Source organism: Lissotriton helveticus, chromosome 1_2, assembly GCF_964261635.1.
Source record: "Lissotriton helveticus chromosome 1_2, aLisHel1.1, whole genome shotgun sequence".
Taxonomy (NCBI): Eukaryota; Metazoa; Chordata; class Amphibia; order Caudata; family Salamandridae; genus Lissotriton; species Lissotriton helveticus.
In genome coordinates this window covers 132293033-132365121 of record NC_136058.1, presented here as the reverse complement: position 1 = coordinate 132365121, position 72089 = coordinate 132293033, and positions in this window count along the sequence as shown.

Here is a 72089-nt window from a genome sequence, read left to right as displayed (position 1 = left end):
TTGTCTTAACTAAGGGTGGGCGTAGTTCGCGAAGGAGCGCTACGCAAAGCTACGCGAAGTGCACTTCACACTACGCGAACTTCACGTAGCACTACGCGAGCTGCGTAGTAGCATGTTCGCACTGTGCAAGATGCGTTTTCAATGATTACACAGTGCGGAAAAGCATCCGGCACTGTGCAAGCATTAAAAATGGCATCTTGCACAGTGCGAGCTGTGGTTTTCTGCTGCTCGAGTAGATTATTACTCGAGCGGCAGCTTTCTCAAAGCGAACAGGTAGTTTCTCATTGAGAGCGGTTCCGAGCATGCACAACCACTCACAATGAGAAACCTGACCTCCTCGCATTGAGAATCTCGCCGGAATGTCATTTTGCTTGCTCGCGGTCGCGAACATGACATTCAGGACCGCGAACAAGCAAAAAATGACCGCTGCACTACGCTACGCTGCACTACGCATGTTCGCACTGTGCTACGTGCAGCTCGCGTAGTGCGAAGTTGCGAAAACTTCGCAAACTCCGCGAGCGTAGCGTAGTGCTTCGCCCAGGGTTAGTCTTAACATTACTTTTTAGCATAGTTCAGACACAACACTAGATTGCAGGAGTGTGCAAATGTCTACTTAGACATGTTGCATGCAATCATGTTACATAAAAAGATACCTTTTTTTACATATTTAACCAGTAAAAGGTAAGTAAGATTTACATTTGGTTTTAGAAAGTGAAGGTGGAGTCATCTGCTGTATTCCAAACATTGGGCCTGTTGGGAAGATAGTGAAAAGTAACTTGTTATTAAGATTGCATTTTTAAAGGTCAATAGCTTTTTGAAATGAAAACTTTATATGTATTTACATGGTAAACATAGACTTTTTGTTCTGGGTGTTCTTTGGTCTTGAATATTATCATTACACTGGCGGGTGGGTACGTAAACACCATCTTTTGAGCACCTCCAAGCAATAGGATTATACACTGGATATATAGACTTAGAATGTTTCAAGATATGGAGACCATACAGCAAAGCCACAACTTGTGTCATATTATTGTTTAAACTCAAACGTGATGACTGCATTAGTTTCATTGCAATTGTCAGTCCATAATTCTTAAGAAATATTACATAAATAAAAATATGGGCTACTGGATGCTGAGTTGGGTAGTATTCTGCAAACTGAAAAAATAATAACAAATGTATATGTTGAGCAAAAGTCGAACCTGAATGTCATACCAATCATAGGTTTCAGAGTAGAGAATTTCAGTACACACATTGCTGGAAAATTGTTACTTAAAGATAAGTAACTGTAATAGGAATGAAAATATACATATATTTGGTGTTGAAAGATATGTTTGAGAGGAAGGTATCGATTAGTTGTAAAAATATATGAAAGCACACAAGCTTCTAAAAAGGATCAAATATGTACATCATATGCTATTAGGTATAATATACACAATTTACATGTAGCAGAATGTGGTGTACCTGGTGCAGGTTATGAAGATTGATCACGTTGTGAAGATTCATCATGTTGTGGAGAATGATCATGTGCTGGTGAATTATCACTGGTTATGCTTCCTGCAAATTAATTTTGAAAAAGTAACATTTGTTAAAGAAGAAATTAGTTTAACAACCTAACAGAAAAGTTTCTTAAGCACAGTTGATCCAAAATAACTTTTGTTGTATTAATATAGTTTGAAAAATATGTCGTGTGTAGAAAGTTTAAGCGAGGGATATAGAGTACAGTCTATACAAATACAGAGGTAAGGCCTGTCAAATGGATGTAGTTTGAAAACATGACAGTTTAACAAAGGGCGCTCAGGCCCTGCAGTGATAGGCTTGATTTTTATATTTAGAGTTTCTTGTATGGGTGGCACAGTTACTGTTGTAGGCCCAGTAGTAGCATGTAGATGAGCAGTCTTGGTATACGTAACTATCAAGAGTAACATTGTAATCATGGACAAACAATTACCATTACACTTTCCAAAAAGGCAGCAGTTGCACTGAAAGACTGATCATGAAGTGTAGAAAACATGTATTTTAGCGAAAGCATGTTATAAAAGTTGTACGAGGGAGGGAAAAATGGTTAGGTAACCTAAGCCAAATAAAGGGCATGTACAACACTGTAGTGTCAAAATTATAAATGCAACAATTATTATGAATTAAATCTATGGTAATCTGAGGAGGCAAAACTTTCGTAGGCCAACTAGAGCACAGAAAAAAACAAGTATAGGTCACGTGAGAAAGCAAGAAATGTTAAGTCAGTGGAGGATCAAAAGGGAGCAAATATGATGATTACGAGAGAGTACCTATGTTGAAACACAAAGCACGTGGCGTAGCACAAAAATGCAAGATATATATTTATGAAAGCACAATATGTAAGAAAACAGGCCTGGGAACGCCATGTGAGGCAGTAATAAATATTAAAATTCATGGGAGAAAAAAAAAAAGGAAAATAGAGCTGGGAGGGACACGTGACGTAGTAAAAAAATAATACTAATATGAATGCACAAATTGGACCAATACAGGCTAAAGCACGGGGCACAGTTCAAAAACACGACACAATTTATTTAGAAAAGGCCTAATAGGACCCTGTGACGCAGAAGGCAATATTACGATCAACCATATATGATCAATAAGAATAGAGGGCTGGGAAGGCCACGTGAGGTAGCAATAATTAATAAAAGTTACAGGACGATTAGGAGGGAAGAAATACGATGAAGTACAAAGCACATGGAGCAAAAAAATAAAGCAAAACAGAGCTGGGAGGGCCACATGAGGCAGTCAAAAAATAATACTATTATGAACACACAATTTTTAAGAATACAAGCTAAAGCATATGACAGTTCAAAAATATGACACAGAAATTCATGCACGTACAATTTATTTAGAAAATACCTAGTAGTGCCCTGTAACGTAGAAGGTAATATTACGATCAACTATATATGATCAGTAAAAATAGAGGCCTGGGAAGGCCACGTGAGGTACCAATAAACAGTAAAAGTCACAGGAGGATTAGGAGGGAGAAATACGATGAAGCACAAAGCATGTGTCGCAGAAAAGTAAAGCAAAACGTCTGGGAGGGGCACGTGACACAGTGAAAAAAATAATACTAATATGAATGCACAAATTGGACCAATACAGGCTAAAGCATGGGGCACAGTTTAAAAATAGTACACAGAAATTCATGCACGTACAATTTATTTAGAAAAGGCCTAGTATTGCCCCGTGACGCAGAAGGTAATGTTACCATAAACTATATACGATCAGTAAGAATAGAGGCCTGGGAAGGCCACGTGAGGTACCAATAAACATTAAAAGTCACAGGAGGATTAGGAGGGAGGAAATATGATGAAGCACAGAGCATGTGCCACAGAAAAGTAAAGCAAAACGGCTGGGAGGGGCACGTGACGCAGTAAAAAAAATAATACTAATATGAATGCACAAATTGGACCAATACAGGCTAAAGCACGGGGCACAGTTCAGAAATAGTACACAGAAATTCATGGACGCACAATTTATTTAGAAAAGGCCTAATAGAGACCCGTGATGCAGAAGGAAATATTACCATAAACCATATACGATCAATAACAATAGAGGTTCCAGGAAGGCCACGTGAGGTAGCAATAATCATTACAAGTTACAGGACGATTAGATGGGAAGAAATACGATGAAGTACAAAGCACATGGAGCAAAAAAATAAAGCAAAACAGAGCTCGGAGTGCCACATGACGCAGTCAACAAATAATACTATTATGAACGCACAATTTATAAGAATACAGGCTAAAGCACATGACACTTAAAAAATATGCACGTACAATTTATTTAGAAAAGGCTAAGGAGGGCTACTTGACGCAGAAGGAAATATTATGATCAATTATACATGATAAATAATAATAGAGGCCTGGGAAGGCCACGTGAGGTAGCAATAAATATTAAAAGTCATGGGAGGATTAGGAGGGAGCAAATACAATGAAGTACAAAGTATGTGTCACACAAAAATAAAGCAAACCAGAGCTTCGAGGGCCACGTGACAGTAAAAAAAAAAAAAAACACTATCATGCAGGTACAATTTACAGCGGCTTCTCCTACCGTTGCTTTTGACATCTCTTGTCTTGTTTTCAAAGGCTGGGGCTTTGGCTGGGCCATCGCGGGCGACACCGGCACTGTGGCTATGATGGCCTGGCTGGAAGGCAGCAGCAGTGACACCACGTCGAGTGTGATAAGTCCTCCTCCATTCGAGCAAACAGTTCGAAGTACAATCGAGGACGATGAGAGTCTGTCTATCACCGCAGCGGAGGCAAAAGAGAGCATGGTTAGGTCACTATTCGCTTTATATGGGCACCGCGAGGGCTGACTAAAGTAAGTCCAGGGTCGTTATTGGTAGCATTTTCGCGATCTAGAAGAATGACGGACCTGGAGAACCTCTCTTTGGCTAATATATTGGGTGCCAGTCTTAGTTATAGCAAGAAAGGTACGTGGTGATATGTGGGAAAGTGTGGGCGGGCGTGCATTGCGCAAGAGTGGGTGTGTGCACCAATAATTTACAACATAGAGAGTGTTGAGAATGTACTAGCATATCATTCTCTTTCTGTTAAACAAGTGAAGTATGTTTTCCAAGTTTATTGTACTACATCACCAAGTGTCATCATCTCCGAATGTTGGGAGAGTATTTGTTTGACGTCACCCAAGGTGCCTGGCAGATGCCGTTCCGCTCTGTCCGGATCGCTTCTTCATTTCTTCTGACTTCTTGTGAGCCCTTATTTTGAATCTTAATAAAGGTCTTTCTTTCCACCACCTATGTCCATCATTGTTTCTACAACAATTTGGCGATGAGGGTAATGGAAGAGGGCTCACGGACATCCTTGGCGAAAATAACGCTACACACGCAGGACGTATAAAAGAAAACCTGCGGTGAACTCGGTAATGCATGGAAGAAGAATTGAAGCGAAGTAAGTTAAAGAGAAAAAAATGCATGCTGTGAAATTGACAGTGTAGCCGCGCAAAGAGATCCAGTCAGGAAACACGCGTGATACATGTCGGGAACGACGTAAGCTCGCACTCTGAGTGACTATTGGAGTAGAGCAATAAACGCCATCCGAAGTAGTGTGCATGCAGCCATTTTGAATAACTAAAAGGAATTACCTGACAGGAATATAGCGCGCAGCAAGCTACATGAGGATGGAAAATAAGAAGGAAATGTAAGCAGGATTGTGCTCAAAAATAGAAAGTGAATTTACATGCATAATGCTACAGGTAGGAAGGAATTAAAGGACTAAACAGAGCGCATTTAAAGGAAAATACCAAGCGCAAAGCGTGATGTGAGGAAAGCCAAAAAGAGAATCTAGCCTGAACAGATAAACATTACATGAGGAAGGATTAACCCTAACCATAAAAGGAAAGTAATAAACATGTTCAGAGAAGGAAGTATATAAAAGGAAGTGAACACCTCGTGCTGAATTCAATTCTAATAGGGAAAAATAAGAGAGAAATAATAGAAACAGTAAAGTAAATAGGGCACAAAGTAATAACATATGTGTGCCACCACTTTTTCTTGAGGAACCTGGGAAACCATTTATGAAGTGGAAGAGTTAGTTGAGAGCTTTAGAAAATTACATAGTGTCAATTGATGGCAAAGGATACAATGCAGAAAGGAAAAAAGCACTTCTGTTTGGTCTTCTAGAAAAAGCAGGACAAGAAGTATTTGACAGCTTGCCGGAGTATGAAAGCGCACCAGGGGTTTTCATACCGCTAAATGAGTACCAAGAGGCTATTAAAAGACTTGAGAAACAATATGCAGAAGAAAGTAATATTATGGTAGGAAGGCACAAATTCGCATTGAGAAAGCAAGAAGAAAGAGAAACAGTTGAAGAATACATAGCATGTTTACGTGTTTTAGCAAAAGATTGCGAATTTGAAGAAATGACAGATACATATATAAGAGACCAAGTGGTATTCTACTGTTATTCTAAGAAAGTACAGGAGAGATTATTAGCATGTAAGAATCCCACACTGCAGGAAGTAGTGGACATTGCTAAAGGAATAGAAAGGTCACTGATATCAACAAAAGAATTATCTTGTACTATTAGTAATTCTAACATAGTTTATTTAAAGGATAAAAGAAAAGGAGAACATAAAGGCTATGAAAAAAGTTGGAGTGACAAAAAGGTAGGAGGAATGAATTTGAGTTGTTTCAGATGCAGATCACAGGAGCATTTAGCAGACTGTAAGACATGCCCAGCTCTTGGTAAAAAGTGCGTGAAATGCAAAAAATGTGGTCACTACTCTACTTTGTGCAAAACAACAGGGAATGTAAAAGTAAATGCTGTAGGTGATTATGATGAAGAAATGTGTGCCAATATTGTATTATCTGTTGAAATTGTTGATGGCAAAATAAAAGGACCCATAGGTACGATAATGATTGGAGATGTTGAGTTACAATTCACAGCTGATTCTGGGTCCCCAATAACAATCATCTCTGACAAAATGTTTGAGGAAAAATGGCAAAATGTAGAATTGAATGAAACAGATATAAACCCAAAGGCATTCGGGGAACTGGATATAGATATGGTTGGATATTTTTGCGACACTCTTACGTTCAAAGGATAGGTAATTAACACCAAAATTTATGTCGCAGAGAGAGGTAGAATTTTGGTGGGCTGGAAAGACCTGGCGAAGTTAAGAGTGATTTTGCAGCCAGGAGCTAAAGATCCAACAATACTAAAAGAGGAGTTTGTGAACAATATATGTTTAGAGGAAAATTAGGAAGAATTGGGAAAAGTATTGGAAATGCATGGAGAAGTTTTCAAAAATGAGATAGGATGTGTAAAAGGATTTACGCACAAAATAAAGTTAAAAGAAGGTGCAGAGCCTGTTAAACATAAAGTAAGAATCGTACCATTATCAGTCAAAAGTGAGTTGAAAAAAGTACTACAAAAATTAAGCAAGGAAGGGGTGATTGAGGAAACAGATGTGTCTGAGTAGGTGTCAGCGATTGTGGTTTCTAAAAAAAGAAAACAGGTGAATAAGATTATGTGTGGATCTCAGGTCGCTGAACAAGAGCATTCTCATAAACTGTCATCCGCTTCCAAGAATACAGGAAATCCTACAATCTATCGTGGGTTCAAGGTACTTTACCTTAATAGACTTAAAAGCAGCCTACCATCAGGTGTGTTTAATGGAGGAGTCCAAAATATTAACCACTTTCATAACACCATTTGGTGTGTACAGGTACATCAGACTACCATTTGACCTTGCCTCCTCGTCTGGAGTATTCCAAAAATTAATGAATATCTTATTCGGAGAGATAAAAGGTGTTAACGCATTCCAGGACGACATCCTGATACACTCCAAAACCAAGCAAGAACATCTTGAAATACTTAGTAAGTTGTTGGAAGTATTAGGAAGCAAACGAATGACAGTCTCTAAAGACAAGTGTAAGTTCAAGGAAAGCAAAATTGAATACTTTGGCCATGTCTTAACCTCAGAAGGGATAACACCTAAAGACGATCTAGTGGAAGCAATAAGAGATGCCCCAAAACCAACCATCAAAGATACTTTAAAGTCATTCCTGAGCCTAAGCGAATATTACTCTAAGTTCATACAGATATGCAAGCAAGGTTGAGCCGTTGAGGAAACTGCTACGTAAAAATGTGAGTTATATGTGGACTGATGAACAAAACGATGCTTTCAACTCCATAAAAAAAGATATTTCAGAAGCACCAGCTTTGAAACCATATGACCCAGAATTGAAAAATGTTATCACGGTGGATGCTAGCTCAAAAAGGCATAGGTGCAGTGTTCTGCCAACTTCAAGGAAAGAAAGAAAATACCATTGCATTCATATCCAGAAGGTTAAGTGAAACAGAAGAAAACTACAGTACCATCGAACGCAAGACCCTCGCATGTGTTTGGGCAGTGCAGAAATTTAAAAACTATCTATGGGGCAAGGAATTCGAGATAGTTACGGAGCACAAACATTTGGTGTATATGATGGATGGGAAAGGTCGTGGCAATGGTAAGGCAAGCTCAAGATTAATAAGACTATTATCCAAGTTACAAGAGTATACCTTTAGTATACGGCACATACAAGGAGGACAGAACTGCAGAGCTGACTGTTTATCAGGCCTACCTGTGAATGATCAAGCTGAAAGTTCACTAGACGATACGGAGTGTGTGGTAGCTTTGATAGATGCCACCGCGATGTGTAGTGGATCAATAAAGGAAGAGGAATGGTTAAACTGCCAAAAGGAGGACATTATAATGGAAAAAATTATGAATCTCTTAAAAACGAAATGGCCTCCCATCAGAAATCTGCAAAATGAATTGAAAAGCTTCCAACAAATAAGTGATGAACTAACCATAGAAAGCGGATTCTTGAAAAGATGTGACCTGTTCATACCACCTGCAAAATTAAGATTAAAACTAATACAACTGGCTCACAAAGGTCATCCAGGTAGCAGCGCCACTAAAAGCATTTTGAGAATGCACTACTAGTGGCCAGGAATGGACAGCGATGTAAGCAACTACATCGACAAATGCGAACAATGTCTAAAAGCCAACAAGCATTGGAAAGTTAGCAAAGGGGAGTTGCAGATGGTGGAGATACCAAATGGACCTTGGTCGAAAATTGCAATAGATTTTGCTGGACCGTTTAATGTGTTACAAGATGATTGCAAGTATATAACTGTACTGACTGATTATTATTCAAAGTGGGTGCATTATAAGTTTGTGCATACAGTGACCACAGAACATGTAATACAATTCCTTAAGAAAACTTTTGCAATGGAGGGGCAACCAAAAATCGTAGTCTCTGACAATGGTACACAACTTGTGTTTAACAGATGACAGAGTTTTTAGAGAACGTAGGCATTAAGCAAGAAAAGATGCCATTATATAGTCCTAAAAGTAATGGACAGGTGGAGTTAATGAATAAATTTATAAAAGAAGGCATCCAGCTAGCGGTTGCATCTAAATTAAATGTCAAAGAATTCATACAACAAAAAATAACACATATAATATCACACAAACAATGCAACTAAACACACACCATTTTACTTGATGAGGGGTAGAAAATGCAACAATGAGCTTACCCCAAAATTCAACAAGTGGTACAAAGATAATGTGACACCAGATGAAATAAGGGATAACACACTCAGAGTCAGGGAGTGTATTGTTTCCAAGCAGGAGAAAACCAAAAGATATTCTGACATGACTAACAAAGCTAAAGAAAAGGAAATAGAATGAGGTGATTGAGTATTGGTAAAAAAAACATTCAAGGTAGCAAAGGGAGAATCAGTCTTTAGTGATCCTGTTCATGTGCTTGAAGCATCCAGGGGTACTGTTTGTATAAAAGGGAGAGGTTGGCGTAGCAAAGATGATGTAGTCAAATGGAAGAAAGGGCAAGAAAAGATTATAATGAGGGGGAAGATTTAACAAGATGGAAGCCCTGACGAGAGTATACTTGAATGGGAAGATAAATCAGGTAACCAAAGTTACCTGGACTCCAGTGGAATCTTAAACATGTCTATGAATGAAGGCGAGAAAGAAATGAGAAATGCCTATGAGAATACTGTTGTTGAGGTAGTCCCCTGCGCAAGTAACCAAACTAATCCTAGTTGCAGGGAAGAATACAGGGATGATCACAGTACTTGCAACAACAGGTCTAATACCATGTTCTCACAAACTAGGTCTGGAAGGGAAATCAGGATGCCAAAGCGTTTTGAGGATTATGTGTTCGAATGACTTTATTTTATGTTCTCTTTTTCATTGTGGGAAAGGGAGATGTTGAGAATGTACTAGCATATCATTCTCTTTCTGTTAAACAAGTGAAGTATGTTTTCCATGTTTATTGTACTACGTCACCTCCGAATGTTGGGAGAGTATTTGTGTGACGTCACCCGAGGTGCCTGGCAAATGCTGTTCCGCTCTGTCTGGATCGCTTCTTCATTTCTTCTGGTTTCTTGTGAGCCCTTCTTTTGAATCTTAATAAAGGTCTTTCTTTCCACCACCTGTGTCCATCATCGTTTCTACAACAGAGAGACGGGGCGGGGTTTTCATGTGCGCAGAGGCAGACCCAGAATCCGATCTCCAATGAATGACCACTTGTAACTATTTTCGTAGCGCCCCCTGTCCTCTGATTTGACATGCGAGAGTGATTGCACCATAGTTTGTATTGCTAATCATTCTCAGCGCGTACTCGCGCATTCCCTACGAATACGCTTCGACGTTACGCATCGCATCAAAGCTTCCGTGTAACGTCATGTACGGCACCCCGTGCGTGAAAAGCGAAAATGTTTTTAATTGTTTAAAAACATATATTTATGTATTTAATGAACATACTAACAGAATACATTATCTAGAGTAGTTATAAACATTAAACAATCGTATATTACTTTTAAAAGTAATTACACAAATCGCGGTGGAACATTGTGTACTCGGATTGTAAGAACACCGTAAGCTCAGCGTAAGCGGACGCAAAGCCATGTGACTTTAAAAGATGGGATTTGATTGGTTCATAATAGTTTCTATTCCAATTGTTGAAAGTTCCGTCCCATTTTAATCATTCTACTTTGTCTTTTTAAGAAGAAGCATCTGTTCTGAGAATCCTGTCAAATAGAAGGAAGATCACCATAATAACAGCAATGGACTCATCTTCCAGCCATTCTTCAGAGGAATATTTCATTCCTGAAGAACCTCCAAAGAAGAGGAAAGAAGCTCTAATTTGGCAATTTTTTACTTTTCCAGAAGGGCAAAAAAAGGTTAATGCTCCAAAAGTAACCTGTAAAAATTTTCCAAACAAGTCTTTTCAAGGGGTGATCCATCTAAAAAATACTCCTTTGGCACAGCAAATATGGTGCGACACGTGAAGAACTTCCACCCCAATAACTTTGCTCGAGCTGCATCATAGAGGTTGCAGGAGAACCCACCTTTTTCTGCACCAAGCACATCAACTACTGCAGCAGAATTTTCAGCAAGCAGTCCACACCTACAAATTGATAATGATTTTGCTGTTGTTAAAATTGTATGCATTCATTGCGATAAACTTTTGTGTTATAGGGAACAGTCTATTGATCTGATAAAATGCAGGAGAATCGCTATCCTCGACATATTTTTTTTTTTCATTCTTTTGTTCCAGTTGGACACTTTTTGGGTTCCAGTTCCATTTTTTTAGTTTTAAAAGAAACTTGTTGACAAAACACAAAAAAAAAAGAAAACTAAATCCAGAAAAAACAGTTATTTTTAGAACTACCTCCATTGGTCAAAGAAAGAACTATATTTCTATGTTAGTGTATAAAAGTTTGTCAGATTGAGTGTGTTGTTCATAAATGAATCAATGAAAACATTACTAGTGTATGGTGAATGTGAAAGTGCAGAACTATAAGGAAGTGCTACAGCATACATCTATAAGGTGTTTACCTATAGTATACTGTAGTACCTCTAAAGCACTTTAATGTAACATATCCATATAAATATGTTACAAGTCTATGCTTCAATTTGCACTGGTGGTGAAACTGCCTGGGTGAATTTGTATGTGTTAGGAGTAGATATACAACCCCCTTGTGCTTCTTTTAACACAGCCGTAACGTCACTTTTGTGATGCACCGGTAGTGTAAAAGATGTGCCATGGTGTGTAGAAGGTGCATCATATTATAAAGCCCTGCGCCAGAAGGAGGTGATATCACAGTACATAATAAGTGTCATATCTCTGGGAATGTACCACTTATTGTACATCTGCTGATTAGTGTTTTAATGTAGTGAATGGTTTCTTTTAGAGTACTGTTCAGATAAGCACATGGTGCTGTATGGTCAGTACAATACTGAAACAGAAGTGTGATAGTGTTTACTTGAAGTGTAAGGATACAGCTTGGGGAATTGAAGGTATAACAGACAAGTTTGCCGGTGCATAGAAGACTACATGCATAGTCTATTGGGGTTTTCTCATGAACTATTGAACGGATTTACTCCATTTAACAAAAAGCACAATCTGCAAACCAAACTCTACCTCTCTGCCAAATTTTGTGTAATCATATTAGTGTATGCGAATGGTATGATGATCCAAAAAAAACAATGTTAAACGAATTATATAGAATTCAATTGTATATATTTTTGGAAAAAAATAATTAATAAAAAAAAAAATTCAATTTAGTTTTGTTATTATTTTACATTAAGAATATGAAATGTAATGTAAAAAATAAAAAAATATAAATATTTATATAAAAAATGTAAGAAATTGTTATAAAATGAAATACATATAATTATTAATACATTTAATAATTATCATTTAAAAAACCTTTGAAATTCACTGAAAAAACCATAGGTTTCACACCCGTTATACTTAGGAATTAGCATTTAAAAAACCTTGCAAATTCATAAAAAAAAACATAGGTTTCACACGTTATAGTTAGCTGGATATTTCACTCATACAAAACGTTTGAAATTCCCCCGTTATAGTTAGTTCAGCTAACTATAACTCGCGCGCCCGCAATGCACTGCTGATCATTTCGCATATTACATCACTCATGACATGGTCAGTGACATCACTCATGACATCACTGATGACATCTCAAATCACATCACTGATGACATTATCCTTGTGAAAGAGTGGCAGACCTCCTCTCACCCTAATATAACCTTTGATACACACATTGAAAAATAGAAACTAAAATTTACAAAACAATGGAGATAGCAGTACTAATTAGAACAACCTTTTCAGTAATTACAAAATCTACATAAACATCCACTCATTCACCAACAGTTCTATAGAGTCACTCATACATGTACTCACTCATCATATGTACTCATACACCTATACATCATGTTTCACACGTACAGTCATACATAGAGTTACTCAGACATATACTCACACATGCAAATAAACTTTCAAACATCCATTTGCTTGCATAAATAGCTATACACACACCACTACACGTATTTGTACAGAAATGTACATATAATTACTCTCTTGAACCTCAGGAGATTGTATCGGTCATGAAGAAAGATAAAGTGGGTAGGCAGCTGATGTGGGACTTTGAACGCCTTGGCCTACGGGTAATAACCGGTAGAGCCATTCACGACAAACCCCCTGCCGCAACCTATATAGGCCATAATACAAGTTCCATCTTGGATTATGCATTGGTAACACTACCCCTGCTGAGTCTAGTTAAAACATTTCAAATAATTTGCTCACTAGATAGTGATCACTCAATGCAACACATCGAGATGATACTGAATTCTTCTAGGTACGTAAAGGCGCCAACCATACCAGGCATAATCTCAACAATTAACCTGAAGCGGTTAAAGTGGACGAGTAATACACTGCCGAAAATAGCGTTGGACGTTAAGAAATTATTCAAAACATCCATCGCAGAGAAAGACCTATGCTCAGAAACCTGGTCTGACTTCCTGGAAAAGTTACAAAGGTCCAGCAGTAACGCTAAAAGGGAGACCCATCCTACGTCCGACACCAAACTCACAAAAACCACACTTTCTGTGAAGAAACATCTTCAGAAGCTCACAAGACGGGCACAAGGTTTAAAGATAAACCCAAGCATCTGGCAAGAAGTTCGATCTATAAGGAGGCAATACAAGAAGATGGTATGGATGGAAAAAAGGAACAAAGCCAATGACTTCTGGGCCAAATTGTTGCATAACATAAAAATATCAGACTCCAGGGCTTTCTGGATGCAAGTCAACTCTATTAATAGAACAGCACAACCTATAAGTATGACATGCATGTATGACACATAGTCGACACATTCTCGACAAAACCATCGGCACACCAGATTATAACGTCAACAACTGCATCTGAAACACAAAGAGCTATGGACCAAGAAAGCATGGCCGTTTCTAGCACCTATGGCATGATCCACCGCCAGGAAGACATGGGTCAACCAACGTGGATAGATGACGATCACCGAATATTACTAATAATCAAGAAAGGCAAGCAAGAGAGTGCGCCGGGCCCAAACGGCATCCCGCAGGCAATCTATAAAGAGGACCCCAAGTTCTGTGCATGCAAATTTAATCTTTTGTTTCGGTCAATCAGCGACTCAGGTCGGGTCTCGGAAAGTTGGAGGGGTGCCATCATCAATCCCATCTATAAAGGTGGAGACCGCAAAAATTCAATCAATTACCGTTTAATAGCCCTGATCGATTCGCAAGCCAAATACTACGCATCCCTGCTGCTAGCCGATCTAGCGCAATGGTCGGATACAAACAGCAAAATCCCGTTAAATCAGACAGGGTTTCTCCGCGAAACAGGCACTATGGCAAATGCAATGGCATTATGCTTGATTGGTGAAAAAAGTCTCCACAACCATCAGGAACTTTACACCTGTTTCGTTGACTTTAAGGCGGCCTTCGACCATGTTAATAGAAAATTACTTCATCATCGACCTTCGACCCGTATAGTAACACCTGGATGCAGGTAAAGATCGACAATGGACAGAGGCTAACCCGGAAGATCAACACCTTTGATGGATTAAAACAAGGCTGTGTGTTGGCCCCCCACCTCTTTAATTTATTCATGGCCGACCTAACAGTAAGCCTGGACAGGACTAATGCTCATCCGCCGCGGCTAGGTAATCTCCGTATAACACACCTATCCTATGCCGACGATCTGGTCCTACTAAGCCAGACAAGAATATGCTTACAACGTCTTCTAAACGAATTGACCCATTATACAAAACAGAACTTGCTAGAAATAAATAGCTCAAAAACAAAAACCATGGTTATAACCTGACGCCACAAAGTGCCACCAACCTTCACAATAGATAATGTCAAACTGGAAGCGGTTGGAAGTTACAAGTATCTCGGGATACTACTGGACAAGCGTCTCGATTTCGCCATGCAATTTAATAGCATGGAAAAGAAGGGCACAATACTATTGCATGCCTTTAGTACACTAGCTACCAAACTTAAAGGCCCTTTGATCTCCCCCTTGCTAACAATAATGAAAGCTAAGTTACTCCCAACAATAGCTTATGGGAGCATATTACATCATGGCAAGAGTGCACAACTCCTGGACAAAGTACAAATGAAAGTCTACAAGCGAGTATTTGCGTTACCAAGAAACGCATCACCCGCACAAGTAAGACTTGAATTTGGTTTGCAATCCCAAGTGCTGGTGAAAAAGTATGAGACCATAAAATTTGGGTACAATGTCTGGATGAACCAAGAGATTGCGGTCCATTGTGCTATGTGGGAAACAATTAGCAAGAGTTCCAATTCTCACTACGCCAAATACCTTAAATTGTCATTAGAATCAACCGACTTGGCTGCTCTCTGGGAAACCAAGCTTCCAGTACTTTCCTTTAAACAGTTGGTAAAGAAGGCTACCAACAGGCATTCGCTGCTCGACGATAAAACAACCTTCAGTCGTCGGTCCCATGCCTGGATGACAATTCAATCTTATAAAAAATTTGTACCGGCAGCCTTCCTAGACCTCGCCTTCTCGCCTTTCCTCAAACGTAAACACCTCAGTTTAAGACTGGGTAACTTCCCAACAAATGCCGAGTCACCAAAGTGGAAGCCCCAAGAATATGACGGATGTGGTTTATGTGGCGCAGGAAGACAAGACTTTATCCATCTGATTTGTATCTGCCGGGCTCTGATCCATGAACGTCGGAGTTGGTTAAAAACCAAGTTTAAGGAATATGGAATACGTACCTGCCAGTCTGCGATCATACAAACTCTATGCTCAGTAGATCCGCAACTCATTTGCAGGGCAGTCAAATTCATTGACATTTTTGAGAAAAAGCAAAGAATACTGGCAAAGTCTTGAATCTGGAACATGTTAATATTCAAAGTTGAAAGACATTCTCATTTTAATATTTTTTTTTTATCATCCGCAGAGCGGTGTAAACTTTCTGTGTTTTAGTATATTGTCGTATTTATATTTTTTAATGGTTTTTACTAACTATACAAATAAAGTATTATTATTATTATTATTATTACTCTCTTAAACAATCACTTTTAGAATCACATACTTATTTATACAGGAACTCTTCCAATCTCTCACTCTCATATATATTCACATAAATACATCAATACTTACATATACTAGTTCAAAACATATGTAGTTACTCATAAAGATACTACTGAGACAGTCATTCACTCACTAACACACCCATACACACACTCATCCTCCCATACAGTCCTGTACACATGCTGTCTTCAAGACACATACAAACAGTGAGTCAATCATTCCTGCATCTGTGCACTAAGTAATACCCCCCACCAATATTAAAAATAAATTGGGAGGAACCCTTTGTAGGAAACGGAATGGGTTTGTATGTGAACAAAAATCAAAGTTTCCCTTTGCCTTATTTTTGTGAGACTCTCATCTAAAGAGGATCTTGGGTGAAGGAACTGACCTATGCGGGGCTTAGAGTTTCAAACAGATTAACAAATTTACAAATCATACAGTATTTAAATTACAGATAATGATCAACAGGATACAATAAGGGCAGAAAAACAAAGAAATAAATTATATATATTGTTTATTTGTTAAGTTTTTTCGATTGTGTTAATAAAAACATCATTTTATTCATAAAAACAATTGCATCATAAAACAATTCATAAGAAGAAAAATATATGTCGACGCGGCGTTTCGGTGAAAGAAATTGTCACCTTATTCAGGACACTTTTTTCATCATTAAAAACAGTCTAGATAAAACAAAATATTTAAAACACTTGTTACAGAAGCTACTATATTTGCTTTTTGATTCTACACATTAATTTTTTATATACTAAGAGGACGAACCCTCGGTCTTTACTACACAATCCTATTTGTTTTATGCATTCAATACATTTTTGCAATCTAAACTTGTTCTTCTGTCTGCCCAACATCATATCCTACTATCATTTGTTAAAAAGAGAGAAACAGAAATAAAATTTCATTTTCAAAGGGAAATATTGTTATTTGTTGTAAGGTCTTAGATGTTTTTACTGGATCACTGAAAGAATATCGACTGAAAGAATATCGACTACCCAAAATATCGTTGAGAAAATATCGACAGTCAAAATATCGAGTTTCTATCTACAAACAGGTAAGTACAAAAATATCGAGTACAAAATATCGTTTACAAAAATATCGTTGTAAAAAATATCGACTTTACTAAAAACAATGTTTAATTACATTAATATAAAAAATTAATTACTAAAATATAATTAACAATACTTAAAATAACTTTTAATAATTAAATAATTAATGAAAGTAAAAAAATAATATTTTTTTAATCATATTTCTTAAAACATATATATATATAGTATAGTAACAAAATTTAATGAAATAATAGCCAATATTGTATATGTACCCCAAAAACCCAAAACTGACCCTGAACCCTAAAAATACCCCTTTACCCAAAAACCAAAAACTGACCCTGAACCCTAAAAATACCCCTTTACCCAAAAACCCAAAACTGACCCTGAACCCTAAAAATATCCCTTTACCCAAAAACTAAAAACTGACCCTGAACCCTAAAAATACCCCTTTACCCAAAAACTAAAAACTGACCCTGAACCCTAAAAATACCCCTTTACCCAAAAACTAAAAACTGACCCTGAAGCCTAAAAATACCCCTTTACCCAAAAACTAAAAACTGACCCTGAACCCTAAAAATACCCCTTTACCCAAAAACTAAAAACTGAACCTGAACCCTAAAAATACCCCTTTACCCAAAAACTAAAAACTGACCCTGAACCCTAAAAATACCCCTTTAATTTAACATATTTAGCAATTAATCAATTAAATTAAATTAATTACCAATTACATTTTAATTAATTAACAAATATGTTTTAATTAACAATTAATTAATTATTACTACCAATTATTACATTTACATATTTAATTGATTATAATTAAATTACTTCCCACCCTATTCCCCTATAAACCCACAACCCGCTACAGAAAATACATTATTTTAATTTACATTATTAGCAATTAATCAATTAAATTAAATTAATTACCAATTAAATTTTAAATAATTAACATATATTATTTAATTACCAATTAATTAATTATTACTACCAATTAATAAATTTACATATTTAATTAATTATAATTAAATTACTTCCCACCCTATTCCCCTATAAACCCACAACCCGCTACAGAATAAAATTACACAATAATTTAAAAAAATCATTAATTAAAAATAATTATAACATAAAAAGACACTTTTCACACATATTATAACATAAAAACACTATAAATAATTAAATATTATTTAAAAAACTATATTTTTTACTATCTAGATTATATACTTGGATATTTTCACTGTCTATATTATTTACAGTCGATATTACTTCACTTACCTTAAAAACGATATTTTGGCTGTCGATCTTCTGTCTAGTCGATATTTTGTCCAAACGATATTTAAAACTCGATATTCTGTCCAAACGATATTTTGGAGTCGATATTATGTCTGTGCACCGTTTTTACTTAAACTTCTTTTATCAAATCTAGCCATATCCTATTAGCAAGGCTAAATTATATCCAGTGTACAAACATCATCATATAGTATTTGTTAATCTGAAAACTCATGTTTTTCCCCTTAACGTTATATTGCTCTCAAAATTTAAAGCTGTATATTCTATTAACAAAGTATTCATAAAATATAAGGAAATACCGGTATTGGCTACTCGCTATCAGCTCTATTCAATTGGCTGTGTAGACAGATTTCAGCAGCTATTCAATGTTTTCTGCAATGTGAAGGGAATGGGTTCAATCATACTTCAAGGGGCAATATTTAGATTTTACTATTGCCTGATTGTTGGTCTAAGATCTGTTTTTATACATAGAGTCTGGATTTGTTTCCTTATCCCCACTCGTTTTGAAACTTTCTTGTTTCTGTTGTTCCGTATTTCCCTCCTTATAGTTTTGAATAATCACAAATACAATCACTGTGAAAGTAAGAAACCATAAATTTATATTAGGATCTTGCTAAGCATTCCATTGCTTCTGATTTTAGGTGACACTATTTGTCTCAACTTTATTTTTGTATTTGTTTATTCTTCAGGCTGGTATTATTACTTTTCCTCCTGATGGGTTGGTGTGGACAATCCTCACTGTTAAGAATAAAACCAACGCCAACATTTGTATTTAAATCCCTCTAATTTTGGATTATAATACCCTTGGCATTAAGTGATTTCAAGAATGGTAGGTACCTGTATTTAAGATTAGGATTTTTCACAGAGTGCACCTTCCATCAATTGATGCTCTGTGTGATCTGTTGACCAAACACATTGGTTGAAAAAGAATACTCATATTTCTTTTGGGTCATCAGTTTAGATCTTATTTAGATTCAGTTTTACTTATACTATAGTCTTACCTCGATATTATAATGGGGTTTGTGTGCAGGACGGCCGTCTGTCCTTTAGTATAACTATAGGGAATAAACAGATTGTTTTAACCTATTTTACTAATAAGACCTCTAAGAGCCAAACAATCTCTTGTCATGTGTATCATTTCCTTACCTTGGATTTAAAAACTATTGTCTATCAATATGCCTCATCCACCTTGGGGGTTCTTGGACTCTTTTTGGAGCACCTCACTTTAATCTAGGGAAAGGACAATTTATTTATTATAAATTCAAAGAGTTTTTAAGAATCTCTCTGCTGAAGCTATCTAGTGGAATGATCCCTTTCAAACTTACTTGAAATGTGCTTGAATTGCAGAGTAACACCACGGGCCGTCCTGTTTGGTTCTCGAGCTACAATAGACTGTGCCTCTCATTTTGCCTTTCTTATATACTCTCAGTGATTGTTTAATTGGCCTCTAATTGTAATCATCTGGGGCTTGAAAATCACTCGAGCTTTATTCTGACGATTTCGTGGTGGCCATCTTTAAATGTCTCATTCGACCACGATGGTTATTGCATTGGTTGTTTTCTACCATTATATTTTTTCGGTTGTATGTTTACCGATTTATTTTCATAAAATTGGCCTTTCTTTGCTTAGACGATTAAATTGCAAGCCACAATTTACTTTAAGAATGAATTGTCGAAATCATGTCTTTCGACTTTTGTTTATTTGGGTCATCACAATTGCCGTGACACTGAGGATCCTTGGGGATTCTCCATCTGTTAAAGAAACGGATTACAACATGTTTACGTCCACTGTATCTAATGGTTGCCTCGATCGTTTTATTCTATTTGTGGGTATTATGTAAGATCGATGTGTATACATGGCGGCCATCTTGAACTTGGTTTCAATTCTCCGGTTGCTTATTGTTTCTACCTTTTCAGTTGTAGTAAGTTGCAGGTATCATGTACTATAATAAACCTCGTTGGGCCCCCGCATAGGTCAGTTCCTTCACCCAAGATCCTCTTGAGATGCTAGTCTCACAAACATAAGGCAAAGGGAAACTTTGATTTTTGTTCACATACCCCCCACCAAACCATACAGACACTCATTCTGATACTCCAAAGTCCAACTAATAACCCATATAGACACTCATGTACCTACTCACCAAACCATGTAGCCACTTATACACAAAGTGAGACACTGATACAGATATTTAAATATTTAAAAATTACTCGCTAATACATGTATTCACTAAGATACACTTAATAAGTCAGTTATACAATCAATTTTATAAAAAATACATCCATTTAGATACTTATTTACCCATTTATTATTCCATCGACCTTTAGATATACATATATAAAAAATATTTATTTTTCAGAAAGACACACATTCACTGGATGATGTCATCAGTGATGTCATCAGTGATGTCATTTGAGATGTCATCAGTGATGTCATGAGTGATGTCACTGACCATGTCATGAGTGATGTAATATGTGACGTCATCAGCAGTGCATTGCGGGCGCGCGAGTTATAGTTAGCTCAACTAACTATAACGGGGGAATTTCAAAGGTTTTGTATGAGTGAAATGTCCTGCTAATTATAACATGTGTGAAACCTATGGTTTTTGTAATGAATTTGCAAGGTTTTTTAAATGCTAATTTTTAACTATAACGTGTGTGAAATCTTTGTTTTTTCTCAGTGAATATATCTATATATATATATATCCAAAATAAAGGCCGGAAAGCTTTCAAGAGTGCACTCGACTGCGTGCCCACGCTCAGTACATCTCTCCAACTAGCCTCTATTCCCTGGAACAGAGTATTCGTGCCGACACATTTCAAGGCAAACTGCCTCTTCATCTTGAGCTGTTGTCACGAGGCATTGCAAACTCGCTTCCGTTAGATTTGCTGACATTCTTTATTGATTCTATTGCCCCCAGGTGGGCCTCGCTAGGAATGAAAGGGATTTTAATTAACAAGCACACGTTTTAACTTACTATACGTTAAAACTAATGCTCGCATTAAGGACTGCATGCCCCATAATGCACCAGAGGTCATCGCACAAAAAATACGCCCACAAGGGGCTGGCATTGAAATAAATAAAGCCGTAAATTCAGATAATGTGAGCTTCAGATTTGTGTTTTGTAATGCCCATAAAGAAGAGGCTTGTGGCCTGGAAACGCGTCGTCAAAAGGAAATTAAAGGCGGAGAAGCAAAGCAGGCTGCATTACGAAGCTGAATAGCTGAATGCTGCTGAGTTCCATTTCAATGCTCTAAGGCACTTTGTTTACAACTATTTACACACAGCGGCCTGGCCGTGGGGATGAGAACTATCGCTAGCTGGTAGAGATTAAAAACACCAGCGGTTAGATGCTGTGGACTTGAACTACTCAAGACCAGATCGGCACAGCATTCCATATGCTTACAAAGCTTGTTTTCAGAGTTCGCTTTAGTAATGAAAAGGATTTTAAGTATCAAGCGCACGTTTGAGCTTACTATAAGTTAAAACTAATGCTCGCATTAAGGATTGCATGCCTCATAATGCACCAGAGGTCATCGCACTAAGCATACACCCACTGGGAGCGAGCATTGAAATAAATAAAGTCGGAAATTCATATAATGTGAGATTCAGATGTGTTGTTTGTAATGCCCATGAAGAAGAGGCTTTTGACCTAGAAACGCGTCGGCACAAGGAAATTAAAGGAGGTGAAGCACAGCAGGTGGCATAGCGAAGCTGCATAGCTGAATGCTGTTAAGTTCCATCTCAATGCTCTAGGGGCACTATATATATATATATACATAATATCTATCTATCTAAATATAATATGTATATATATATATGCACAGTCCCCAAAAAACATCGGTCAGCAACAGGGTAAACTGAAACAGATTTGCTACAAATAGAATGGCAGTATTGATTGCCGGTTAGGCGAATTACCGCAAAATCAATAGTTGAAACGTGTCAGAGCATACAGTAATATTGTGTGAATCAATTGGTTTTACTTTTGTAGTTATTTTTGGGGTGCATACTTGCCTCAATTGCAACTATTACCAAAGGATGATATTCACACACAAGAAAACTAATGTGTTTACAAACTTGAAAACATAGAGCCCTACTCAGCCCATCCTATAGTATTCATAATCGCCCAGAATACTGGATAAGTAAAGGCATTCCAAATATCTATTGCCAGTAATACGTCACTTAACTAATAGTATCAATCGATGAAATCAAACAAGCGTCTTTGTCTGAGATATACAGAGTCCACACAGTCCAATACGTCAACTTGGCAATTTTATTCTGTTCTTATTACATCCAGCATGACATCTGCCAATGTGCCAGCATGTGTTTTGTCTACTCATAGACTTTTTCTAGGCTAGAACAATAGATATCAAAACATTGTTTGCTGTTTTGTAAATGACAATTGTCTTTCTTTATCATAACATCTTGAAATCAATCACGGTGGCCACATAGTGGTCTGCACAATGTTATCATTCAAATGAAAGTCTAAATGGTAGAAAAGATCCAAAACCAAATTGCTCCAACTAGTGACATCAATAGTTGAAGAAGTAATATGAGAGTAAAGGACAAAAATATTCTCCAAAGTCATTAATGATAGTCACCCAGTGCACTAGAAAAAACACAGAAACTGTGTGGAAAAGGTCCCTAAACCAAAGTAAAGATCATGCCTGATGGATTCAAGTCCCATCAACCCACCGGTTAGCGCAAAACTGTTGTGGAACGCGTCTGGAAATCGGACGTAGGATACATAACAATCAGAGCTGCACAAGCATCCACAACTGTGTAATTATGAAAAAAAGAACAAAGATCTTTTTAGGAAACGGTCCCCTATCTTTGTGAGTAATCATGTCATCTATCCTTCTTACCCGTATCAGTTAAAAATGAGTTAATATCATGACCTCTAACATTGTCAATGATTATATCTTTTCAGAAAGAAATCACAATTCTAATTATAACTTGGTTTCTGTACCGTCTAGCAATAATGCTTGTTACTATAAAACAAGTTTGCATGTAGTTATGACACCAACTGCCAAGAAGCCTCCATTCAGGCATTACCATTTCTTAGATGTGCATAGTATAAAAACAGATGGAACATCCTCACTCCTCTTGCTGCCAACATGCCTCCCCAGAGGCGGTGCTATAATACCACAATATTTAATGAACACAAACAAACAAAGTGGCCTAAATAAGTCTCTCCAAAAATAAACATGAAAAAAGAAACCAAGTATTTTTCAAATAATTTGTTAAAATGCCTGAGCAGAATGTCTTTTGTCTGTACCGAACACACAAAATAGACCTAAGTATAATTACCTATTGTAACAGAGCATCCAAACCAGCTCACATGCTGGTTACAAACGTTAGTAGCTTGAACGCCCATTGTTTGATGATGCTTGGTATTTACAACCTAAAATATGTAGAAGGGTCTTAAGTAATGTATACTTGCTAGCAAACACCAAGAAACCAAAATAAGGGTGATTCCAATCAATATTACATCAGAATAAAAACGCTCTGAATATGTCTTACACCGAAGAAGGATAATCCTAATCCTTCCTTCTAGTAAAAATGTAAATTGTTCTATTCCCAGCGGGAAGTTCCACTCCTATGGGGAGAAAAAGCCGGCCCACGGTTACTCACTGCACAAGTAAAACAAGCATTAGGAATTGTTGGAACTGGCCCTTCTTGCAGGGTCATCCCCAAACTTTTTGCTTCTTCCTCCCTTATTTTTCCTGACCCGTGGCTGTTGGCAATAGGACTCTGCGCACTTTACCACTGCTGATCAGTGCTAAAGTGCATATGCTCTCTGTGTAAATTGTTATTCTGATTGGATATACATGTTTGGCATATTTGTATCACCATGAAGTCCCTAGTAAAGTGCACTGGGTGTGCCAGGGCTGGTGATGACAAATGCTACTGGTGGGCCTGCAGCACTGATTCTGCCACCCAATGGTGTCTCAGGCCTGCCACTGCAGTGCCTATGGGCAGTTTAGAACTGCCATGTCCTCCTGGCCAGTGTCCCCACTGACCAGGCCTAACCCTTCCCTTTTTGTGCACATCAGCCACCCCTATGGAAGGCCCAAGGTACCCCCCTGGGCAGGGTGCAGTGTATGTGAAAGGTAGAGCATGTACTGGTGCAGGTAACATGTTCTGGTAGTGAATTACAGCCATTTTCGTTTTTTCACTATTGTAAGGCTATCTTGCTCCATAGATTAACATGGGGGATGCTGGCTACAGTGGTTAACAGCATTTCTTCCCATAGGAACAAGATAGGACATAAGTATCAAGTATCCCTGAACTCAGAATTTAATAACACATCTTTTAGGAAAGGTTGTTTTTAAATCCTGGGTTTGAGAACAGCACTTTTAGAAAGTTGCTGTTCTCTTGTCTAACCCTTCTGTGTGCCTGGGCCTGTTTGTGTATTGACTGTCTGGTTTGTGAGTGACAGGGGCTGGGGAATTCCCCAGCAGGATGGATGAGTCAGCACTAGGCTGAATGACTGCAGTTGCAACTGGAGTGGTGGGAGGAGTTAGCACCTGGGCTGAATAGGGCTGTGCCTGCCTTCCACAATGCTGGCTCCAACCCCCTGCTGGGCGGCTGAGGACCCTGCCCCTCACTCTGAAAGGAAAGATGCAGCCAGCAAAACAAAGTGCTCAGGATCCACCCAGAACTGGTTCAGTCCGGGCTCAGGGCCCACATGCACCAAGAGAACAAAGACTTTAGGGGTATAAGTACAGGACCCCTGACAACAGAAAATTAGATCATCCTGGAAATCAAGAAGGAACCTCTGCCAAGGAGAAAGCTGAAACTGAAGAAGGAAGATTGTCCTGCTGTTGCTCTGCTGGACTGACCTGTTGCTTTGCTGCCAAGGAGAGGGGAAGGACTTTGCTGCTGAGCTGTGTCCCCTGTCTTGAAGGAATCTCCAAGGGCCTGAGAAGAGCTGGCTCCCTGTTTTGAAGTCCCAGGAACAAAAGGACTTCACCCCCAGCTTTCCTGAACTCTGCTGAGAGAGTTCTGTCCTTCCTAGAGTGCTTGATCCAGTTGTGGGGCCTCTGGAAGTTGTACATGAGCTGGGAAGCTTGAAACTAAGCTTGAGTGACTTTTGAATCTGAAAAGTGTCGCATCGCTCGCTTGCGGAGCGCATCCCCGACAGTGCGAGAAGTTTCCCGCCGCTACAGAGGTCGAGATCGTCGCAGCACCTGACGCCGCTGCCAGAGACGTCGCACCCTTCGTTTGCGGGACGCACCAGACCGGTGCGGGAGAATCGAACATCGCTGCGAGTATCGACGCAGAGCCTGTCGTCGCTGGGTGAGATCGCCGCACCGCTTGCTTGCGGACCGCATCACGTCGCAGCGAGCATCGTCGCAGAATCAACGCATCGAGGAGCAGCGAGAGAGAGGATCCCCGCTGGACCGCGCATCGTCGCCCCGGAGATCGTCGCAGCCCCTACGAGATCGTCGCATCGTGCCTTTGCGAGAACAGACTTCCTACGGAACCTACGCACCGGAATCCATACAAGTGGCCTTCCTCCCCATACAGACCGGATTCGCCGCAACACGCCCGCTGCTGCAGCGGGGCTGTCGCATCGCCTCCCCAGGGTCTCAGGAGCAACGCATCGCTTGTTTTCCACCGCACCAGCTTCTGCTTTTGGAACTTTGTTGCAACTAAAAGGTACTGTGAGTAAACGTGACGCAACTGTGAACTTTTCACGCATCAGTAAAGAATTCTATTGCAACGTAGAGAATTCTAACGCAACCTTAAGAACTCTTTTTGAAACCATATTCTTGAACTGTGTATGTTGGATTTTTGTCGTTTTGGTCTTGTGTAGTTTAGATTAAAAATACCTTTATTTTTCTAAACTGTTGTGGAGTCAGTTTGTGGTGTTTTCACTGTGTTACTGTGAGTGTTGGTACAAATACTTTACGCATTGCCTCTGGTTAGCCTAGACTGCTCGTGCCAAGCTACCTAGAGGGTGAGCAGGGGTTATCTCAGAAGGTTATCTCCTTGCCCTGACTAGAAGCAAGGGTCCCTATTTGGACAGTGGTACCTACCTCTGCCAACTAGAGACCCCCAGATCTAACAGGAATGCATTAGGGCTCGGGTTTGTTTGAGTTAGAGATAATGGCATTGTAAATGGCAATGTGTTTTAGGCATGTGTTTTGGAGTGGAAGCATGTGGTGTGTGTTGGAGATATGTGTGTTGGATTGGAATGTTATCAATGGTAGCATGCTGCACTTTAACGCATTATCTTTAAAAGGTAAAGTGCAGCATAATGCGATAGGTACAATATTAATTTGTCGATGCGTTATCAATTGGTGTGTGCATTGATGGGTGGTGGATGTGTGTGCCTGTAGGAATTGTGCAGTGATGGCTGTTGGTGTGTGTGTTTGGTGGAAGCGTGTAGTGGTGGCTTGAGGTGTGTATGACTGGTGGTAGCGTGCAGTAAGAGCTGTTACTGAGTGTGGCTGTCAAGCATACAGAGCTGGATGGTAATGCGTGTGGTTGGTGAAAGGGTGCACTGACAGCTGTTGATGATTGTGCCAATTGAAAGAGTGGCTGGTGCACTGTCAGCTGTTGGTGTGTGTGTGTGTTTGGTGAAAGTTGCACTGACACTATTTGTTGTGTGCGTGGGTGTTTAGCGGCACTGATGCATGGTCATGTTTGTTTTTGGTGAAAGCGTACATTGATGGTTGTTGGTGTTTGTGCCTGGTGAAAGCATTCATTGATGGCTGGGGGTGTGTTGTTGTGTGTGTTTTGTGTGTGTGTAGTGGTGAGTGTGTGGTGGTGAGTCTGTGGGGGTGAGCCTGGGGGGGTGAGTGTGTGGTGGTGAGTGTGTTGTGGTGAGTGGTGACGAGTGTGTGGTGTGCGCCTCTGGCCTGGTCGCCCCCTCAGCCTACCTGCTTACCTGCTGCCCGCTGCACCAGATCCTCGCCGCTGACGCTGCCCCAGCCGCCGCAGGGCCGCCCTCCGAGCCTCGGCCTCCCGTTTTCCCGCCGCTGCCAGCCCGCGGCCCCGCCCCCCCCGCCAGCCGATTGGTCGGCCCGCTCCCGCCTCCCCGCAGACCCTCCCTACCGGCTCCCTTCTTAAGGGGACCCAGACCCTTCCAAGGGAGCGACCACTGCGCCTCTGGCCTGGTCGCCCCCTCAGCCTACCTGCTTACCTGCTGCCCGCTGCACCAGATCCTCGCCGCTGACGCTGCCCCAGCCGCCGCAGGGCCGCCCTCCGAGCCTCGGCCTCCCGTTTTCCCGCCGCTGCCAGCCCGCGGCCCCGCCCCCCCGCCAGCCGATTGGTCGGCCCGCACCCGCCTCCCCGCAGACCCTCCCTACCGGCTCCCTTCTTATGACGCCCCCGGAGCGACCGCGCAGCGGACGCGCGCAGCGGGAGCACCAAATGAGCGCCGAAGGTGCGCCAAAGGTAAGCCCGTCTACGCCCGTCCGCGCCTGGACCGCGCCCAGTGCCAGGACCCCTGGCCCCCACCGTCGGAAGCCGACCCGCCGGACCTACGACGCCACCGAACTCAACGCACTCAACACCGGCCGAACCCCGGGCTGTTACCGAGCCATACCGAGACGCACCCACGGATCCTTCAGCTGCCACTCCTGTAAGTTCACCTGCAACCGGACCCACGCCACACCAGCACCCACCAAGCCGAACACCAGCACCACCCACCTGAAGTGCATCCTGATCAACACCCGCTCCGTCCACAGACACGCCGTCGAGCTCTGGAACCTGCTCGACACCACAGACCCAGACGTCGCCTTCCTCACGGAAACCTGGATGAACGACTCCTCAGCGCCCGACATCGCCATCGCCATCCCAGAGGGTTACAAGATCACCCGAAGAGACCGCGACAACCAGACTGGAGGAGGCCTCGCCATCATCTACAGGGACACCATCCGCATCAAGACCAACACCGACGACACCCTGACAACCGCCGAACACCTGCACTTCCAGATCCACACGGACCCCAAAACCACCCTCAGAGGCACCCTGATCTACCGACCCCCGGGACCACGCACACAATTCAGCGAGGACATCGCCGACTTCATCAGCCCGCACGCCCTCCCCTCCGCCGACTACATCCTCCTGGGGGACATCAACTTCCACCTGGAGAACAACAACGACCGCAACACCACCACCCTGCTCGACAACCTCGCCACCCTCGGTCTCAAGCAGCTGGTGTCCACCCCCACCCACCTCGCCGGACACACACTCGACGCCGTCTTCTCATCCAGCAAAGACATCACCTTCAGCCACACCACCGGACCCCACTGGACGGACCACAGCTGCGTCCACTTCACCTTCAGAAGAACGACGATCCACCACCACCAGCAACAGGTTGCTCGAAGAAGCTGGAACAAGATCACAGCCGACCAGCTCGCCGCTTCCCTGAGCCAGCACCCTCCCGCCAGCTCAGCGAACCCCAGCCAGGCCGCCGACAACCTCACGAAGTGGATCAGCAACTGCGCGGACGAACTCGCCCCACTGAGGACCCCGCCCAACAGACCCGGCAGCAAGAAGGCCCCATGGTTCACCGACGAACTCATGAGTTCCAAGAAGAACTGCCGAGCCCTCGAGAAAGACTGGAGAAGGGAACCAACTCCGGACAACATGACCACCCTCAAGCTTGCCACCTGGAAGCACCACCAACTGATCCGCACCACCAAGAAAACTGCATTCAAGGACCGACTGGACAACAACGCACACAACTGCAAGGAACTCTTCAACATCGTGAAAGAGCTCTCCAACCCCAACGCCGGAAACAACGACATCACCCCTTCGCAAGACCTCTGCAATTCCCTCACCTCCTACTTCCACAACAAGATCGCGGACATACACAACAGCTTCAGCACTCAACCGACGCACGCCACGACCGAACCACCACCCCCCACCACCACCCTCCGCGCCTGGACGCCGATCAGCACCGAAGACACCGTCCGCATGATGAACTCCATCCACTCCGGATCTCCAACCGACCCCTGCCCTCACCACGTCTTCAACAAGGCCGACGCTGTCATCGCACCCCACCTGCGGGACATCATCAACACCTCATTCGACACCGCCACCTTCCCGGAGAGCTGGAAGCACGCCGAACTCAGCGCCCTACTCAAGAAACCTACAGCGGACCCCATCGAACTCAAGAATTACCGCCCCATCTCGCTCCTCCCGTTTCCAGCCAAAGTCATCGAGAAGATCGTCAACAAACAGCTGGCCACCTTCCTCGAGACGAATGGATCCCTCGACCCCTCACAGTCTGGCTTCCGAGCCAACCACAGCACCGAGACCGCCCTCATCGCTGCCACCGATGACATCCGAGCCCTGATGGACAACGGAGAAACAGCGGCCCTCATCCTCCTAGACCTCTCCGCAGCTTTCGACACTGTCTGCCACCGCACCCTAGTGCAGCGCCTCAGCAACGTCGGAATCCACGAGAAGGCACTGGAATGGATCATCTCCTTCCTCGACGGAAGAACACAGAGAGTCCGCCTACCACCGTACAAGTCAGAGGCCACCGGAGTCATCTGCGGCGTCCCTCAAGGATCCTCGCTGAGCCCCACCCTCTTCAATGTCTACATGAGCCCCCTCGCGGCCATCGCACGCCAACACAACCTCAACATCATCTCCTACGCCGACGACACCCAGCTGATTCTCTCCCTCACCAACGACCCCGCCACCGCCAGAGCCAACCTTCACGAAGGGATGAAAGACGTAGCCGAGTGGATGACAACCAGCCGCCTGAAACTGAACTCAGACAAGATGGAAGTCCTCATCCTGGGCTCCTCGCCCTCCGCCTGGGACGACTCCTAGTGGCCCCCCGCCCTGGGCACCGCACCCAAACCGACAGACCACGCTCGCAACCTGGGCTTCATCCTGGACTCCTCCCTCTCCATGACCAGACAAGTCAACGCCGTCTCCTCGTCCTGTTTCAACATCCTGCGCATGCTACGTAAGATCTTCCGGTGGATCCCCACCGAAACCAGGAAGACGGTCACCCAGGCACTCGTCACCAGCCGTCTGGACTACGGCAACGCCCTCTACGCCGGAACCACCGCCAAGCTCCAGAAGAGACTCCAGCGTATCCAGAACGCCTCGGCGAGACTCATCCTCGACGTCCCCAGACGAAGCCACATCTCCAGACACCTGAGAGACCTGCACTGGCTCCCGATCAACAAACGAATCACCTTCCGGCTCCTCACCCACGCACACAAAGCCCTACTCAACCAAGGCCCAGGATACCTCAACAGCCGCCTCAACTTCTACGCTCCCAAACGCCACCTCCGATCGACCAACCACGCCCTCGCCGCCGTCCCCCGCATCCGAAGAGCGACAACAGGAGGAAGGTCCTTCTCCTACCTGGCCGCCAAGACCTGGAACTCCCTTCCGACTCACCTCCGCCTGACCCAGGACCACCTCTCCTTCAGGAAGAAGCTCAAGACCTGGCTGTTCGAGCAGTAGCAGCACCCCCCACCCCCTAGCGCCTTGAGATCCTCTGGGTGAGTAGTGCGCTCTATAAATGTCCTTGATTGATTGATTGATTGATTGAGAGAGTGAGGTGTGTGGTTTGTGTGTGTGTTATGTGTGTGTGGTGTATGTGTGTGTGGTGTGTGTATGGTGTGTGTGTGTGGTATGTGTGTGTGGTGTATGTGTGTGTGGTGTTTTCTGCACAATCACACACTGCCCCTACACATTCACACACTGCTCACCCGCACACTCCTAATGTCACCCTGCATAGTCACACACTGTTTATCCTGCACACTCATTCTGCACACTCACACAATGTGCACCCTGCACCCTTACACACTGTCTCTGCAGTCACTCTGCACTCACTGTCACTTTACACTCACTCTGCACTCACTGTCACTCTACACTCACTCTGCACTCACTGTCACTCTCACACTCACTCTGCACTCACTGTCACTCTGCACTCACTCTGCACTCACTGTCAAAGTGCACTCCCTCTGCACTCACTGTCACTCTGCACTCACTTTGCACTCACTGTCACTATACACTCACTTTGCACTCACTGTCACTCTCGCACTCACTCTGCACTCACTGTCACTCTGCACTCACTGTCACTCTGCACTCACTCTGCACTCACTGTCACTCTGCACTCACTCTGCACTCACTTTCACTCTGCACTCAGTCTGCACTCACTGTCACTCTGCACTCACTGTCACTCTCGCACTCACTTTGCACTCACTGTCACTCTCACACTCACTCTGCACTCACTGTCACTCTCGCACTCACTCTGCACTCACTGTCACTCTCGCACTCACTCTGCACTCACAGTAACTCTCGCACTCACTCTGCACTCACTACACACTGTTCACCCTGCACACTCACACTGTTTACCCTGCACACTCACACACTGCAGTCACTGTGACCAGTGCCTATGTGTGCGCGCAGTGCCAGTGTGTGTGAGCAGCCGTGTGTGTATGTAGTGCCTGTGTGTGTGAACAGTGCCTGTGTTTGTGAGCAGTGTCTGTGTGCGTAAACAGTGCCTGTGTGTGAACAGTGCCTGTGTGTGAACAGAGCCTGTGTGTGGACAGTGCCTGTGTGTGAACAGTGCCTGTGTGTGATCAGTGCGCCTGTGTGTGTGCGCAGTGCCGGTGTGTGTATGTAGTGCCTGTGTGTGTCAACAGTGCCTATGTGTGCGCGCAGTGCCGGTGTGTGTGAGCAGCCTGTGTGTGTATGTACTGCCTGTGTGTGTGAACAGTGCCTATGTGTGCACACAGTGCCGGTGTCTGTGAGAAATGCCTGTGTGTGTGAGCAGTGTCCATGCGTGTCAACAGTGTTTGTGTGTGAGAGCAGTGCCTGTGTATCCCTGCACCTAAAATCAACCTACTTGTCATGAGGCCCAAGGTTAGACACACAAGCACAACTGTTGCAACATGGCTGCTCGGACCCTCCATGCAAAAACACATTCCTGCTCTCGGAGGTTTTTGGGTTTTTTGCTGAACAAGACATGAGCCCCTTTGATGAGATGAGGAGAATGCGGCAAAATGTGGGACTGTTCGTAAGCCAGTGAAAAGAATTCCATTTCGTACCTGGACGTTACTGTCTCCAATACAAACGCACTTACATACTTTGTGGGGTAATGAAGACTGTGTGTCTCATTGTCGGCGCATGACTAAGCCAGCTCTTCAAAGGCCAACACTTACACATGAAAGGACGCAGATGAACGCGCACCCACCAAACTCACTGCAGACTGGTGAACGCGCCCCGAACATCTGGGTTCAATTACCTTGGCACCATGACAGCTCGTAATTGACAAGTTATTGCACTCCCCTGCGCGTAACCGCACAGAAAATGCAGGAAGTGCACAAACTAAAATCCATATGGCCTATTGCGTGAAGACTACTAGAAACACAGCACTGCGAGGACCAATTAGCATGCAGATGCCAAAATAAACTACGGAAAAATCTCGCGCAGTGAGGAATTTTTACTTCACTATTCTGAGCCCCGTAACAATACGGCTCGGAGCTCCGCCCCACTTCTGACAAAGTGGTGACGTAGGCCGAGCCCTAAACAGAGGACGTGCCGTAGACAAAATACAAATTAATTGGCCATCTTGCTTGGAAACTCACCAAAAAGGCAGGAGTACGTCCTCCACCTCGTTTCAGACCTTCTCGCTGCAACGTGTATCTGAACACCGTCACCATATTAATTTTTATTGGGATCAGCTGTTTCTTGATCACCTGCTTCCTTAACACGTGGTCAAACCGCCGGACGTGGAACAGTCTGGCATCACAACAGGGTCGCCATCTTGAAAAGGGGTTGTAATACAAAAGCGCAAGCCAAATTCCCGATCCACTAAGATAATATTTCCAAAGGAGAAAAAAACTTGCAAGTGCTTATCAGGCTGCCTTTTCCCAGGGTAGAGACATACACTTCTTATACTCCACATCGGAGAAATGTGAGCTTAGCCAAGGAATCTTCCACATGACATTCCATTGTAGCCTAACCGCTACAGTTTAACCTGCAGTGTAACCTGCTAAAATAACCTTTTTGCTGGGCAAAAACCTCCCTTTAAAATTGTAGTAAGTTGACCCTATATAAAGCCTTGTAGCCCATAAGGTAGGGTGAATGCAATTACTGTATTTGTTGTAAATTACTTATTTTTGTGTGGTATTCCACTACATTTTAGCTTTATTTTAGCCTTATTTTGCTGTGCTTGTTTTTGTTGACCATAAATTGAGTGTGCTTTCCCCGTTCATTTTGGTAAAATTTAAATATACCTAAGTGGATCAATTAATTTACTAATAAGACCATAGTATATAGTAATGCGTGTACCCAGGGCCTGTACATTGAATGCTACTAATGGACTCCAGTACTCATTGTATCACCAACTAATGGAACACTGTACAATATGTCTCCAGGCATTCCCTTGCAGACTGGGTGTACAGTTTTAAAACAGCCATGTCAACCTGACAAAATAAACCTTTTGCTAGGCCTGAACCTTCCCTTCCAATACTTACAACTCACCACTAAGGTAGGACCTAATGCCCACAAGCATCAAACTGAATTGCATTCGCAAACGGTGCGAAATCGCAAAATTCGGCTGTTTGCGAATGCAATTCATTGCTTTGGGATGCATTAACCTTTTTGGCTTTTTCACAATTTAAGAAATCGCAATTTATTTGCGATTTCTTAAATTGCGATTGGATTCAAGAAATCGCAATTTTGCAATTTCTTAAATGCAATGCATGATTTTTTTTAAATTGCGAAATCGCAAATAGGAAGTGGTAAATTACCATGAAGTTAACCTTCATGGTAATTTTCCAAAACTTTCAAAAATGCACAAAAGTGCATTTATGAAAGTTTCATTTTAAACACACACATGCCCTTGGGGCATGTGTGTGTGAAAAAAGTACTTTAAGGTACATTTCAGGGGTGCAGGGGGGGTCCTTTAGACACCCCCCTGCACCCTTGAAATTGCATTCTCATTTTGCGATTCCTTAATTGCGAATCGCAAAATGAGAATGCCTTCACATTCATTCCTATGGGCCTCTAGGCCCATAGGAATCAATGGAAAGAGATTCCTTAATTGCGATTCGCAAATTGTGAATCGCAATGAAGGAAAATTAAGGAATTGCAAAAAAAAGTGCGATTTTTTAATGCACAGCCATTTGCGAATTCTTAATTGCGATTCCTTAATTTTCGCAATTAAGAATTCGCAAACGGGAACATTGATGCATGTGGCCGTAAATGACTATAGGGCAGAGTCCATGGCATTTAAAAAGTAAGGCATGGATACTTAATGTTTTAAATGCATTGACAGTCAAAAACCTCGTTTTCACTGCAGCAAGACTGGCTCTTTCGTAGAAAAACATTGGGTTACACTATAACAACTTAAAATTCTTAATTTCAGTTTGGGATAATCTACAAAAATGGTTCAAGGACTCATTTTAGTAGTAATTTAAAATTCAACTTAACGGTTAAGTTGAATTTCATAATGCTATTTTGAGAATGTAATTTTTAGGAAATTGTTCTTTTATTGCCCCAGTCTAAATGGGGCCTACCAGTGTCCAGTGTCGCCTGGCTGCTGATGGCTCTGCTGTGGTGAGGTGTGGATAGCTCCTAGAAAGTTGAAAAAGAGCTTGGGGGTTGAGACATGGTGTACCTTCTTGACCAGGATGGCCTGGGGACTGTGTGCAGCCCCTTCTTAACCTTGAAGGGATGTCTACTCTGTCACTGGCAGATGTAGCTAACACCTAGCTCTGCCCCTTTTTTATCTTGCAAGTCAGATTAGCTCCAAACCCAGAGGGAGAGTGAGCTGCCCCAGAACTGGTAAGGAGTGACCAGAAGGGAGGGTTTACCCTTTATTGTAGCCACACATTTGGGTGGGCACAGGGGGCTCTGACTAGTGCAGGAAAGATTCTGGCATAATGAATTTAGGTAGAGAGGGGCAATGTGTGATAGTCTAGAGTAAAACACACAGGAGATGCTGCAAAAGTGGATAGGGTCACCTCTGGGACCCTATCCTCATTGGCTCAGGAGTGGCCAGGAGTTTTCTCACTGATAGGTTGCTACTAGGCATAAATGTGGCATCCCCAGTACCCTCCTCAGTATATTTCTGGACCTGTGAAGATCAGAAGAAGGATTGCCTTGCTGTCTGAAACCCGAAAAAATACTGGACCTTCTTTTTTTAACCCAGGCCCCAGATGTTACTCCAAGGGTCAGGTGGCTAACCTCTTCTTCGAGCAACAGGAGTAAAACAAAATTCCAGAGACCTTTTCCTGCAACTCTCTAGCTCATCAGTACCAACTGAACCTGCCCTGAGTCCTGCTGGTGGTCTATGTTGGAGTGCGTCCTAACCTGAAAGAGGAGCCCCAAGGACCGGGACCCATGGCTGGTGTTAGAGTGTACTCCTCTTGTCCGCTCAAGTTACAATAAGTGGACCTTCATCCAAGCTGCATCTGTCGAATCGCTGTGAATACATGTGAATACATGTGAAAGGAGAGAGTTTGATAGAATTGAAACGCAGTTTTACTATTTTACTCGTGTTTTACCCTGTAATATGTTAGCATTCATATGGCCGATACATTTTATTAACTTATTGTGTGTAAGACGTAATCAGTTGATACAGATGTCACGTTAGTTGGGTTGACATCCGTGCCACCATTTTAGATAGAGGAGACGCCATGTTCTGTTACAATCGAAACTGTTACTTGCACATTTGAAACTGTTTTTTGCTCATTAACGAGAAGTAGTCCTTGGTAAGTTTTGTTTCTTCAATGCTCATGTTAGCTCATTAGTGTATGCCTTTTCTCTTAGATCAAGGGCTTCTCCCACCTGTCTAAAGGGGAGGATAGGCCAGATAACCTTGAAATATAGATAGCTTGTATGAGGCTGCAGAATCAAGACTAGTGGTAGTACGACACCAACCAGTGTTTTTCCATGGTAGACGAGTCTTTGTGACCTGCAACACACATAATGTAACTTTCTGCTTGTTAAAGTCAGTCCCTTGTCAGCCATCATAGGCGGCTGGTCAGATTGGACTCCACTGCAGTGTAAATTGTGAATAAACTAGTTTTCTTGTATTCTCTACTGCGTCATCGAGACTTCATTCTTGGAAGGCTAGAGGAGGTCGAGAGTGACCCAGGTGGCCCTAATCAGGTAATTTCCTTCAAGCTTCAGTGGGACTGATGCTGAGCAGCAACGAGTCCTCATTTAGGCCTTTCTGGACACAAACTTCAGGCTACACCTGCTAAGATATTTCCTGCCTTTGTTGATGACTTCACTGGGAGCCCAGTCTTCAGCAAACTGACTTTGTGAAGCTGTGCTTTGGATCCAGCATACAGCTGGCCCCACCAACAACTCATCAATACACACGTTTTCTACATAATGTTTTTAAGTCGATGGTAAGCTTTCCACAGGGACGAACTTGAATGCAACCCACACTCCATCACTGTTGGCCTTAACTTTTGAATTTGACCCAGTCTAGCATAACCGGATAATCACAGTTTGTACCCTTTGATGTTACTTTTAATGAAAACTTTAAAAATGTATACTTCCAGTTCGAACTATTGGATTTTTGTAATTTAGGGGCGATTTACGATGTTGGGCGGAAAGCCTCCTCCTGATGGTCGGAATCTCCTAGACCGTGTCGGACCCCTTCCCACGAGTAGGTGGGTTTACAATCTAACCGGCCTATTACGATGTTCGAGGTCGGTTTGTAAACCGCACGATCTTTCCGAATCGGTGCTGACCAGCTTTTGGAGAATTTGTGTCGGTCAGACCCGCATCGTACAGTTCTTCTGGGCTTCTACTGCATTTCTGACCACGCGATTATGATGGTGGTTTCCAACAGCCTTTCCGAGTTTACCTGTCTGACATGAAAAGGCTGTCAGAAAGTGACGTTTGGTGCCGCTAGTAGGTCGTCCTTCATCCTGCGGCCTCTGGTTGAGGGACGACGGGTACCTAAGGGACCCCCCTGTAAAACCTGTAAAACCCTGCACCCTATGGCAGGCACCTTGGGGTACCTGTCACAGGGTGCAATGTTTTCCGCACACTACACATTCCCCATAGGAGCCTGTGTTGTTGGGCAAAACACGGGCTCCCGTAGCAGTCAATGAGATTCTGACCGAACAGCGTTCAGTCGCATCGTAACAGCCGGGAGGAATTGACGACCTCGAGTCGATTGGTCTCAATTCATAGTCAGTGTCAGAAGTAGGAAACTCCGACCGACATCGTAATGAGGCTCTTAATGTCTTTTTATTTATTATAATTTACTCCCTTTTTTTAAATTGGTTTGGGATTTTTTGTATTATATTTTCATTATATCACTGTTTCAGTGCTGCATAAATGCTTTACATATTGCCTCTAAGTTAAGCCTGACTGCCTTATGCATAGCTACCTGAGGGTTAAGCACAGGATTATTTAGTGACATTAGTGGTTGACCTGACAAGGTATTGTTTGAGCTGGGTGCTCATCGCCCTCAACTTTTACTCCAATTGCTTGCAATACTGAAGAGTGGGATATGTGAAAGATTAATGTTATCATGTCCGTACAGTGACAAGGCCCAACAAGCTAATTTCACTGTCTCTGGCCTAGCTCTCATTTGTAAAAAAAACAGAGAACAGAATAAAATACTAATGCTGCCAACTTATGAAAGTGAATACCAATGGGTCAAAACAAACTATCAAAAAAACTAACTGTGTATGTTCAGGGTACCACCACTAAATCTACTGGAGGTATAACGTGGTGAAATAATTATTCCCATCAGTTTACCAACCTGTACCGCCCTACATCATTTGGGATCCTTCGCCATGAAGGAACGTGGTTTTACCCACAGTAGATTAGGCAGATTGTAGCCTTGTCCTATCTGTCGTCTCAAAAATCAGTAGGGTATATTACTGGCATCAAGAGGTAAACTGAATAGCAGTGCAAAATGTGAAAAGAATAATAAGTGCTAAGTGTAAATATGTTTAAAATTGGGTATTGGGAATGGAAGAGCAATTTTATTAGATCCTACCCACTCCCAGAGATTAAAATACAGTGCATAGTAGTGTCAACAAATAACTACTAGAGTTGGTTTGTGGTCGACATGTTTCTGCATTAGATACGGAGCCAGTTAGTCTCCTGCTGCTTCATCAGGACCGTGATTTCTGCTACTGCATAAAGTGACAGCCTAGACGGATGTCCGGAGTACCGACGGACAGAGTGGTGCCCCGTTTTACCTGAGCTGTAGCCAGATGAGGTGGAGTGTACATTCCCTAATGATTAGGCGAATCTCAGGTGATATTGTTTATAATTTTTCTTATCACTATTCACTTTATGCAGTAGCAGAAATCACGGTCCTGATGAAGCAGCAGGAGACTAACTGGCTCCGTATCTAATGCAGAAACATGTCGACCACAAACCAACTCTAGTAGTTATTTGTTGATACTACTATGCACTGTTTTTTAATCTCTGGGAGTGGGTAGGATCTAATAAAATTGCTCTTCCATTCCCACTACTCAATTTTAAACATATTTACACTTAGCACTTATTATTCTTTTCACATTTTGCACTGCTATTCAGTTTACCTCTTGATGCCAGTAATATACCCTACTGATTTTTGAGACGACAGATAGGACTAGGCTACAATCTGCCTAATCTACTGTAGGTAAAACCTCTTTCCTTCATGGCAAAGGATCCCAAATGATGTAGGGCGGTACAGGTTGGTAAACTGATGGGAATAATTATTTCACCACGTTATACCTCCAGTAGATTTAGCGGTGGTACCCTGAACATACACAGTTAGTTTTTTTGATAGTTTGTTTTGACCCATTGCTATCCCAGTTGTTGGTATTCATAGTGTTAAGGGATGATAGCAATGTTTGGTCGGTAAAAATTCCCTTAGACCCCCCTTATATTTTTCTTTCATCTTTCAAATTTCACAAACTTATGAAAGTGACCACAGAGAAAAATAATTAAACCACTATTCATAATAGGTATTAATAATCCAATTCAATGGTGAAGTTGCACTTTTAATAAATATTAAAGAAAAGTAACTTTTACAAAGTTTCTCTTGACCTTCCTGAGCTTTCAGTGGAGGCAAATCCCAGCTAGTGTTCAGTTATTAATGAGGTGTAAAATGCAATCAAAGAGCACACAATAGGCTGACTTGAATGGCCAGAAATGACTCTCCCTGTATCCATCCGGTGCTCCATCGCGGTCGGCCTGAACTACGACTTTGTTCCGGTGCAGCGCGACCAGATATCCCAAGTAAGAGCTTTTTGCGTCTATGCTCTGTTGGACAGTTTATTCTTTAACAATTCATATCTCAAGTTCTACTCATTGTTGGCACTGTGGTTGTGTCATATTGATTAAATTAGGTTCTATTTTTCTAGACTGGTGTGTAATCTTTTTGTGTGGTGTTTTGCTCTTTTTTATTGTTCGAAGTATTGCATGAATACTTTACAGATTTGTTTATTTAAATTTATTAGGTTTTGATAATATCCAAACACATATTATCTGTAATTAGCAAACAACACATGCATTATCTGTTACATTTGAAGATATTTCACTACAGCCATATCGCTATATTTTACAATCTGTAGATAACCATATTTAGTTCATATCCATTTAGCTGGATCAAGGTATGTAGCACACTGTTGCATTCTGACAGTCCACAATCTATAAGTGAGTTAATAGCACAAAGTATTTGTAAAGATAACAAAATTATGTAAATGCACCTTCAGTTCAGCTATTACCAGTTGGTCTAATATTAGGTCTTGTTAAAGGTCCGTTAACAGGGATGTCTGGGAGGTGCTTCCCAAATCGAAGTAAGGGACTCCTCAAGTAGGTAGGAACGCAATGGGTCCAATATATCTTTTGGTCGCATAGACAAAGGTAAGAGCTGGGCATAGGTGTTCAATTGGTCCCAACAGTATATCAAATCATGTAAACATTCTTTAGACTTAAGGGGCTCTCCCCCTTCCCAGTCTACACACCACCCTACGTTTAGCCAACAACACCCTAAGGGGAAAGAATCTCCTCATCAGTGTTTTAATTTCTTTGGTATATCCCAATAGAGTGGTGAATGGGGTGAGAACTATATGTAACCCTGACATTTGTGCCAGGGCATAAGATACCTGTTTCCAGTAGCTGTTTATAGCTTTTCACTCCCAAGCTCTCATTGACGATCAGATCTCCCGAGGCTTCGCCGGGAGCAACAACGCTACCTGGTGTGGCGCAACTTTGTATTTTAAATCGGAAAGACTTTTTTAATAACCTTACCTTCTCCTGCTCTGGGGCTGCGCTCTGGACATCGCGCACCCCTTGCCGCCACTTCATCCCCTTGGCTCCCGCTGTCAGAGCGCCCCGCGCTGATCGTTCTCCCCCCTCTGACGGGCAGGTCACTGGGGCGGGGACGGGCGTGGCCACCATCTTGGGCTGCTCTGTGGTTGGTGGGGCAGTTCCTCTGTCCCTCCCCCCCTGGCAATTTCTTCCGGACTGGCTGAGTCCCGCCCCAGCTCTCATTGACGATCAGATCTCCCGAGGCTTCGCCGGGAGCAACAACGCTACCTGGTGTGGCGCAACTTTGTATTTTAAATCGGAAAGACTTTTTTAATAACCTTACCTTCTCCTGCTCTGGGGCTGCGCTCTGGACATCGCGCACCCCTTGCCGCCACTTCATCCCCTTGGCTCCCGCTGTCAGAGCGCCCCACGCTGATCGTTCTCCCCCCTCTGACGGGCAGGTCACTGGGGCGGGGACGGGCGTGGCCACCATCTTGGGCTGCTCTGTGGTTGGTGGGGCAGTTCCTCTGTCCCTCCCCCCCTGGCAATTTCTTCCGGACTGGCTGAGTCCCGCCCCAGCTCTCATTGACGATCAGATCTCCCGAGGCTTCGCCGGGAGCAACAAAGCTACCTGGTGTGGCGCAACTTTGTATTTTAAATCGGAAAGACTTTTTTAATAACCTTACCTTCTCCTGCTCTGGGGCTGCGCTCTGGACATCGTGCACCCCTTGCCGCCACTTCATCTCCTTGGCTCCCGCTGTCAGAGCGCCCCATGCTGATCATTCTCCCCCCTCTGACGGGCAGGTCACTGGGGCGGGGACGGGCGTGGCCACCATCTTGGGCTGCTCTGTGGTTGGTGGGGCAGTTCCTCTGTCCCTCCCCCCCTGGCAATTTCTTCCGGACTGGCTGAGTCCCGCCCCAGCTCTCATTGACGATCACATCTCCCGAGGCTTCGCCGGGAGCAACAACGCTACCTGGTGTGGCGCGACTTTGTATTTTAAATCGGAAAGACTTTTTTAATAACCTTACCTTCTCCTGCTCTGGGGCTGCGCTCTGGACATCGCGCACCTCTTGCCGCCACTTCATCCCCTTGGCTCCCGCTGTCAGAGCGCCCCACGCTGATCGTTCTCCCCCCTCTGACGGGCAGGTCACTGGGGCGGGGACGGGCGTGGCCACCATCTTGGGCTGCTCTGTGGTTGGTGGGGCAGTTCCTCTGTCCCTCCACCCCCTGCCACGCCCCTATTACTTCCGGCGGCTTATTTTATGGCTCTCCTATCCCGGCCGCGCAGCGGACGAGCGCAGCGGGCGCGACGAAGGCGCGCCTAAGTTAAGCCCGTCTGCGCCGGTCCGCGACGGGCCGGGACCAGGGGCCATAGCCCCTGCTTTTTTACTCGTATACTCCTCTGCACAACTTCTCTCCTGCTCTGCTGATGTGCCCTTTCCCCATTCCCTCACGCAGCATCTCACTTCCCTAGGTATCTATGTCCCCCATCCTGATCGTGCCTCTTCCCCGTGGGCTATTCCTTCCTTGCCCTCCCAGGACCCCATGCTTTCTACCACCACACCCTCTCCTTCTCACATTGCCTCTGCCTGCCTCCTTAACACTCGTTCGGCAGGCAAGCATCAATTGCAATTATTTAACCTTCTTACCTCCGATTCCCCTGACATTCTGTTTTTAACAGAAACTTGGTTCTCAGAGGCTTCACTCCCTGATATCCTGGCCATCCTCCCCGATTCCTATTACGCCCTCCGGGCTGATCGCCCTGACGGCAGGACCGGAGGGGGTGTAGCCATGATTGTTCGGGCCAGTCTCCAATTCCAGCTTCTCCCTCAACCTTCCATAGCTGGAGTGCATTTTTTGGTTGCCCGCTCCACTAAACTTCCCGCCCCTCTGACAGTTGTCCTGGTGTACCGCCCCCCCCTGAGCATGCCTTTGTTTGTGGCCTCCCTGCAGGAACTCCTTGCTACCCTAGTAGTTAACAACTCCTCGGTTCTCCTGCTGGGAGACTTCAATTACTGTCCTGGTGATCCAAGGGAGGATCTGGCGTCCAAGGACTTCCCGGCCACCCTATCGTGTCTTAACCTCCTGTCTCACGTTTCTGCTCCCACCCACAATCTTGGTCATACTTTGGACCAAGTCTGGTCATCTCAGGACATTGTCTCTCCCCCTAGCATCCTTCCTTGCACTTGGTCTGACCACTTTCTTATTTTCTTCACTATTCACCTTGGTTCCCCCCACAAATCCTCTCGCCCCAAGAACATCTTTGCACGCAGCTGGAACCGTGTGGATCTCCCTTCCCTTTCCCTCTCCCTGGCATCTTCCCCTCCTGAGCTCAACGGCCTTCCTCTCGATCTTCAGGCCGTCGCAGTCAGCAATTGGTTATCTTCTGGCTGTGATCTAGTTGCCCCTCTTAAAATAGTCAAGTCTATTCGCCCACATGAGGCCCATAGATGGTTCAACTCTGAACTCAAGGTCCTTAAACTGGAACTTAGACGCTCTGAGCGTCTTTGGCGTGGCAGTTATTGCCCCGATCTCAAGTCCAAATATAAACGTCTCCTTAATGATTATAAGAAAGCTATCCTTGTGTCCAAGAGCAAGTATTTCTCTGAGCAGGTAGCATTATCCGCTAATAAATCTAAGGAGATCTTTTCCTTGGTCACTAATCTGACCATCTCTGATCGTGTCTGCCCCAAGCTTATCCCTTCCCAGGCCCTCTGTTCTTCCTTAAACGACTTCTTTATCGAGAAGATCGTTAAAATTAAATCCAACATTCCTACCACTCCCTTCCCTCCCCTTCATTCTGCTCTTCTTGTGTCTAATTCTTCCTTTGCTTCCTTCCCACCTATTTCCTTGGACTCCTTTCTAGCTTTACTTATCAAAATCAAGTCAGGCTCCCCTGCCGATTGTGCCCCTGCCCGCGTGCTGAGAACTCTCTTTACCTCTTGCCCCACTACTCCTCTTTCCTTTCTTAATGCGTCCCTCTCAACTGGCTTGGTCCCCTCTTCATTTAAATCTGCGATTGTTTTTCCCATTCTCAAAAAACCTGGTCTTGATCCCTCCCTCCCTTCTAATTTCAGACCTATTTCTCTCCTTCCCTATCTTGCCAAAATTCTCGAAAGTTATGCCACCTCCTGTCTTTCTTCTTACATTGAGCAGAACCATCTCCTCGCTTCCCACCAAGCAGGCTTCCGCTCGGGCCACTCGACCGAGTCAGTGGTGCTTGCGGTTCTTGATGAGTTGAAAGCCAAGGCCGACACCAACTCCCCTCAAGCTTTGGTTCTCCTGGACTTATCCGCTGCGTTTGACACGGTCGATCATACCATCCTTCTTGACCGTGTCAGCGCAGCGGGTATTCGGGGCCCTGCTCTCTCCTGGATCACGTCCTTTCTTTCAGGACGCTCACAAGCTGTTCACCTCTCCGGTTTCTCTGCCTCCCCCCTCCCGGTGTCATGTGGAGTTCCCCAAGGTTCCTCTCTCTCCCCTCTTCTTTTCAATCTTTATATTCGCCCCCTTATTGTTTCTCTTCTCGATCTGGGGGTCTCTGTGTACAACTACGCAGATGACCTCCAGCTCGTCTTTGATCTTTCTTCCTCTCACTCCTTATCTTTTTTTCGCTCCACTCTGGTTTTTATTTCCGGGTGGAAGAGCGCCAATCACCTCAAGCTCAATCCAGACAAGACTGAGCTTGTCTTGACTGGTGGCTCATCCAGCCCCTGGTCCTCTGCTTTCTGGCCCCCTATTTTTGGTCCCCCTCCTACCCCTGTTCCTTCCGTCAAAACGCTGGGCATTAAGGTCAGTCATGACCTGTCAATGCACGGCCAGGTCAGTTCTGTAGTGTCTTCTTGCTTTCTTTCCCTCCGTCTGATTCGTAAAATCTCCCGTTTCCTTTCTCTTGATTCCCTCAAAATTATCATTTCGGCCCTCATTACTTCCCGCCTTGATTATGGAAACAGCTTGTTCGTGGGTATCCCTGCCTACGAAACCCGTCGTCTTCAAGCAATCCAAAATCAGGCTGCCCGACTTATTTTTCATTTTCCCAAAACTCATCATATTACTCCTGTCCTCAAATCTCTCCACTGGCTCCCCGTTTTACAGAGATCCCTGTTTAAACTAGGGTGCCTAGTCTTTCGGGCTGTTGATCGCTCTGCTCCGGCGTTCATTAATTCTTTGATCTCCACTCACACCCCTGCCCGCACCCTACGCTCATCTACCTCTGCCCTCCTCACTGTTCCCCGCTTTCGTAAATCCCGCACTGGTGGAACCAGATTCTCTGTCCTTGCCCCCCGGTTTTGGAATTCCCTCCCTCTTTCCATGCATTCTATTCCCATTTTTTCACACTTCCGCAAAGCGCTGAAAACATTCTTGTTTGCCCAGGCCTACCCCTGCTAACTTCCTCTGCCCTGTCTGTTCTGTCCAGTAGAGCTCTCAGCGCCAGGAAGCCGTTTGGCCACCGTGCGCTCTATAAATACTTTATTTCATTTCATTTCATTTCAAGCTAAGTGGAGAAAGTCAGCCCCCTCCGACTCACATTGATTATATCTGTCTGTTGAGCGCAGTAGATATTCGTGCAGTTGGTCAGAAGTATATTAAAGTTGGTGTGGAAATGTAAAATGAATAATACGTAGTCGACTACTGGCTGTAATCTGACCTGATTGTTGGCAGCAGAAAGGCCACTGTTTATCTGTGAGTGGTATTTCCAGTTCTGCATCCCACCCACATCTGGATCCCCCTGACAATTCAGCCTGTTCCAGCTGTGCATTGTGGTATAACCTCGAAACTATGAGATTGAAACTTGTAGTCTATAGCAGTGCTTGGAGAGCAGTCAATATGTGGGGTTCCTCTGGGAAATTGGAGGTTATTCCTCTAACACTGTGTTGCAATCTGATAAAAGAAATATCTCTAAAAAAGTGTCTTGATCTAAGAAAGTTTCCCTCTCGTATAGATCACCCCATGTGAACTTGTCTAATTTCAGAAGTATATTTTTTCAGACATTTTCTTGCATCACAGGAATCTGGGGATAATAGGGTAAAGGAAGAAGTGCGGAGTACATGAGTGGTTGATTAACCTCTTAGCTAGCTCTGGCCAAGCAGAAGAGGTAAATCCTACTGTGGAGGCAAACTCATTTTTTTGATGTGATCAAGCTCCCAGAAAAGCACTGATTGGACCTGGGGCCATATATCCCTGCTAGATAGCCAAGTGAGACATCAGGGTGGAGGGTGGAACCAGTATACTGCAAAATGAGAATGGGCGTGCCAAAAAGTACAGTTCCACATCTGGGGCCTCAAATTCACCCCTACAAAAGGGCTGAGTAAGTATGCCCCAGCGCAATCTAGACTCTATCCCACCCCACACCAGCTTAATAGTGTTTTAACTAAATGGTTCCATGGTGTTTATGAGATGTTAAGAAAAAGAGGAGTTTTGGTAATATGATCATTTTTAATAGGGTGATGCAGCCTGCCAATGAAAGGGGCATAGATAACCAGAGTGTGATGGAGTCCAATAGGGTGTCTAATGTCCTTCCATAATTGGCTCGGATAAGCTTCTCCCTGTCTCTAGAGGCATATATGCAGAAATATTTGAATTCTGTTTTGCACCACGTCAAGGGGTAATCCAGGATGTGCCTTTGGGTAGTGGGGGTGAGGAGGAAGATCAGGTATTTCTCACAATTAATATGAATGCCCGATTGTCTTCCATAGCTACTAATCTTTTGCAGCATTGGATTGATGATGGATTGTGGTTCACAGACATAAAGCGTTATATCACCTGCATAGATCGACACCAACAGGTGCCTAGTAGGATATTGGACAGCATAGTCCCGATAAAGTTGCAAGACCTTAGCTGCAAGTGGCTTCACAGCTAGTGCAAATAGGAGGGGCGTTAATGGACACCCCTGTCTGGTGCTGCGTAAAATGAGGAAAATAGGAAGATCAGGTTCCATTGATCTGTACCCTTACCTGTGGTTGATTGTATAATATGGCACTCCATGAGGGAAAGAGGGTAGGGAAACTCTTTCGATGCAGCACGCCAATGAGATAATCCCACTACAGGGAATCAAACGCTTTAGCGGCATCCAGAAAGAAAGCCGCTGCCGCCAGGTCTGGGTTGATATCCTTAAGTAGTGTGAAAAGCATGCACAAATTATGCGATGTGACTTGCCCTGGAAAGGAACCAGATTGATAGGGCCAGACCAGAAACTCCATAAAAAGACTCAAACAATTAGGTAGTGTTTTGGTATGGATCTTTACATCGCAGTTAATGAGTGATCGAGTGCAATACAAATGACAGGTGTCTGCTGGCTAGCCAGGTTTAAAGAGCAATAGGATCAAGGCCTCTCACATTGAGGGTGGGAGAACACGTAACTCCCGCACCTCGGCATATAAGACCTTAAGGACTGGAAGCAGTGAGCCCACATGGGTTTTATAGAAGTTGGCCAGTAGGCCATCTAGTCCAGTAGAGCATCTTGATTGCAGCTGCATTATTGCAGCTCTAATCTCATCTTCCTCAATGTCAGCAGGTAGAAGTTCTTGCTGTTTGTCACTCTTGCCTTTTCACTATGGCCGAGCCGACCCTTTGGAAACCTAATAGCTCGGGGAGTATCAAACTTAATCGATCATGGACCAGACTGCTAAAGGAGACGAAGCTACCTATGTTACTGCCTGAAACTTTTAGGATGAAGGACAGTGTAGAAGAGAGCTACACTGCCCTCTGTCAGCAAATCCTGACATCTCTAGACGAGGTAGCACCCTTACGGAGGCTGAGGGACAGACCCAGAGGGAATAATGGCTGGTTCACCGAGGAACTCGGTCAACTGAAGCTACGCTGTAAACAAGCGGAACGCACTTGGAGGAGAGGGTATACAGAGCAGGACAGGGCTGCCTATAAAGGTATTTTATTGGAATATAAACTCCAGTTAAGAAATGCCAAAGCCAGATTTCTGGAGGAGATGTTGGCAAAAGCTTCGAACAAATCACAGACCTTGTTTAAACTGGTAAAAAGCTTATCCAACCCCGCTTGCGCTGTGCCTTCTGCCCCTGTGTCGCAGGAGCTTTGTGACTCTATAGCCCTTGCCTTTGAGGACAAAATTAGGAACATCCTGAAGGGTTTTGAAGTGTCTATACAGCGTAGGCCACCTGGGTTGTGTCCCTCTATGCCCCAGGGACACCCGGCATTTGAGGAAAGTAAGAACAAGGAGATGGCCTGCCAGTTGCCTAGCTTTCCTATTCCTTCCTTGGAGGAGTTCTGTGCTCTGGCTAACTGTGTTTCATCAGGCTCACCGCTAGATCCCATGCCACACAAGATCTGGAAGGCCTTTCATGGCGAGCTGTTTCCCCCGCTTCACCTAATCTGTTGCCAATCGTTGGTTACTGCATCTGTCCCAGACTGCTGGAAGCTGGCAATCGTAACACCTCTGTTACAAAAGGCCACTCTGGACCCCCTCTGCCCAGCCAATTATAGGCCCATTTCGCTTTTGCCATTCGCGATAAAAATCTTAGAGAAGTGGGTTACGAGAGCCTTGGCCAACTTCCTGGAAACACACTCCTGTCTGGACGCAGCCCAATTTGGCTTCAGACTGGGCCACGGTACTGAGACTGCTCTGGTCACCGTGTTGAACGATCTGCGAACGCGTGTCGACATGGGCAAGTCAGCATTTTTAGTGCTGCTTGACATGTCGGCCGCGTTCGACACTGTGAACCATGAGGTCCTACTGGGCCGCCTCTGTGATGCGGGAATAACTGGCTCGGCGCTATCCTGGTTAACATCTTACCTGGCCAATAGACAACAGGCAGTAGCTTTACCACCTTTTCGCTCTGATATATGCCAGGTGAATCAGGGTGTTCCCCAGGGGTCTGCGATAAGTCCAATTCTTTTTAATTTGTACCTCCAGCCCCTGATACAACTAATAAAGTCTTTCGGCATACAAGTCATCAATTATGCCGATGATACTCAATTGATTTTTTCCTTTGAGGGTTCAGAGGCAGTGTCGAGGGACACTTTCCATCAGTGTATGTCGGCCAAAGCAGAGTGGTTGCAAGCCAATTCACTCCAATTCAATGGGGCAAAGACGGAGATATTGCACTGCTCCTTAGACCGACTCCCTCGCCCACTGCCGGAAGACTTTTGGCCTATTTCCATACCAGGCTCGGTGGAGGCGGCAGAATCGGCCCGTAACTTGGGAGTCATATTCGAATCCAATTTACAACTGGATGTCTCGGTGAATAGGACTGTAGGGACGTGTATGGGTCTGCTCCGTGTCCTCTGGAAGATACTGCCGCTTCTCCCTCGGGAAGCTAGAACAGAAGTAGTGCGTAGTACCATTCTCAGTAGGTTAGACTACTGCAACGCACTACTTCTGGGAGCCCCAAAGACCCTGATCCTTAAGGTACAAAGGATCCAAAATATGGCGGCTAAACTAGCTCTGTCCCTTCCTTGATCGGCCTCTTCCTCTGGAGCTCTGGCAGTTCTACACTGGCTGCCGGTCCAGAAAAGGATCTCCTATAAGGCTTTATGCCTGACCTTTGGAGCTTTGCATGGTCAAGGACCAATACCTCTGCAAAATCTTTTTCTATGGTACCAGGCTGCCAGACCTTTGAGATCCGCCTCGGCGTTCTTAGTGAGAATCCCAAGGATAAATAGAGTGAGAATGGGCGGCCGTGCTTTTAGTTTCACGGCCGCCACAATGTGGAACACTCTTCCTCTGACACTGAGGAGCAGACAAGACCTGACTTCGTTTAAAAGGGATCTCAAAACTTATCTTTTTCCAAGAGCAGAATAAGTTTACACCAGATGGCTGAATTGATCTCAGCGCCAGGATACCCTTGGGGTGACAGTTGCGCTTAACAAGCATTAAAATACATACATACATACATACTAAACCAACTCAAAGTTACATCGTCTCAATAAGAGTTTGATTCGAATGGACATATTCAGCATGTACTGTGCAATGTAGAGTAAAATGTCAAGAAATTGTGTAAAATATCAGCTATATCTTTATGCAGGGTACCTTCTGTATCACTAATTTCCAGGAAGTATTTACTATGTAACAAGCACTCCCAATCTGCCATGGTCTGATGTTCAGTAAGCATGTGTGTCTCTAAGTTTGGCCTCAAAACGTTCGAAAAATGTTCGAAAAACTCCTGAATCTCCTGCCACAATTATTCTCTGAATAGATTATCTAGGAAGGCCAGGCCATAGTGGAAAGTCTCCAGGACAGGTAGGCAGGTAGGTCAGTTGGGGGAGATAGCTTCATCATAACTGGGGTGTGGTCCTAATGTTTTCGGGGAAGATGGGTAGCTTGCGTTAACCATGTGCCCAGGACTTTAAATATGAGCCAGTAGTCAAGTCTTGACCAGGTGGAGTGTTGAGTGAAATGTACCCTCTTTGCTCAGAGTGTACAGAGTTCTCCAGCCATCTAATAATTGATGGTCAGTCATGATATATTGAATATAACCTCATGCATCGGTGGAATGGTGAGCTTGGGGATGTGATCTGTCCATACTGGGAGCTAGCTCAGTATTAAAGTCCCCAGCCCAGAGAAAGCATGTTGAGCCAATAATTATCACAAGTCCCCAGAGCTTCCTAAATAATTCAGCATTGTCAATATTTGGCCCATAACAATTTACTAGGGTAATAGAATGACAAGCCATTCTGCCACACATGATACCACATAGTCCCAGCGGATCCAATAAATACCTTGCCAGAACATAAGGTGAATTTTTCCAAAATAGTTCAGCTGTGCCTCTGGCATACGTGGAATATGGCGCAAAACATTTTTGGGCTGTCCATCTGGAAGCAAAGGTGGCATGAGAGGTGCGAGCCATGCCTTCATAGCTGAGAGGCACCGCTCCAGCCTCCAGCCCGAACTCCAGTTCATGGCCTGGGCACTCCATTCTCCACTGCCTTTTCCCTGTTCTGCATTGTCTTTGTTTTTTGTATTCTTTTTTTTAATTTTGCTCTTTTTGGTTCTTTTTGCTTTCACCCAGTCTCTGTTGAGAATCTTGCCGCCCCCTGTCTCCGCACAACCCACTTGCTCCAGTTCCTTGTGCTGCCTTCGTGCCCCTCCCATCTCCCTAGGACTACTTAATGCCACTCCCCCCGAGTTCTGCGTTGCTGGGAGGCACTGCTTCTGCCTCCAGCTGCAGCCTCCGCTGCCTTTTCTCTGTTCTACCTTTTCATTGTTTTTAGTTAAATTTTGCTCTTCTTGGTTATTTTTGGCTGTTTTCCCTTCTGCTCAGTCTGTGTTCAGACTTTTGCTATAACCAGCCCCCTGTCCCTGCCCAACTACCTTACTCCGGTTCCTCATGCCGCCCTACTGCCCCTTCTACCTCCCCAGGACTACTTAATGGAGGCTAATGTGAGGCTCCATCGAGTAGCCCATGGCTTTTGGGTCTAGGTTGCCACTTCCCCCATCTCCCCGTAGCTGAAAGGCACCACTCCAACCTGAGCTAGCCCGAACTCCGGTTTGTGCCCGGTTGCTACATTCTCCGCTGCCTTTTCCCGGTTCTACCTTTTCATTGTTTTTGGTATTCTTTTGTTTTATTTTGCTCTTCCAGGTTGTTTGTGGTTGTTTTCCCTTTTGCCCAGTCTGTGTTCAGACTCACCACCGCTTGTCCGTGCCCAACCGACTTGCTCCGGTTCCTTGGGCCACCCTCCTGCCTCGCCCGCCTCCCAGGACTACTTAATGGAGGCCATGCTGAAGGTGTGCCAAAGGCATGCCTGAATTCACCCGTTTGCGCCTGGATCACACCCAGCACCGGGACCCATGGTCACACAGCCATCCACCACTACTCCACCAGCGAAATCACAAACTTTGAGCCCAAACCACGAGACAACTACTACAGCGTCTCTCCACACTCCACCAAAGGTCCTTTCAGCAGCCACCACTGCCGCCGCTCCTGCAACGTCAGAGCGCCCGCTAACACCAACCGGCCATGGGCACACCTCCAAAGACCACAGCTTAACTGCACTCTACTCAACATCAGGTGCAGCTGCAGGAATGTCATGGAGATATGGGACACAATAACCACCCTTACACCCGACGTGATGTTCATCACCAAACCCTGCCTCAGCCCTCATCCGCACCCGACATTACTACCGCTATGCGCCCTGAATACAACATGATCCGCCACAACCACCCCAAAAGACCTGGCAGAGGTATTGCCATCATCCACAGAGACTCCCTTGACTGTACCACCCTGGAAGACCGCACCACACCGTTCAAGGAACACCTCAACTCCCAGATCAAACCCAACATCACGCCCTACCAAGAACTATGCAACAAACTCAGTTCCTACTTCCACCGGAAGATCATGACCCTCTACGACAATTTCAGCGAGCCCACAGATGCCATCACCCCTCTACCCACAACCTCTGACTTGCCTACCATCACCACATGGGACCCTGCCTTCATTGAACTCATCTCCTCAACCATGAAGAAAACTCGCTCAGCAGCCCCTACAGACCTGTTCCCTCCAAACACATCTTCCACAGAGCTTCCGCTGCCATCACTCCCGAACTAGCCCAGGTCATCGACTCCTCCCTTGCTTCCAGCGCCTGTCCCATCAACTGAAAACACGCAGAAGTAAAGCCCCTCCTCAAGAAACCAACAGCCGACCCTACTGGCCTGAGGAACTACTGGCCTATCTCTCTCCTCTTGTTCACAGCCAAGGTCGCTGAAAGGATCGTGAACGCCCAACTGACCACCTTCATCGAAGAAACTGTATCCTGGACACCTCCCAATCTGGCTTCCGCAGCAACTACAGCACCGAGACCGCCTTGGTCGCTGCCACCGGCGACATCTGCATGTTTCTCAACCAGGGTCACACCGCAGCCCTCATCCTCCTAGACCTCTCTGCCGGGTTCGACACCCTCTCGCACTGCACACTAGCCATCAGGCTCCACAGCTTGGGAATACAGGGGGACGCCCTCAACTAAATCCTATCCTTACTCTCCGACAGAACCCAGAGGGTCAGGCTCCCCCCCTTCCTCTCCGCCACCACCAACATTATCTGCGGAGTGCCCCAAGGATCTTCACTAAGCCTGACTGACTCTTTTCAAAATCTACATGACCCCCATTGCCGCCATTGTCAGGCAACACGGCCTCAGCATCATATCCTACACTGGCGACACCCAGCTCATACTCTTCCTCACCAAGAGCCCAGAAAACACCAGCTTCCAGGAAGGAATGAGAAACGTGGCAGCCTGGATGAAGGACAGCTGCCTAAAACTTAACTCTGAGAAGACCGGGGTCTTCATCCTCGGACCCTGCCCCTGCACCTGGGACAACTCCTGGTGGCCTCCCACCCTGGGGCCCCACCCACCTCTACAGACCACGCTCGGAACTTCGGCATAATCCTCGACTCCTCCCTCTCCATGAACCGCCAAATCAACCCTATCTCCCCCGCCAGTTTTAACTGCCTCCGGGCCCTATGAAAAACCTTCAAGTGGATCCCCCCAGACTGTACAAAAAACGTCACCCACGCTCTCATCACCAGCAGAATGGACTACGGCAACGCCCTCTATGCTGGAATCAACAAGTCCCTTCTACGCAAGCTCCAAATCATTTAGAACGCGGCCGCCAGGCTCGTTCTAGGGACACCACGCCGGGAAAATATGACCCTTCACCTGTGAGAACTCCACTGGCTCCCCATCAAGAAGAGAGTCACCTACAAACTCCTCACACATGCCTACAAATCCCTCAATGACATCGTACCCAAATACCTCAACGACCGAATGTGTTTCCACGCACCCAAGAGGAACCTTCGATCAGCCGCCCTAGCCCTTGCAGAGGTCCCCCGCCGCCACAGAAGCAGAGAGGGTGGGAGGGCTTTCTCCTACACCATGGCCATAACATGGAACATTATCCCGGTAGACATCAGATGCTCTCCTACCCTGGACACTTTCAGACGGGCCTTCAAAACCTGGCTCTTCAACTGACCGGAGCGGCCTTTCCCTTCCCCCAGCGCCTTGAGACCCTCATGGGTGAGTAGCGCGCTTTACCAACCCCTGATTGATTGATTGATTGAATGCCTCAACCACCATCAGAGGAACTCTCACCTACAGACCACCAGGCCCCTGGGCCAACTTCTGAAATGCCATCCTGGACTTCATCACTCCATTAGCAATAGACTCCAATCACTACATATTCCTGGGTGACCTCAACTTCCACCTTTGAGACCCCACTGACTTCAACCCCACCTCGCTTCTCGAAAACATGAGCTACCTTGGCCTCACTCAAATGGTCACCACCACCACCCACAGCGCAGGACACACCCTGGACCATGCAAATTTATCCCACACCAGCAAGCTGACCTGAACAGACCATAGTATTGTTCACGTCTCCATTGAAACCTGCTGGAAGCCCCACAAGACACATCGCTTTTCCCATATGCAACTGGAGCAAAGTCACCAAACCTCTCTGGACTGCTGCCCTGAATGAATCCAGACCTCACCCCCACGGACTCTCTCAAACTTGACATCCAGAATTTCTCCAACTGGATTACCTAAGCTGCTGACACCATTCCCCCTCGGAAGAACGCTCACAACGGTAGAACCACCAAACAAGCCGACTGGTTCAGCCCTGAGCATCTGACCCTCAAACACCACTACAAGAAGCTATAAAGACTATGGTGCTCTGAGAAGATCCCCGCAAACCGCAACTCCTACCCTCAACAGCTACCACCACAGCCTCAAGGAAACCAAAAAAGAAGCCCTCACCACCTGCTTAAAGGAAAACACCAATCACACCAAGGAACTCTCCAACATCACCAGTACATCACTAGAGCGTTCGTCTACCCCTCTGCCACTGAGAGCACCATCTGCCCTTCTCAAGCCCACTGCGACACACTAGCAGACTTCTTTCACCACAAGATCGCTGACATCCACAGCAACTTTAACCTCCAAACCATGAACCTCTACCACCTCTGCACCCCAAGAAACTCCACCCTCCACCGAATGGAAGCAACTCTCACAGGAAGACATCATCAGCTTCATCCACTCCAGATCCAGACTTACAACGTTAAAAAGATAATCCATAACAACTGGCACCTCAGTAGGAACTCTGAATATGTATTTGATTACCCTCTGTTTGCTTTGAAGAAAAATTGGCTTTCAGATTGTGAAAGCAATCTGGAGTCAGCCATATAAGAAAGTGGATCTGGTGGCAAGATGGAATCTCAAGCTAGTCCAAGGTCACCATAAATAAGGGAATTGTGTTGCATGCTCCCAAACAAGTGAAGGCGCTACATTCACTCATTGACAAAAAAGTGGGAATCATAATGAATTTTCCAACTGCAAAACCAAAAATGTGTGCATGAAAAAATTCAAATAAAAAATAATAATAATAAACTTACCTTGCTGCCGGCCGGGTCCCCTGTATCTGCTCCTGCTCTCCTCGAGCACATTGAGGAACAGGAAGCAGGCCCCAATAACAAATCACAATGCTGCAGTGCAGCGTTGTGATTGGTGACCACCCAGGCTCCCCTGATCAAGCACAATGCTGAAGCAGTGTTGTGATTGGTTTTGAGCATCCTTGTTTGATACTCAACCAGGGAATTAGGGCATGGGATTGTTCTCCATGTAGGCTGCCATGCAGCCTGAATGGAGAAGAGAATAGTGCACATGACTGGTTTGGGCGGCCTGAGAGGGCTGACCAAACAGTCATTCTGCACTTGATAGGCAAACCACTCCGCCCCTGCCCTGCTCAAAGAGCAGAGCAGCCCAGCCCACTCACCCTCCCGCAAAGCAGCAGGAAGCATCCTAAAATGATAAAAATGCAAAGTTAGTAGCATTTTACGTTTCTGCTTCCCACTGCTTAAAAACACCGGGGTGACTCTCCTCCACCATAGTGGAGGAGCCTCCCCTGCTCTAAGATGCCCTCTGAGTGCATTTTAAAATAACTCCAACACTGGCATCAGTGTGGGTTTATTGTGTTGAGAAGTTTGATGCCAAATGTTCTAGCATTCAGTAAAGCCATCATGGAATTGTTTAATTTGTAATGACATGCACTCACTATGGCTTTACTGCACTTACAATGTCTGTGAATAGGCACAGAGACCATTTGGGCATATTGCTCATGAAGCTATGCCCTCACCTGTGGTGTAGTGCACCCTGCCTTAGGGCTATGAGGCCTGCTAGAGGGGTGACGTACCTATGCCATAGGCATCGGTTAGGGACATAGCACACAGGGATGTGTGTCATATCAACTTTTTGGTTTTGCCTGCACCAAAACACACAGAATGCAATGGCAGAGTGCATGTATGTGGTGAGGGGTCTCTGAGGGTGGCACAATACATGCTGCAGCCCTTAGAGACCATCCCTGGTCACAAGGCCCTTGGCACCAGTGGTACCATTTACCAGAGACTTACATGTTGGTCAGATGTGTGCCAGTGGTGAAAATAAAGGTAAAGTTTTGGGAAAGAACACAGGCACTGGGAACCTGATTGGCAGGAACTCAATGCACACTCGGTCAAAGTGCATCAGATAACAGGTAAAAAGTGTTAACCATGCAAAATCAGGATTTATAGAGTGTGGCTGCTTCACCCGTGAAGGTTTTGAGGCACTGTTGAATCATGCCGCTTGTTCTCCTGTTGGTTAAACATACAGGTCTTGAGGTTCTTCCTGAAATTCTGGAGCAATGGTGAGGTTCTGATGTGCAGGGGGAGGTTGTTCCAGGTTTTGGCCGCCAGATGGGAGAAGGAGCAGCCTCCGCTGTTTGTCTGGCAGATGCATTGGGTTGCAGCTCGGACGAAGGATCTGGATCTGAATTTCCTGGTGTGCTGGTAAAAAGTCAAACGTTGGTTGAGGTACGCAGGTCCTTCATTGTGGGGTGCCTTGTATGCATGGGTGAGTAGTTTATACTGGCATCTCATCATGACTGGTAGCCTATGGAGTTTCCTGAGGTAAGGAGTTATGTGCGTCCATCTGGGGAGGTGAAGGATGAGCCTGGCCACTTTTTTTCTGGATTTTCTGGAGTTTCTTCAGGAGCTGGGCTGCTATTTCTAAGTAGAGGGAGTTGCAGTAGTCAAGTCTGCAGGTGACGAGAGCCTGTGTGCAAGTTCGCCTGGTGTTGGTCGATAGACATCTTAAAACCTACCTGAGCATTGGAATTGTGAGTGAGAAGGAGGTTTGCTCCCTCCTCCCTTCTGATAGCTGGTTGTTTTTGCGGATGATGCAAAGGTTGCAGGCGTGTTTGGTGGGTATCAGGGTTGGGCCCAGCACTGCGGGCCACCATTGATTGTCCCAGTGTGTGTCCTTGCCTTTCCCGAACATGATTACATCTGTCTTGTCACTGTTAAGTTTGAAACTGTTGTTGTTCATCCACTTGGCAACATCTTTAATGCACCTTTAGAAGTGTCTTTGATGGTTCCTGGATGGTTGGTCAGAGAGGGATTGAGTTGGGTGTTGTCAGATTAGGAGATGATGTTGAGTCCGTGGCTTTTGACAATGTTGGTCAGGGGGGTCATGTATGCATTGAAGAGGGCTGGTCAGAGGGGTGAGCCTCGAGGTACACTGTTGGTGATGTTCTTAGGGAGCGAGGAGTAGGGAAGGAGGGTGAGTTTCTGCATTCTTCCTGTGAGGTATGATGCAATCCACTTGAGGGCTGCTCCTTGGATTTCAATCTGGTCAATCCTGTTGATCAGTGTGTTTGTGGAATCAGTGTCGAAAGCTGTTGAGAGATCAAGGAGGATGAGGGCCACCTCCTGGTTTTGCAGCATTCGGATGTCATCTGTGGCTGCAACTAGAGCTGTCTGGGTTCTGTGGTTTGTTTTGAAGCCAGTTTTGGGAGGGGTCCAGGAGGTCCTGGTTCTCCAGATGTCTGGTGAGCTGAATGTTTATTGATTTCTTCATGACTTTGGCTGTAAAGGGGAGCAAAGGGAAGGGACAGTTGTTCACTAGTGCCCACATACACATGCACATGCTTTCAGACACGCTGAGTCTTCAAAGTACTGTCCTTCTTGGGTACACATGCATCCTAGATTGCTCATGGAACATCATGCACTATCTCCTACCTGATGTACCTTCTCACAGGCACATGCATATTCTTGCATGCACACACAACTGCTCACTCTATTCATCCTCCACTGTACCATCTCTCAGCACATGTAAATCCTTACACGCACATGCAATCTATTGTGCTGTTTCTACTGTGTTGTACTATCTCTCAGGTACACGCACATCCTTGTGCTGCACACAATCTAGTGCAGGCCAAGAACTGAGCTAAGCAAACAGCAGAGGAGCTTTACTGGAGTGTGCCAGGTGAAGTCACAGGTAATATGGACCAGTTCAAAAACAAGGTATGCTACCAATACCAGGTCCAAACAGTACTCTCAAATTATGCACTGTTTTAACTGGGACAAAAGGATCGGCCCCCGGGGAAAACCTGAGCTCACACGGTGGTTGCTGATTCTGTTTGGCAGTCGAGCAGTAGACTACCTCCGTTTTCCCCTCGTTAAATTGCAGAGAGTTTGCATTGAGCCAGCCGGAGACCCGACGCATGCATTTCTGAAAGGTGTCCATAGACACCACATGTTTCCCTTCCAGGGAAAACACCAATTGGGTGTCGTCGGCATAATTGATCAAGTCGATCCCATAAGATTTTATGATAGGGATCAGGGGCCGAAGATATATATTAAAAAGAATAGGGCTAATAGACGACCCCGACGAGAAGTGTGGCCCAATGGTTAGAGCAGCAGACCCTGATGCAGAGGTCTAGCCCGGGACCAGGGTTCAATTCCCCGCCTCGGCGGGTCTTGGGCTCAAAAAATTCCACGGACCTGATAATTCTCGCCTCGGTGCCTATTCCAATCATGGAGTCCCACTCTGCAACTCTGGGCAATAGCTTGCTTAATCTCCACAACAGCCCCCACAACGCTAAGGATGCCTGGCCTCCACCTTGGGGGTGGCCCAGGAGTGGACACCTCACAGGGAAAGCCAGGATGGGTTCCACAGTGGTATTCGTACAAGCGCCTTGAGACCCTTGCGGGTGAGTAGTGCGCTATACAAGTATCAATTTATATTTACATTTACAATTTACATTACCCCTGTGGCACTCCGTGATGAACCAGGGACTTGGGGGAGGCATACGGAGTCATGGTCACTATTGTATTGTATTGTATTGTAATTGCATTTATATAGCGCTTACGACCCCTGACGAGGCGTTGAAGCGCTTTTTCGGCGGGTAGCACGCTACTCCGGGACCCACAGAGGATTAGTGTTGAATTAGTATAGTGAAACATGCAAGTACATTTTAAGTGGTGGATAGGTTAATCAGTTATTTGGATTCGGAATGATAGCAGAAGGATAGAGTAGGACAAAGGTTTGTATTTATTTATCGCTCGCTTGTTGACGCATGCTATTCAGGGAGCCTATAGAGGATTAGTGGTGAATTAATATGGTGAAATATGAGGTAATTTTAGTGGTGGATATTAGTTTGTTACTTGGAGTGAGAAGGATAGCGCAAGGATAAAAGGGGAAGAAAGATTTGCATTCATAAAGCACTTGTTATCCCTGATGGGCGTTGAAGCGCTTTTCTGGTGAGTAGCACGCCACTCCGGAACCCATAAAGGATTAGTGTTGAAAATTAGTACAGTATAAATATGAAGTAATTTGAGTAGTAGATATGTTATTCAGTTATTTGGGCAGTATATTAGTATAGTTGAATATGGAATATGGAATTTGAGAAGTGAAACATGTTAGTCTGTTAATTTTTATTGAAAAAGGATATGTGTGTGCACGCCTGTGCACGTGTTCACATATAGCCAGCAAAGTGCCAAACACACTTGCTGTGGACAACTGCAGTAACCACATGCAGATTGTTTACCGTGTGATTACTGTGGATGAAACACCAGTTGTGGGGCTCACGGCAGGATCTGTTGTCTATCTGACAAATACGATTGTAACCATTTCAGAGCTTTGCCTTTCACACCCAGTCTCTCCAGTCTGCCTAACAGTACTGCGTGGCTTGCCGCGTCGAATGCGGCCGACATAGCCGAACAGCACTAACACTGATGAATTACCATTGTCGGCTCGCATTCGCAGTGTATCCAGCATGGTTGCCAGCGCAGTTTCCATCCTATGGCCTGGGCGGAACCCAAACTGATCCCCGTCCAGTAAGCAGTTATCTTCAAGATAACTCGACAAAGACTTGCTGACAGCCTTTTCCAGAGTTTTTATAGGGTAGGGCAGGAGAGATATAGGCCTAAAGTGAGCTGGATTTGTTGGATCCAACAAGGGGTTCTTGAGTAAGGGAGTTACCACTGGCTGCTTCCATACCTCCGGCACTACTCCTTCCTCCAGGGACTGGCAGCCGATCAGTCGCATCCAGGGAAATATCTGTGGTCCATACTCCTTCCAGATCTTATGAGGAAGGGGATCTAAGGTGGATCCAGAGGACACACTATGAGCGAGGCTGTTAAAAAGCTCTTCAGTGAGAGGTTGAAAACTCTCAATGGATGATACTACCCGTGGTTCTTCCTCGGCAGTCTGGAGTAGTACGTCCTGACTGCTGACCTTACCCTGGACAAGCCCACCAACAATTTTGGCAATCTTTTCTTCAAAGAAGATGGCAATTTTGTCGCAAAGTTTTTGTGTTGTGACCACCCTATTGCTTGTACAGGCCGGGTTGGAAAGGTCTCTTACGATATTAAAGAGAGTTTTTGTGCTGTTAGGTGATTGAAGTATGGAGCTGGCATAGAAAAGAGCTTTTGATTTGGCAATGGTCCCTTTATATTGAGCCTGCACTAGCTTCAGCAGTCTCTTATCAGACTCTAGATAGAATCTTCGCCACTTCCTTTCTGCCTGTCGGCACTGATTACGTAATAGTTTCAGCTCTTCACTAAATCAGGGGGCTGAAGGTTTCCTTCTGTTCTTTATCTTTTTCAAGGGGACAAGTCTGTCGAGGGTATCAGTGATATGGTTACAATAGGTTTGATAATTCTGGCCCACCGAGTCACCTGGGGCAAAAAGTGTCTGGTTGGAAAAGATTGGGTCTGTTTTATCTTTTGGTAATTTAGACCAGTCCCTTTCCTTTCGGTAGGTTGCTGGGCAGTTATTTTTATTTGCATGGGTAGATATAATATTCTTATAGTGAATCAGGGAATGGTCAGTCCAGCATTGGGGTAGTATGCCAATCACCTCCGTCTCAGTCTGGTTGGCGAACACAAGATCCAGCACATGTCCTCCAGAGTGGGTTGATTCCAATATCAGCTGATCAAGGCCACAGTTCTCACATATGTGTTGTAGGTCCTTCAGGTGACTCCCTAGGGTCGCATTGTCCCATAGGTTAAAATCTCCTAGAAGCAGCAATCTGGAGTGGGTCAGGGCAAGGGCGGCAATAGTGTCGAACAGTACCTGGTACTGAGTAGCTAGACCTGGAGGTCTATAACAGACCATACCTGTTAGTAGCCTTCCTTTAGTTTCTTGCAGGGTAAAGCCCAGCAGTTCTATCCCTACGACCTCATCAATCTGTAGGGAGGCAAAGTTCCATCTCTCCTTGAATATAACCCCGACCCCCCCACCTCTTCACAGGGCCCTGGGTTTATGAAACATCTTATAACCTCCAGGGCAGGCAAAACCCAGCTCGACAGAGGAATCAGGACTGGTCCAGGTCTCTGTAATAAAGAGAACATCCAAGTCCATATTTTCCAGCAAGCCCAACACTTCCTGATGGTGTTTAACCAGGGATCTACTATTGACCAGGCCACACATTAAGGTAGCAGAGGTCTGTGACGGATCTTTTTAAGGCCCCCCTTTCCTTCTTCCCTATACTCAGTAAAATCTTCTTAGAGTAGTTTAATCTGGCCGTTCTCAAACCGGCAGCATTCTTGGCGCTAGGCGCGGCTGGTGCGCAGACGGGCGCAGACGGGCGCAGACGGGCTTGTCTCTGGTGCGGCTCCAGTGCGCCGCTGCGCACGCGCACTGCGCGCCTGCATTGTCTCGCTTAAATAGGAAGGCAGTTGCAGGCGAGCCAAACACTAGAGCGCTAACCAAGATGGCGCAGGGGTGAGGTATATTCCCTAAATCCCACTAAAGCAGCGGAGTGAATTGAGAAGTAGTATTTTTTATCGCGCGGGTAAGAAATCAGTGTCTTGTTTTCTCCAGCAGCTAAAAAATGGTTTAAAAAAGTTGTAATATCAGTTTCAATGTCCCGCTAGTTCCCCCAGTTTTTTTTATTTAGTTCCCTTTACCTTGTGGCAGCAACAATACTTTTAAAAACAAGAATCCAAAGTGCGGGTAGATTTTAGGAAGATCTCATGCACACACAACCAACACACAGTGCTTTCAGCCAAAGACTGTGTTTTCCAAGATCTTCCACAATCCCGAGAATTGGTTAACGGGTACACATCCCTCCCCTTCACCCTTAGCAGAGGTACACACAGGGCGGCCCGCTCTCCCTCCTTCTACCCTCCTTAGTATCGAACCCCTGGCTGTGAAATTCCGAGCTAGTGAAGGAATCCGGGGAATCCGCTTCGGAGGCATCGACCACAAAGCGTCTTGCTTTGCTGAAGAGTTTTGCTCACACTCCAGGAACCGGACACCTCTTTCCGAGCGGTTCAAGAAGAACTGAGGCACTTAGAACTGGTGGCGAGTTTCAAAGTTAACCTTTCAAAATCCTCCATACTTAACCTCACTCTCTACAACGCCGAAGCAGCTTGTGGTCTACAAGGGGACTTTTGCCACATCTGGTGGGACGGCTCTGCAATAGGCCTTTCAACAAAAATTACATAATCTGTCCCATAGTAAGCCATGGTATGACAGATCATGCAGGGAATCTAAGAGGGCTCTTCTGCTTGCGATCAAACTTAAATCCGCGGAAGATGTAAAAATAGCAAGGAAAACATATAAGCAGGTGCAAAATGCCTCAAGAAAGGCTTGGGAGGAAGAAAGCTGGGCGGACTTGTTGATAGCTGTAAAAACAAAGGATAATGTAGGGTTCTGGAGGCTAGTCGCCAATGGTAACCACGTAGGGAGAGTGGCAAAAGATGTTTAACTTGATGAGCTAACGTGGGTTAACCAGTTTATGAACCTTTACAAAAAACATGACACAACCTTAAGAGACTCCGGTGATGATGCCCCGTGGCTTAAACACCCCTCAGTCTACCTGGAATTTACAATAGAAGAAACCGAGGTGGCAATAAACTCAGTAAAAAGTGGTAAAGCACCAGGGTTAGACAAAATACCAGGGGACCTGTACAAGCATGACCTAAAGGTATGGGCACCGTATATAAATTACCTGTGTAACAAGCTATCCCACAGTTTAGATTTCCCAGAAAGTTGGAGGGGAGCAGAAATTATTTTAATTTTTAAAAAGTGGATCGGCTGGACCCTTTTAATTATCGGCCAATAAGCATTCTCCAAAAAATCTACTCGAGACACATCCTAACCCGTGTTAACGAGTGGTTGGAGGAGAATACGATCATAACGAAATATCAAGCCGGTTTTCTATGTAAAGTGAGTACAATTGATCAAGTATTCAGATTATGTTGTCTGTACTGGAAATATGTACACATTAAGAAGGGCCACTTATATGTTGCTTTCGTCGATCTGAAAGCAGCATTTGACCTAGTGCCACGAGACCTTCTATGGAGATCATTGAGTGATGCAGGGTTTCCTAGCAGTTTGTTAGTACAGATAATTGAGCTGCATGCTGGGAACTTTGCAAGAGTGCGATGGGGTCCAAACGGGGAATTAACCCAGAAAATACCCATCGAGCGTGGCGTTCGCCAAGGCTGCGTTTTGGCCCCCACACTTTTCTCCCTTTTTGTGAATCACATCCCTGCACATCTAGAGGGATGTAAAAATGATTCACCGACACTGAATGGAGAAAAGGTAACTTCATTATTATTCGCGGACGACACAATCTTGATCTTTCAAACCAAGAAAGGTCTCCAGGCACTACTTGATTCCTTTAGCGATTATTGTAGCAAGAAGGGATTGGAAATTAATGGGAAAAAAACAAAATGCATGGCCCTAAATCCTTCTAAACCAGACAAAGGCCGTTTAATTCTGAATGGTGAGAAATTGGAATTGGTTCAAAACTGTTCATATTTAGGGATCACGTTAGACTCTAATTTTTCTTGGCGGCCCCAAATTGAAAAAAGCAAGCTGATATTTGCACAGAACGTAAAGCCTATTCTTAGGACGCAAAGCTTGAGTACTAGCAGAGCTGTGTCTCCGGTATTGGAGCTATTTAAATTTAAAGTCCAGCCAGCAGCACTTTATGGTGCTGAAATCTGGGGGCCCATGTCAAAGGACACGTTTACAGTTATGGACAATAACTTTATGAGGAGTTTGGTAAGGGCTCCAAGAGGTACTCCTTTGGTGCCACTTCAGCTGGATCTAAACATTAAAAGGACTGATCACTACACTATCGTCCGGCCACTAATGCTATGGGTAAGGCTTTGGCAGATACCTGAATTGCACGATTACAGATAAGGTTTAAAAGAGATATTGGCACTGGATAAACTGAATACCAATCCTTGGCTAAAACATGCTAAAACCTGGTTCACCAAAATAGGTTTAAATCATTTTTGGGAGAATCCGGAAGGTTTATCGCCAAACTCAAAACTGGTTGTAAAAAGGGCATTTTGGAGTTTTGTGTCTAACTTAATAACAAATGCAAACACTGCTGGGACACTAGTTACCAACTTTCTATGCTTCAAGGACGAGCCTTTTTTTGAGGCCTTCCTTGATGAAATTGAGCCCCCACTTGCCAAAACTCTTTTTATGTAGTTAAGATATGGCAACCTTCTGACCAAAACAACCCTGGTGCGTTGGTCTAGGGGGACCAATAGTTCGGCACCAGTGGCAGATGAAACCAGCAACATGTGTGAGGGCAACCAGAAGGAAGACGACCCTCATATCCTTTTCTTCTGTCCAGCGTATGCAATGGCCAGAAGAAAATGGATTAAGCCTCTATGTGTAAATTTAGGCATAAGATCTTGTAATCAGGCACTAAGAATGATCAAAACAGACACATCCCAAATAATAGTATTCTGTGTCAGCCGATTTCTGTATTCAATTTATTTCTTGTGCAGGAAAAAAGGCCTAAAGTTGTAATGCCAAAGAGATAATTTTACATCACCCGATGTGTTTTTATCGAGCACTTACAGGGCTATTGGTATTTTATTGAGTTTAGAGATAGTTTTATTGGGGACATTTTTTTTTTTAGATCAAAAATGTATTATCTGTATCAAAATGTAATTTAAAATTTGTGACTTGATGTATTTTTATAATGAATTGTGTTGTGAATCTTTTATGGCAATCCAGCCGAAATAAAGATAAATAATAGGCCTTTCTGGGAGAAAATCCTTTCACATCTTAAGGAGATTCTGCGGTACCCTATCCCGACGACCATAGAGGGGGCTTTACTGAGCATCAGAGATCCGGATCTGGAACCCCAAACGGAAGCAGACAAGGTGATTATGTGGGCAAGTCTAGGGGTGGCTAAACATACAATTGTGGCCGCGTGGAAGTGGAAAGATGCTCCCGCGTTATCAATGTGGCACTCCCGCCTATGGAGGATTCTTTCTATGGAACGCCTCGCTGACATTTTCTGGGACGAGTACAAGAATATTAAATTGAAATGGGGCCCATTGGTAACCTATTTGTCCCGAGGCTTGCCTTCAGCGGTGTGTACACCCTCTCTAAGGGCAATGCATCTCTTTCAATTTCATCCCCTCTGTGGAGGGTTTGCAGCATTACTCAGGCCTCACTAAGTGGCTTGGCCTCCATTACACTACCCAACTTTACAGATACACCTGCATTACTCACTTCCTTAGCAAGCGGAATCACCACCACCTGGAAAGGGAAGGAGGGAGGGTTAGGGGAGTGAGGTTTTTTTTTCTCCTTGTCTTTCATTTCTTGTTCTCTGCATAAGGGTTTAACCTTTTGACTGGTTGTTTGAAATCGAGCATCTTCTCTTCTGCATATGGGGGGATGTAATGACCCTGCAACATGTGAAACTGGTCTATAATTAGCTGTTTATTTCGCCCCAGGGTCTTACAGGCTCTACAGCTTCTATGTTGTTATATCTGCCAGTGATGCTGCCTAATAAAACATTTTTTGACAAAAAAGCCATTGTGGAACTTCTAAGACTTGAAATCACTAGAGGAGCCTAGCCAAATGTCTCCTCACTTAAATCGGGTATAACCATACTACTTAGACAGGGAAGTTGGATTTAGGATCTTACCGGGACTACACTAGAGTGCAGGAATTATGAAGATTGTGTATGTTATTTGTGGTGTGCCATCAGGGCCGGACTGGCTAACAAGGCATTTTGGCATGCTGCCGAGCTGGGGGCTGATTTCGTTGATGGAGACCTGCGTGTGCTTCTAAATAAACGAAGCAAAATGAATTTTGTTCAGCACACGCAGGTCCCCATCAACAAAATCAGCCCCCAGCTCAGCAGCATGCCAAAACGCCCAGTCGCCAGTCCGGCCCTGTGTGCCACATTTCTCTTGCGCTCGTATATAAAAACGACTTTTTCATAAAAGCCAGTATCGGGCTGGAAATCCAGTTACTGGAGTTGCAGTGCGTGTTTTGAGTATTTCGCTTATGTAAACCTTTTACTTATATCACCCGAGAAGCCTGGGACTGCTCCAATCTTGCCACCACTGAGAGTCAAGTGCTGGAGGGGTAGTACTTGACCCAGTGGGTCAGATCCCATAGTAGGTCGGACCACAAACATCAGGTGGAAATGTCCTCATCTACCACAGTTGAGCCCAGTAGCCCCTGCTTGCCCAGAGTCCCTCTGAAAGGGATTCTGACAAGTGCAATACCTTTGTAGACAAAAAAATTGCATAATACCATTCCTGTTTTCTTCTGATAGATTCGGACAGGCCAAACTTGACAAAGTTTATCCTATAAAAATTCACAGAAAAAAGAAAAAATTGAGTATGTCAAAACAAATTTGGCGCGTTTTGCCTCATTTTTAGTTTGAAAACTAAGAACAAGAGGCATTCATCACAGTACCATGGGGTGAAAGCATTTATTAGGTTTGGTGAATATCCCACCCAGCATGTCATGAGAGCCTAGGTCGACCATGAAGAAACTTAAACCTCGTTACTTTCAGATCTCTATGCAGGATTGTACTAACTGAGCAATACTGCCAGCAGTTCACCTAAATTGTGCTTGGAATTTTGTAGTGTTTGGGAGAGGGTGGGTCTTAAAAAGCACCAGATTCTTGTTTGAAACATTCGTAAGTACTTTTGAAAATTCTCCTCCTTAGTCGTACCACAACTTGTTGCACAACACCGAGCGTTTCATGTCCAAGCACGCCAACAGTGTAACGATATACCCTTTTTCTAACTGGAGAGAGACCCCTGAAGTTTCGGAACCAATTTGGAAGACGGCAGTGTGTTATTATTGGAGCCATTCTGTACATCAATAAAAAGGAGAAAAGGGTGTGAGACAACAGAAGAAAAACTCTAATTGGCTCTTACCACGAGCTCACATCCACTGAAAATATGTATTTTATTGTTGGATGGTTCTTTTTGGAGAAGAGCCTTTGGATGATGTTTTGAAACAATTTCTTGAACCCGTTGATTTGAAGTTTGAACATTTTTTGTTTTCTATTTGTAGCTGTTTTGTACATGTACATGTTTGTACACGGTAAGAAAGATATGTAAAGCGGGATTTTCAATGTTTACAAAATGTTCCCTCTGCTTGCCATCCTTATTAAAACCACTAGATGGAAACCTTGGATCAGTTACTTTTAAACTAAGTCGCTCACTGGCCTCTGTATCGAAGAAGGCTTCAGCAAGAAAGAGCGCCTCAAAGATGAGGATTGATTGCATTGGGAATCATTAAAAATAATTAGCATGTAAAAGCATAAATAGGGACATACACGACTGCTGACATTTCCTGAGTCAATTACAAACAAGAACAATCAAAACCTATTGACAGCTTCAATTGCAACAAAATAAGGCGCTGGATGTTGTTCCTGTCTCTGCGAAGGTGAGGTTAGAGGCTCCTGACAGTGTTATCAAAGATGAAAGGCAGGTCTTAGGTGCTAAGATAAGGGTGGCAGTGTGGTTGGGTTTGATCACTAGCACTTGATTTCCTTGAGTCCAAATCTCTGTTTTCAAAGCGTCTCAGGACACCATCCGTATGATTTTTGGGGAGGCAGAAGTAAACCGAGAGTGGAGCATTTATTTAGCAGAGGCCGCCCTATTATGGGCCTGTACTTTTCCTTTTCTCGTCTTCTGCACATCTTTTAACTCCAAAAATCTCTCTCCATGGCTGCATGTAGCGGCCCACGGACACACACGGCAGCTTTGTGGGTGTGAGCTTGGCTGTCAGCAAAATAAGCACTAGCTCGGACATTTTCTGAGTTAAAGGAAGCACTGATATGGAGAAACATAAACGCCCATACCCCTTTTCTGCTGGCTCAGCACAGAAAACAGGATCATGGTACGGCCCCAGGTGTTATATTGAATTCCTATTCTGAGTTTTCGTGCTTGGAATGGGGCACTGTGTGGAGATTACCATGTGTTGTCTATTTCTGAACTGTTCCACCCTTCACTCATAGTTATCGATTTAGGTATCGATTTACCAAACTGCCAGGGTTAGCAGAAGAGACATCGCATACCCCTTGACCTTAATGACATCACAGGAAGTGACATCATAAGACCCTTGACCGTGCTTTTTTCCAAGAAAACGTCACATGACCCTTACATCACAACAATTGATATTGCTAACTTCCATCACAGCATAAGACAAAAAAATGCTATTTTAGATATCAACGATAATATGGTGCTGACTTGATTCTTGAAAGTTCTAGGGCATAATACTTGCAAACGTAATTAATGAATAAAGTGAGTATGTCAGACCTCTTTTAAGCAACCCACCCCGCAGAAACGAATGGGATGAAATTATGTATTTTATAGCACAAATTTCACAAAAATTGCTAAAAGGCCATAGGTGCTGTCAGGGCACTTGTTAACCCCATCGCTGCAGTAGCACCCCCCACTCACTGCACCCACCCTCCCTTCCCATATGCCAAACCTTTTTTGGGCTATTTGGGGTAGTTCTCGCTTAGGCCCCCATACCTTTTTGTCCACATAAGGTATACACCCCACATTTGTGTACTTTTTACTCCAACAACCTGAGGATTCTAAAGGCACACAGGGTTTGGGGATTTCTCTGGAGGGGGCCAAGTGAATAGCTAAAATAAAGCAAAATTTAGATATTTGGGGGGACAATTAGAACAAAGCACTGCAAAAGAAAGCGTCTGTTTTTTTCTGTCCATATGGTATCTGCAAAGGGTTTGTGGTGCAAAAAGGCACTATCTACTCAGCTTTCAGGAACAGGCAGACTTTTGTCAGAAAACCAACATTTTCTAAACAGTTGTGTAGCTCCTATAATGATTACACAGGATCGGCGTGTTTAAACAGCATGCACTGTAGGACTGGTGGCAGACTGATTCTGAACACCCCCACCGGGTATATTGGGCTCTTGTATGAACTAGCTCACAGTGCCACTAGAATCTCCTCTCACCAAGGAGAGAATAGTTCTAGGCAACCATTGAACATGCCAACTCTGATCCCTCAGGACCGTGGAAGCAATATACAACTTTTCGCTCAGTCACTCGTGCTTACTTAGTCTGTCTCAGAGAGATGCACAGAATAAACAGGCTGGGCCTTTTCAATATGTATTTATTAAACAGTTGTTACTCTGGTGTAGAATAGATAAGCTGCAACAACTGTTAGACAGTATATGATATAACTGATTAACAGTACTAGTATAAAGCTAAATGGATGATATAGCTCTACCATCTTACAATAGTCATGAATACATAGAAGTATATAAAACACATGATAAAAAGATGCGTACTCCTACAACGCTTCCCTAACTAGATGTACCTTAATGTACCTAGCATGTCTATAGTTTTTAAGCCAAGAATCTATTTAGGATTTAGTCAACGCCATTACCTGAAGTGAGAGTGTGGCACCCCATCTTGGTCTCAAGTTGGACATCCCGCAAGGGATGGTAGACCACTGTAAGCTGTGGTGTCTGCATGCAGGAACCTCAGCGTCTCTGGTCAGTGTGTCGGCTGGGAAGCTTTGGTCTCCTCTGCCTATCGTAGCAAGATGGGTTGTATATATACCCATAGGTCTCCCCAGGGGTCCTACCTCGCTGTATTACTTGTTGGCCTAAGGATGACATCGGGCATGAACTTTATACATGGATATTATACAGGAGATGGTCATCCTGCTGTGCTTCCAAGAATCCTCATGCCTAATGTATGAGATTTCGAACTAGGGAAACTCGCATTCTGAATGCAGTGTCTTATCTAGGTAAAAGGTCAGTCCCTGTAAACCTTTACAAGTGTAATGTAGGGAAGAAGAAATGAGAAAGGTAATGAAGTTACTGGGGCCTATATTACGGTACCTATATGTAATATAACCGTTTTGGCTTTGTACAGGGTCATGGCCTATTTTTCCTATTTGATTTGCTTTCAACCCCCTACCAGTAAGTATTAGAAATGAGTGTGAAGCTACACATTTCTGAAACTTAGATAACATTCTGAATTCACCAAGGGGTCATTTGTGTGGATCCTTCGAAGTTTTCCTATAGAAAGTAACAGTTTAATTAAACAAATATTGAAATTGAGTTGAAAAAAAGCCCATTAATTTTTGCTTAATTTTCGCCTAGATCTTCTTCTAACTATGGCAAATTTTTCAAAGCAATATACTGTTATATCCACTGGACCCTTCTGGTTTGATATGTAGGTCTTGTATGTTCACCAAGAACTCGAGGTACCCAGAGCCAATGACTGGGCTGCACCTTGTAATGTTTTTTCATTGTGTACTGGGTATACAGCAATTAATTTGGTAAACTATGAAGAGTGAAAAGAGGTATCAATGAAACCTATGTATTTACAAAACGGGAACAAGATATGGAGTTTAGAAGCAGTGGTTATTTGCACACCTCTGAATTTGTGGGTACCCATACTAGCATGTGAATTAGAGGGCACTTTTCAAAATGACTTCTTTATTACACACTTTCTTACATTTGGAAGGTAGAACGGAATAGAAAGACAATTGGTAATAACACTTGCCACATGGAAACATCACATTTTGCATCTGAAAACTGTCCCTTTTTAGGTCTCGCCTAGGCAGTGCACATGCGCTGCTCAAGAAGAGGGCCTTTAGAAATTGGTCAGCTCTTTTCAAGCACTCGTGCTTGTGCTGGCATCCACCTTGCGGGAGCGAGTACCGCTGTGTGCGCTAATTTAAAACAGATGGTTCTCGAGCCGCCGCTGCTTGCTCCCGCAAGATGGATGCCAGCACAAGCACGAGTGCTTCTGTTTATAATTAGGGACACACGCACTTTTTTTTTTCTTGTCGACTTTGTTGCCTTTTGTTAAAAGTTCTTTTTTTCTTTTATGTTGTCTTGTTTGTTACAGGTTATCCTACACTGGTTTTATGTGCTTAGTGCAATGCTTTGATCATTTTCTGGTAGTGCATTACTTTAACAACATGTGATGTACTGGATGATTTGCATAAAACGTGATCTAAACAGCTCAAACACACTGATCTGTTTTTCTGCATTCCCCACTAACGAGTGAACACGCTGCAACCAGTTTGAATCCGGGGTAAAGGGTATTTTAGGATTTTGCCTGCCAGTCAATAAGTAATTTGCGGGCGGATAACGTAATTAATTTGTAAAAGAGCTTGAATCAACAGCGTAGTTTTCAAGTGCCATCATTTGTTTCTCTTAGAGGTACCCCCTCACTGCCACAAATCCGGTATTTGACGGATGCCTTACATTGGCATCCAATTAAATGAATCTATCGAATCTGCTAATATCATGTGTTTTTATTTATTTGTAATGTTTTTCAGGTTTGCTTTCGCTTTGCCTGCCATTCTTCACCTTCTTGACTTGGTGTGGTGTCCCCATCCCTTTGTCTGCTTCACGGTGATTGCGTTTTAGTTTTTATTTTTGTATAGCGGTGTCCACATCCCCATGTCAACTTCATGGTGTTTACTTTTTATTTTTTATTTTCGTATAGTGCCAACCCTCACCCTCCATTACTCCGTCCCCATCCTCTCCAGCACAGATGACGCTGCATTTCGTCCGGGTTCAGTCAGTGCTCCGCTGCTACCCAAGAGCCACCTTCTTCCACTTTGAGCCAGTTGCAGGCAGGCAGAGGCAGAACCCGTGAGCTTCCTCCCTCACAGTCAGGCCATGAACGAGGCAGAGGCACGACCCTTGAGCTTCCCCCCTCGCATGCAGGCCATGGAGGAGGCAGAGGCAGGACCCTTCAGTTTCCCCCCTCGCAGACAGGCCATGGACGAGGCAGAGGCAGGACCCGTGAGCTTCCCCCCTTGTAGGCAGGCCATGGACGAGGCAGAGGCAGGAACCGTGAGCTTCCTCCCTTGCAGGCAGGCAATGGACGAGGCAGGAACCAAGAGCTTCCCCCTGTGCAGGCAGGCAATGGAAGAGGCAGGAACCATGAGCTTCCCCCCATGCAGGCAGGCAATGGACAAGGCAGAGGCAGGAAACGTGAGCTTCCCCCCTCGCAGGCAGACTATAGATGAGGCAGAGGCAGGAACCGTGAGCT